We start from the raw sequence: 72,089 nt of genomic DNA, 5'->3' as shown, positions 1-72,089 counted from the left end.
AATTTTAGAGCAATCTAATGGTTCTGTTCAAATAAGTTTTTCACCTACTTTTGTACCTTCATCTAGATTGTCTACTTTTGAAAATTCCAGACCTTCCACACACACAACACGTTTTCCAAATTCTAATACAAATTTACAAGGGGTTGATTTTGAAAATAGGATTCCTCAACCTTTTTACACTGATTCTGTTAATATAGAACAAGATAAAAATTATGATGAACCTGTTTTGTCACCTTCTAGATCAACTATGGAAAATTTTTCAACTTTAAATATGATTTTTACACCTTTTGAAATAAATAAACCTTTTTTACGATCTGATTATTACCATATAAGAAATCGTGAAAAAGTTTTATGGTTTCAAAATCATTTTTCAAAGGGGGAGAGAGAGACTATTCAAGAAAAATTTTATGAATATTTGAATTCTGTTAAGGTAAATGTTCCGTTTTTTATCTGGTTTGAAATTTATTGTAACAATAATGATATAGAATTTTCTTTTAAAAATCTTTTTACAAATGATAGAGTTTCTAAAACTTGGAATACAACCGTAGGAAATAAACAAATTATTTCTGTTCATCTACCTTTAGAAGAAGTTAAAATAAATGTTCATAATCAGGAAATAATTGCTTCACCATTTAAAAGGATAAGCTCCGAGAATGACGACAAACTCCCTTTATTAAAAGATATTAGAAATGTTCAAAATCAAAATAATTATACAAATCAAATTCTTTTTACAATTGTTTCACAACTTGATAGGATAGAGACATCTAGCCTAAATAATCAAGCACCTAGGCCAGGTGGTATACCTATGAAACCTATTTTTCAACCCCATGAGATTCCTGAACAACAATTAATTAAATTAAATGATAAAGATGATATTTTGAACCAAATAAATTTAAAATTAGCTAGTCTGTCCTTGAAAGATAAACCTTCTGTTAGTGTACTTAATTCTGATAATCCTGAACAAAATGAAGTTAAAAATTTAGAGAGTCAATTTATTAATGATAAATTTGAAATAAATAAAATATACCATAATAAAGGTTTTGACGAACCTAGGACTAGACATTATTATCCTAGACCTACTCCTCCAGATGTCTTGTTTGAGGAAAGAGTTAGCTTTACTCAAGCAAAATATGATGGAGATTCACATTTATGAATGGAACTTAGATGGTCATCCGAATATCGGATTTTAAATATGTTACAAGAAATGACCATGGCACGTACCCGTCTGAGCCGGATCTGTAAATATCGATAAAAAATAGCTCAGATATTAATATCTGGCTTCACTGGTCAATTAAAAGGATGGTGGGATAATTACACCTCCTTAGAAGATAAATCAAGGATTTTAAATGCTAGGAAAATAGTTATAAAAACTGAAAATCAAACATCTATTCAAACAGAAGAAGAAGATGCTGTAGCAACTTTACTTTTTGCTATTACAAAATGTTTTGTTGGTGAACCTAATCAATATCAAATTTGATCTTCTGAAATTCTTTCAAATCTAACTTGTCCTAAACTTCAAGATTTTCGTTGGTACAAAGATGTCTTTTTAACAAAAGTTTTCTCTAGAACTGATTGTAACCATAGTTTTTGGAAAGAAAGATTTATTGCTGGTTTACCTAAATTATTCGCTGAAAAAGTTAGAACAAGGATTAGAGATTTTTATGGAAATACTATTCCTTATGATACTTTAACCTATGGAGAAATTATTAATTTTATTAATAATGAAGGCTTAGCTTTGTGTACTGATTTGAAATTAAAAGCTAAAATTAAAAATGAATTTTCACAATCTTAAAAAGAGTTAGGAGATTTCTGTTTTCAATATGGCTATGAACGTATTCAAGCCCCTTCCTCAAAAACTAAAAAATATTTGAAAAGAAAATCTTCTAATAGAAATTATAGAAAGAATACTTCGAATTTTCAAAAACCTTCTTCATCTAAAAATGTTTCTCAAAATAAAAATAAAAATAATAAAAGGAAAGGTCCTCCTGTCTGTTACAAATGTGGTCGTGTTGGTCATTTTAAATCCCAATGTAGGATGAAGGAAAAAATCAATAATTTAGACATTTCTGATAAACTTAAAGATCAAATGCTTAATCTTTTACTATCTGATACAGATCCTGAAAATTCTGATTTAAGTGATTTTGAAGAAAATGATTTAAATATTTTAAGTGATTCATCTTCTACAAATACTGATTTTGAAACATGTGAAGGTCCTAGAATTTGTACAGGTCCTTGTTGTAATTCAACTTTAAATGTTTTAACAAAAGAAACCATTTCTGATCTTTTTGAATTAGTTGACAAAATTAATGACCCTTCTGATAGAGAAAAATACTTTTTAAAATTAAGAGATATTGTTTTGCATAACGAAACCCAAAAATCTGAACCTATTCCTTATAACTTAAAAGAAATTTTTTAAAGATTTGACTCAAAATCTTCTAGAAATTCTACACCTAATATTCAAGATTTACAAGAAGAAATTAAAAATATAAAACAAGAAATTAATAATTTGAAAAATAAAAATTTAGATTTGAAAGAAAGAATTTTAAAATTGGAACTAAATAGGAAAAATAAAGATATTGCTGAGTCCTCTGAAAATACGAATGATTCTCATATTAATGAATTTTTAGCTCATATTACCAGAGTAAATTTTCATAAATGGTTTATTTTTGTTAGAATTCTTATAAATGATTTTAAAATTGAGACGATTGCTTTAGTTGATTCTGTAGCAGACCAAAACTGTATACAAGAAGGAATTGTACCTACACAGTTTTTTGAAAAAACAACTGAAAAATTACATACTGCTGATGGTTCAAGAATGCAAATAAATTATAAGCTTTCTAAAGTTAAAATTTGTAATGATGGATTATGTTTTTACACTTCTTTTATTCTAATAAAAAATCTATCTGCTACTGTTATTCTTGGAACTCCGTTTTTAGCATTACTTTATCCTTTCACAGTTGACACACATGGTATCAAAACTAGATTATTAGGAAAAGAAATTTATTTTAAATTCATCTTCTCTGAGCAAGAAAAAGACATAAATGTTTTGAAGAAAAATTGCGTTTTTAATGATCTTATTAGTCAAAAGAAAAAACAAATCGCTTTTTTAAACAAAGAAATCTTATGTTTAAAGATTAAAGAAGAGTTAGACCTTGATGTGACAAAAGCCAAAATAAAAGATATTGAGAATCTCTTTACTAAAGACTTATGTGCACCTGTCCCAAATGCCTTTTGGAATAGGAAAAAACATGTGATTTCTTTACCTTATGTTAAAGATTTTTCTGAAAATGACATACCAACAAAATCACATGCTATACATATGAATACAGAACTTGAAAATCATTGTAAAATGGAAATTGATGTGTTATTACAAAAAGGATTAATTCGTAATTCTAGTTCTCCTTGGAGCTGCTCTGCTTTCTATGTATATAATGCAGCTGAGAGAGAACGTGGTGGACCCAGACTTGTCATAAATTATAAACCTTTAAATAAAGTTTTAGAATAGATTAGATACCCTTTACCTAACATAAGATATTTGTTGAAAAAACTTTATGATTCAAAAATTTATTCTAAGTTTGACATGAAATCTGGTTTTTGGCAAATCCAAATTGATGAAAAGGATCGTTACAAAACTGGTTTTAATGTTCCTTTTGGTCATTATGAATGGAATGTCATGCCTTTTGGATTAAAAAATGCACCATCGGAATTTCAAAGAATTATGAATGACATTTTTCGTGATCATCAATCATTCACCATTGTTTACATAGATGATGTCTTAGTCTTTTCAAATTCATTAGCACAACATTTCTCTCATTTGCATAAATTTTGCAATATAATTAAGCAAAATGGTTTAGTTGTTTCTGCACCTAAAATGAAATTATGTCAGACAAAAATTAGATTTCTTGGACATGAAATTTTTGAAAATAATGTTTCACCAATTTCAAGAGTTTTAGAATTTACTTCCAAATTTCCTGATGAAATTAAGGACAAAAATCAACTTCAAAGATTTTTAGGATGCCTCAATTATGTGTCTGATTTTTTCAAAGATATTAGAATTCTTTGCAAACCTTTATTTAATCGTCTTAGAAAAAATCCAAAACCCTAGACCCATGAACATACTCGAGTCGTACAAACTATTAAACAGAAAATTCGTCATTTACCTTGTCTATCCATACCACATCCAAATGCCTTTCTTATAGTAGAAACAGATGCCTCTGATTTAGGTTTTGGGGGTATTATCAAACAGAGGTTACCTGGTCAAAATACAGAGTCTTTGGTTAGATTTCACTCTAGAGCATGGAATGAAATCCAATCCAAATACTCTACTATTAAAAAAGAGCTTTTATCAATTGTTTTGTGTATTACAAAATTTGAAGATGATTTAGTTGGAAAACATTTTTTACTACGTATTGATTGTAGTGCTGCAAAAAATATTTTGGAAAAAGATGTTAAGAATTTTATTTCAAAACAAGTTTTTACCAGATGGCAAGCACTTTTAGGAATATTTGATTTTGATATTGAGTATATTAAAAGTTCTTCAAATTCTTTGCCTGATTTTTTGACAAGAGAATTTTTACAGGGAAATAAATCAAGCTAGTTCTTATGGGCACTCCCATTAAGAAAAAATTATCTCCAGCCGATTTTGCGGCTAAAAAGTCTGGACAATCTTCGTTGGTCTCTACCAACAGATTTGAAATACTTGACAAAACTCCTTCTACCCCACCTAAACCATCCAACTTTTTACAAGCTGTTACAAAACCAGGTTCTTCTAAAACCGAACCACCTAAATATTTCACAAAACCTCAACACCAAATTGTAACTATTCTTGAAAGCGAAATATTCAATGGAAATTTGGAAAATCCCAATTACCAACAATTATTCCAACATATTTTTCCCTCTGGACAATTTTTCATTCCTGAAAGTTCGTACAAACTAAAATTTTTTTACGAACTTATCCTTTTGGACACTCACTCAATAGAAATTGAACATTCCTTTGATAAAGACGTTCCTGAAAAGATCTCCTATTCAAAATGCAGAATTTTGAAAGTCCTTACCCTAACCGACTGGAACCAAAATCCTTATACTGCCAAAAAATTTTCTGTTACCTTTACACCTCCTTGTTTCAATTATTTTGATTATAAGAAAGCCTGGTACTATACTTTTTATCTTCGAAATTGGAACCATTCCTGGTTCTTTATGTTTCACAAAACCAACTCAAAAACCTTTCCCAATTGGTGGACCTATGGACAAGAATAATGGACAAAATAAAAAGACAAAATAAGATGATAAGAATGGACAAAGTGGCGGACAAGAATCTTTTCTTTTTGACAAAGTAGTTTAATTATTTATCTTTTGTAATAATGTAACGGACTCAAGCTTGTTTGAAGTCCGAATAGTGTCCTACTTCTTATTATAAATAGATGTAAATTAGATGAAGGGAGGCATCACTTGAATGCTTGAACTATCTTCCCTACTATCTCTCTTTGTAAAATCTTTATTCAATAAAAGTTTAAATTATTTACTTACATCTTCTCTTTTATCTTCTTCTATTATTAACTATTTCTCTATTATTTCGATCCTGCTCCGCAATTGGTATCAGAGCCTAGTCATTAAACTCGTAATATTGTTTAAGGTAGCGTTGGTCAGCCTGGTTTTCCGTTTGTCAGCCCGTCTTCCCAATTATCGGTCAAGGCAGTCCCGGTAGGTGGTCCCACTATCCTAAACATTATTTACTTATTTATTGTCTTTGGTAATGATCATTTTTTCCGAAACTTTTAACCTACCTTGGATATTTTCTTGGCAATTCAAGGTGAAACCCTATAAACCCTCTCCAAATGTAAATTCTATTGCCTGCTTAGTTCGAGAATATAGTGTCAAATGGTGGACAAACTGCAAAGACATTCAAGCTAATAAAGAAACTGTTTTGAAATATTTTGCGGGAAAAAATCCCATGATATCTAGCACGAGCCAATCTATGGGACAATTTAACTTTTTATCGGATAAAAGCAAAATTTTAGCAAAATTATCTAGAAATACAACAAAGAAGGAATTCAAAGCAGCCTTAGAACAAGCTTTGTCACAAGTCTCTGGAGATAGTGACAATGAGGACTCTGGAAGCACTAGTGGACCTAGCTTTACTCCTCAAAATGAAGATGATTGCTATGGACTCGACAATTATAACATTATTTTTGACTAAATGGACAAGGAATCTTTTCCTTTTCACAAATGGAAGAAAACGGACAAAAGAAGATGATAAGGATGAACAAAGTAATGGACAAGAATAATGGACAAAATAAAAAGACAAAATAAGATGATAAGAATGGACAAAGTGGCGGACAAGAATCTTTTCTTTTTGACAAAGTAGTTTAATTAGTTATCTTTTGTAATAATGTAACGGACTCAAGCTTGTTTGAAGTCCGAATAGTGTCCTACTTCTTATTATAAATAGATGTAAATTAGATGAAGGGAAGCATCACTTGAATGCTTGAACTATCTTCCCTACTATCTCTCTTTGTAAAATTTTTATTCAATAAAAGTTTAAATTATTTACTTACATCTTCTCTTTTATCTTCTTCTATTATTAACTATTTGATTTCAATTTAAAAAAATATTATATTTCGGTTCAGTTTCTGAACCGACTTATACAAACTCTTACTTGTGATAATTGATTAATTTCATAAAATTATAGTAGAAGTTGAGAGCTCTGAATTATATAAATATTTTTAATTAAAATATTAATAATGCAATTAATAAATGTCTATTTTTAATGAGTCTTAATAACACATTAAGTAAAAGTTTCTTAATGAATTTGTATGTCTTTTCCTTCATATATATATATATATTTAATATTTAATAAATTAATAATTTTTACTAATTAATAATTTTTCAAGAAACCATCTTCATTCCTCTTTAGATAATCAATAATTTTATTATTCAATTATTAATAAAATTTAAAAATAAATCCTTGTAACTAACTACTAGAGAGAATATTTAGAAGAAGAATACAAATTATCTATTTATCATTTTTCTTTATACTGTGTTTGATTCCAATGAATAATTTTATAAGATTTATTTTCAATTTTAATGCTTATGTGTTAGGTTGAAATAAAAGTTAATTTAGAATGATAACTCATTAAATCCATAAATTTATTATAATTAAACTAAAATTTTACATGTAATAAGATAATATATTTTATGGATTAAGTTTATTTAATTTTATTTCTCATTTTCATTTTCTATTTCTATGATCTTTTTATTAAAAATGATTCAACATAAAATATTAATTTTATTTGGAGTGAATCTACTTATTATTTAACCAAAAATGTATAAATTCATTATAAATAAAATAAAAACTAAATATAGATAAACTAATCTTTCGAATCGAACCAATTCAATATAAATTGAAATCTTTATTTGGTTCGGTTTAGAGTTTGATTTCAATTTAAAAAAATATTATATTTCGGTTCAGTTTCTGAACCGACTTATACAAACTCTTACTTGTGATAATTGATTAATTTCATAAAATTATAGTAGAAATTGAGAGCTCTGAATTATATAAATATTTTTAATTAAAATATTAATAATGCAATTAATAAATGTCTATTTTTAATGAGTCTTAATAACACATTAAGTAAAAGTTTCTTAATGAATCTGTATGTCTTTTCCTTCATATATATATATATATATTTAATATTTAATAAATTAATAATTTTTACTAATTAATAATTTTTCAAGAAACCATCTTCATTCCTCTTTAGATAATCAATAATTTTATTATTCAATTATTAATGAAATTTAAAAATAAATCCTTGTAACTAACTACTAGAGAGAATATTTAGAAGAAGAATACAAATTATCTATTTATCATTTTTCTTTATATTGTGTTTGATTCCAATGAATAATTTTATAAGATTTATTTTCAATTTTAATGCTTATGTGTTAGGTTGAAATAAAAGTTAATTTAGAATGATAACTCATTAAATCCATAAATTTATTATAATTAAACTAAAATTTCACATGTAATAAGATAATATATTTTATGGATTAAGTTTATTTAATTTTATTTCTCATTTTCATTTTCTATTTCTATGATCTTTTTATTAAAAATGATTCAACATAAAATATTAATTTTATTTGGAGTGAATCTACTTATTATTTAACCAAAAATGTATAAATTCATTATAAATAAAATAAATTTTTAATGAATTTTAATTAAAGATAATAGTTGTTTTATTATTTTAAAACTTATTATCAATAGTGAATTTGATATCTTAAAAATTTATAAATAGAGAAAAAGATTTAAAAAGTTATTAAATATAATTTCTTTTACAATGCTACTGAAAAAGAATAATGAGAATATACATATATATATTCTATTAAAAGAAATTCCAGTTATATAAAATTATTTAGAATATGATATTATACTACATTTGTTGGATTGAGAACTAAGTACTTAAATGTAATTTTTATAATAATTATGTTTTATTTTATGAGTAATTTATTAATTTTAAATTGATTTTATAATTTTATTATTTGTGAGTTTAATAAATTAATAATTTTAATTGTAATAATTTTTAATTTATTAGATATATTAATTATTAATAGGTACTATTTTCTTATTCTTTTTTGACTCTTAATCTATTAATAAAAGGTTACATTATAGGCCTAATTATAAATTAAACTATGAACTTTATATTTTTAATAATTTTATTTAATTTTTTTAAAATATTAAATTGAATACTCATTTTTTAATTTACTTTCAAAAATATTTTTCGATAATAATTCTAAAATTTTACAATAAAAAATAATATAAAAAATTAATTGTATTTAAAAGAATAATAATTATATATTAATAAAAATAGTTAATTCTAGATTTAGTAATATGAGTATTGAAGATGTCGTGTATGTTCGTCTTTTCACATATTTTATATTTAAATATAATATATTTTTTTATTAATTTACTAATTTTTATATTAATAAATATAATTAATTTGTCACGTCAGTTTTTTATTATGATATTTCAAAAATTATTACTATAAAATATCTTTTAAAAGAAATTAAAAATATATATATTTATTTTAAAATTTTAAAATAATCCATTATACATTTATATCATCCATATAATTTTAAATTTTAGGTTCAATAACAATTGAGCTTAAATAATTCAATTAGAGAACTTTATTTTGTAAATACAAAATATAACATTGTAATAATTTATATTATAAATCTATATCATTCATACAATCTTAAAATTTAGGTTTAGTAACAATCAAGTTTATATAATTCAATTAAAGAATTACTATTATATAAATACAAAATATAACATTGTATTCATTTATAAATTATAAATCTGTATAATCCATATAATTATGAAATTTAAGTTCACTGACAATCAAGTTTACATAATTTAATTAGACAACTATTGAGTTTTTTAAATTTTTCATTAAAAATTATGGTCTACTAGAAAAAAAAGTCAACAATAGGAGTTTCATCTTTAATTGATATTATTCTTCACTATTTTTTATTTTTAATCGAATTCAATGATTTATTATGTACAAAATTAGACTTGTATTGTAATATATTTTCATATTATTATATAGGTTTTTCTATTCTATTTCATTAATTGAAAATTCTATTTTGCCAAAATAAAACCAAAAATATGAATATCATCTTTAGTTACTATTAGACTTTAGGTTCTTTTTATAAAATTTAATTTTATTATATATAAGATATTAATCTTTCTTTTTACATTTAGTAAAATTTTATCTTATAATCAATATTGAAAAGCCTAATAAAATCAATAATGAGTTAAATTTGTACTTAATGAATTATTAATATTATCTATTAATAAATTTAATTAAAAAATAATTATATTAATTATATTAATTAAATAATCAATAAAATTATTTTAGTATCATTCTCCGTTCCCATGTCTTTCCCACTTTTATATATATATATATATATATTATATTCACATATTAAGAAATAAAATAATTGTTAAATTTAGGATCATAAACGTCTTTAGTGTTACATACTGGCAAATTAAATTAGATTAGTTCATTTAAACATTTAGAGCAATAATTAAATCTAAAATCAAAGACGTTCAATATTAAAAAGATTATATAATTTTTAAATACAAAATTCAATTGTGACCACAACATAAAGTTGTATTGAGATATATTAGTTAATAAAAATTAACTTTAGATAATAATATTATAGAAGTATTAGTTAATTTTAATTTTCTTTCAATCTTATTCTAATTTGCTTCTTGTATAATTTTTATTATACTTCTCATCAAATATTCGAAAAATCTTAATCTTTTAGTTAAACACAGAGTTTGGTGATTTATTTCAAATTTCTTATTAATAGTTATGTTATTAGTAATTTATTCAAATTAATAAAAATGTGTATGCTTAATAATGTTTTAGACATTGCTAATTAATGTAGATGTCTACATTGTCAATATAAGGGTAGTAATTTTTTTTTTTTTGCTTAAATAAGGCACGCTTCTTGATAATGACATTAGTTCATTATCTTTATTCTTTTATTTTTCTTCTGTTGTAATTTTTGTTGTATTTTATTTTCAAAATTTTGAAGCACTATTTCTATACTAATTGTATTTATATACTACTATTATCTATTATTTACAAACTTTATACTTTTGCAAACAAATCATAATCCAAATAAAACAAAACAAAATTATTATATTATTTTTTAATGAAAAAAGATAAAATCATTAATGTCACTTATATTAAAAAAGAATTGAATTCTTATAGTCATCGACGTCATATTTGATAGAAAAAATGTAAGCTTTCTCATGGTTATCAACACCACATTCTTTGTTTTTTAAAGTTTATATCTGTTATCTTTTTTAAATTATATTTTATAATCAACATTAAAAATTCTAATGGAGTTGAATTTCTAAAATTGAATATGTAATTAATAAGTTATTAATATTATTTATTAATTTAATTAATTCAATTAATTACATAATTAATAAAGCTCTTTTAGATCGACTGTTCAATTCTTAATCTGTTTGTTTTTGCTGTTTTCGTCAAATTTTGCTAAATCTCACCGTTTTTAGCTATTTTTTTATTTATTTTAAGTTAAATAGTTGTAGGGAGGATGTAATTTTATTATTTTCTTACTTTGTTGCTTTTATATCTGTAGTTATGTAATCTGTATAATAGTGAACAAGCATATGATTAATGGGTGATTGCTAACTAAAGACGAACTAACATAGGATTAAAATTTGACATTTGTGTGTAATCATTAGTCCATTAGGTTATAAAGATGGTAGTTTGAACTTAATTCTTAAAATTAAATTAGACTTAGGTGGATTTTGCCATGTTTAACTTAAAACCAAACTTATTTAGACTAGGGAATCAAAACAAGCTTTTGGCATACAAAAGGTAGCCCAATTAGGTTAAGGTTTGGTAAGATTGGATTTAACTAATAAAATGGGATAAATTAAGTGGGCTTTGCATGACATATGAAAAATCAATTAGAGTAAAAACAGATAAGGTTGGAGCAGGTGTCAACACCCGTTTTTCGTATCTAGATATCAAGGGAATTAAAAAAAGCATGATGGTGAAAGTTACTGCTTTACCCGAGTCTCAAGGAATTGAGAATGATCAAATCACAGCTAAGGTTATGAATAATTGAGCTAAAGATTACTTTTGGAAATCAAATTGGACTAAATTGACAAAAAGAGGTTTTGGGGTCAAATTTAGTTAAATGGCCAAGTATGAGGGCTAAAATGTAAATTTTGCAAGTCTGCCAACATATAGAGCCAATCGGCTGTACCTAGAGCCAATTGGTTCTCTCACACAGTCGGTCGACTTTGCGCAGTATCAGTTGATCCAAAAATCAGTTTTTCGTGTTTTTTTTTTAAAGTTTTTTGACTTTAAACATCAATAATTATTAAAATACGCCTCTAGATTGTTTTATTGATAATTATTTAAATTTTTAATAATTTTCATGATTTATTCGATATTTATCAATATTTATCATTCAACACTTTTGATAAGTCCAAAAATAATATTTTTAGTTATTGATATTTATCAAACAACTAAAGAACATATATTCAAGTCTCTAGGGTTTCTTCAATCCTACCCTATAAATATAAAAGGAAACCCTAGGCTTAGAGGTTGGCAATTATCAGCAGAGAACGACAGTAAGTTCTTGAGGCAATATACACAAACTCGCCAGAATTAAACACATTGCCAAAAACACTCTAGATTCCTACCCAATCTTTGATTCAACCTCCTTCTCTACTCTTGAGACTCAAAGATTTGCACAATACGGTGACAACTCGAGGGTTGCCAAATCCATCATTATATAAGCATCTTCTTCTTTTTATGATTCTCTATGATTAGTAACATGCTAGGTTTTCTTATGATTGCCCTTTAATGATTGTTTCATATATTTTATGTGGCTAGAATTAGGGGTACATGATTTTGTCATTATGTTTATGATTCCTGAGTATTGAAATAGATAACTTGCTCTTTTCCTGGACTTTGGATTTGATGAATCATATGAGTTGATCAACATGTTAAACTGCCTTTTCATTGATAATAATTCATATGTTTGATCTAAGTTATGTTAGAATTGCATGTTTAAGAATTGCTATGTTTAAACATCTTTATTTATTGTAAGTTTTCTTTTTCATCAATTTGATTTACTTTGTCTTAAAAAATAGATTTATTTATCCATTATTTGATATTTTGTACATTTTCTAACTATTTTTATGTATTTTTTATCACGATTCGATCTATGGGCCTGTGCCGGCACTAGGGAATGGATAGGCTTAAAGCCATCAAAACCCGTAGTAAGCCTAATTAATCGATAATTCAAATATACATACATATACATACTATTAAACTAGCCCAACATATCATTCCCAAATCTCTAACTGGATGCTAGCAGCATTCCATAACTTGTTACAGACCAAATTCAAACATAATATGTTAGAGAGACTAGAATTTTAAATAGTTCAAAATGCAAAAGTAGGAATTAATTACAATAAGCCCGAAGGAGAAGGAAGTCGGGCTGTCAAGCGAAAGACGACGGAGAACCTAACTGTCACAATACACCGTGAATCCACCAGTCCTGAAGGGTAAGGTCAACACCAGAGTTGAAGTTAAACAGTTTTTCAGCTTCTGAAAACTTCTCACATGCGTCAGTCCACTAGAACTTGACGTTCTTCTGAGTCAACTTAGTCAAAGGCACTGCGATCCTCGAGAAGTCTTGCACGAATCGACGGTAGTAGCCTGCTAAACCTAGAAAACTACGAACCTCAGTCACTGTGGTCGGTCTCTACCAGTCAGTCACCGCCTTCACTTTCTTGAGGCCTACTTGAATGCCCTCTCTAGACACAATGTGACCTAGAAAAGTAATGTTTTCTAACCAAAATTCACACTTGGAGAACTTAGCATACAATTGATACTCCCTCAACATCTGAAGTATCATCCTCAGATGCCACGCGTGCTCCTCTTCGCTTGTAGAGTACACCAAGATATCATCAATGAATACAATGACAAAACGATCCAAGAACTACTTGAACACCTGATTCATCAGATCTAAGAAGGCTGCAGGAGCATTAGTGAGTCCAAACAACATTACCAGAACTCATAATGTCCATAAGACGTCTTGAACGCCGTCTTCGGAATGTCTTCCTCACGGATCCTCATCTTGTAATACCTTGATCGTAAATCAATCTTGGAGAAGCATGTAGCTCCTTGAAGCTGATCGAATAGATCATCGATGCGAGGAAGCAGATACTTGTTACGAACTGTCGCTTTATTCAGCTGCCGGTAGTCAATACAAAGGTGCAAGGTACTATCCTTCTTCTTCACAAACAGAACAGGAGCATCCCGTGGAGACGTATTGGGTATGATAAAGTCCTTATCCAAGAGGTCCTGCAATTGCTCTTTTAACTCAGCTGATGCCATTCGATAGGGTGGTAAAGAAATAGGTGCCATACCCGGTACCACATCAATGCAGAACTTTATCTCTCTATTAGGCGGTAATCCTGGTCGCTCTTCTGGAAATATATCAGAAAACTCGCAGACCACCTGAACGTCCTCAACGCTACCTTTTTCTCCCAAGGTATCCCTGAATAATGCCAGATATCCTTGGCACCCATGACGAACCATCCCTCTATCCGTAATGGCTGACACAAGATTCGATAGAGTAGGTACCTGCTTGCCTTTAAAATGAAACTTTGAGTCCCTCGGGATTTGAAAAGTTACTTGCTTTTCCCAGCAGTCCAATATGGCATAATGCATAGCCAACCAAGCCATTCCTAAAATTACGTCAAAATCCATTATGTCCAATAGAATTAAATTGGCAACCAAATCCCGACCCTTAACTGACACTGGACACAACAGAAACATAACATCAGGCTCCAAGGCATCACTTAACGGCATAGTGACCGACATAGGAACCTGAAGTCTAACCGGTTGAACATCCGACCTTAAAGCAAAACTAGGCGATACAAAGGAATGGGTAGCCCTAGGGTCTAAAAAAACTCTAGCCTCAGAATAGCAGATGGAAATAATACTTGATACCACAGCATTAGAGGCTCGTGCATCTTGATGAGTGAGAGTGAACACTCTCGCCTGCCCACAGCTTGACTGCTGAGAGCTCGAAGCCTAACTCTGAACTTTGCTCCTTAATCAGCCTCCCATAGGCCTACCTCTAAAGCCACGGCCCTGCTGGCCAACAAACTGAGATCCACCCTGAGAGTATCCAGGAGCTGAAGAAAAAGTTGGTCGGGTCGCACTAGTAGAAGGGCCTTAAGGGAAAAATGGTTGATTGAAGTAGCGAGGACATGCTCGAGCCATTTGACCCATCTCGCCACACCTGAAACAGGCTCTGCTGGAAACTAGGCAAGGTCCCTGATGTGACCTGCCGCACATCTGATAGGCGTTGGCTCCAAAACTAGAGCTATTATAATTAGAATTCTACTCACTGTCACTAAAGTCCTACCCTAGCTTGAATCCTTTACTATCCTTCCGATTGTGTCTACCCTTCTTGTGAGTATGATAGTCTCTCTACTTGGCCTGCTGGTCGAAACCCTCGGAGTAGCTTCTACTGCCATAACTAGTTGCGCACTAGCCTGACCCTCAATCTTGGTCTTCTTTTTCTTGCCATCATCAGTCTCCAAGCTAAATCCTTGCAGGGTCATCTCCATCTGCCTGACCATATCAATCACCTCTAGGAAGCTGCTCCTCCTAGACTAAACCAAAGAGACAAACTTTGGACCAAGTCCTGAAATATACTTGTTGTTCTTCTGCTCCTCGGTCCCCACAACATAGGGTGCATACCTACTCAGCTGCACAAACTGCCTAGTGTATTTTGCCACTGATAGGTCTCCTTTAACCAGCCTCTCGAACCTCCCTCTATACTCCTGCCTCACACTGAAAGGGATGAAGTACTCCTCAAACCTATCCTTAAACTGTGTCCATGACAACTCATCCATAAAGGGGCGAATATAATCCCTAAAATAATGAGATGCTATGATGCAATAAAGATAAGAATTGCAAATGATACTTTAAGCTTTCAAGGAGGTCTAATGACAAGATCTAAACCCAAAAGGATGCAAGAAGCTTTGTTGGGCTTAATTAAAGACATTTGGAGTGTTCAAATACAACAAGGCTCAGCCCAAGGTTTAGGATTGCAAAAAGGAACCAAAATTATCAATTTAGTGCAATAAGTTTAGGCTGAACTTATAGGTCCAATAAAATTCATTTGAAGCCTTTTTTTATATTTTTATTAGGTTTTCTTAAGTTATGGTATGATCAGTTGTCATTTAGAGTTACAAAATGGATGCACATAATTAGTTGTTTTTTAGGAGTTACAAAATGGATGCACATAATTAGTTGTCATTTGGGAGTTACAAAATAAATGACATCAATGTAAAAACAACCACTTTTAATGATTTTTAAGGAGACATAAAGGGGAAAATGTGGGAAAACTCAAAAGACATCCATTTAGGTTTCTTTGTCTAGTTTTGGCTATAAATATTAAGGCCAAATTCATTTGTAAAATGAATTGATGAATGATAGTCTTTATTTGCTCTTTGTGAGTGTTTTTGCTTAAGTTCTTGCATGAACTTTGAACTTATCAAACTATTTTTTTAGTTTGTGGCGTTCTCTAACCAAAATCTTGTGTTTGATTCTTAACTTATCAAAACATACTTGGTTTGTGGCGTTTGGAGTTGAATTCAAGTGCTAGTTTCATTGTTGGAACTAGTTTTTCCTAACTTCACTTGAGGAGATCCTTGGATTTTGGAATCATCTTGATTGGAGGGTGTTTTCTTGCATTCCCTATGTATCATAATTCATTAGTTATTAGGGTGTATGATTGCTAAGATGATGATTTTTCTATTATTTGGTATCAGAGCTTGCTTCAAGTTGAGGTTTGCTTATCTTTGTGTTTTATGAGTTATTGAAGTTTCTCGTCTTCTTCACTTCTTCTTTATTTTTACCGAATTCTTTTTGTTTCAACTTTTTTATCCTTCTACGCACTCTTTCTTTCCAAAGTTTACACCTTTATGTTCATAAAGTAAAATTTTGTTGTCTCTTGCTAAAAGATTTTATGTTGTTCATAATTTCTTTTCACTTTTGTTATTATCATTAAAAAAAAAAATCAAAAAGAAGGTTTGGACGACATAAAAGCCCTATTCTATTGTTTTATTTTATTGCTTTCTTGTGTCTAACTACTTTAAATTTGGCCTTACCTAACAACTTGATCTAGACCAACCTTTTTTTTTTCACTCCATTGAATTGCCATAATCTGATTTGGTTTGTTTAGGCGATTAGTTCATCTAAGAACCTAAAGTAAAAGCAAGAGAGGTAAAAGGAAGTAGGGGTGAGACTAACATCGAGAAAAGCCAAAAACTTTGAGTGAAACACAAGTGGTGTGACCTTTTAATTGAGAGAAACACGTGAGGGAGTGTTTTTGTGAGGCTATATGTAGCACCTCAACTCAAACATCCAATTGTATAGCAATATATATATATATTTTTAACTTTATAAACATAATTTACTACTTAGGTATAATATACATTCATACAATTTAAGTGGCATGACATACTTAATATATACAAGGAATATTTATATATTAGTTTAATTCACACAAGTACCCAAAAATGCTCCAATGCTTAAGATAACTCCTCTGGTCCACCTGATAATACTGATTGATGCAAAGAGAGCAATGCACAGCTAAGGTTATCTACAACTGCACTAACCTGAAAAAAATTGCTAAGGAATGAGCTAGCGACTCAATAAACATTTAATTTACTAAACTATAGTATATTAGACTAGAATTATCAAGTCTTTATCAATATAGAAAATTATACCAACACTCAACTGACAATCACACAATCAACCATTTCAATTATTCTCATAAACAAATAATTCCATCTCACCTAATGCAAATAATCTCAAACTCAACAAAGTCAAATAATTCAGTTCCATATTATTTCTATCAAATTAGGATCAGATGACTCATCCTCACATTTCCTCACATTTTCACATTTCAGTGACCACTTGACAAGACTATCCGCCTGGCTCAGTCTTGCCATCTCACATACTCGGGTAGCTATTCGCCCGGCTCAGCTTTCCCGATCACACAATATCCATTCAAGAGTCATCAATCCTTAATCACAATCAATTCAATTTACAACACATCACAATCAATTCACTTTACAACAAGCCAAAAATATAACCTGTCACGACCCACTTTGGGGGCCCGTGACCGGCACTAGGGAATGGGTAGGCTTAAGGCCACCTTTCTTAAGCTTCTTACAACCACAAAACTCAACCATAAAGCTCTGACATCCGCTCGACTTCCCAGGCACTACCTTCGGCGCTACTCAATAAGACGATGCCTGGTGCGATGACGAGGCAGTCCATGACACGATTGCAACCACACTCTACACTAAAACTGACTGCGGTGCCCACCATCGAAACAACAATCAAAGCTTCTAAAGGCGGACTGCACTAATCACTTGAAGAAACAGCATGAGTCTATCACGCTTCGGATCTTCCCATCGCTACAAGCTCATTATTAAATATATAAAAAAAATTTCGGGTGTTACATTCTCCCCCCCTTAAAAAAAAATTCGACCTCGAATTTTAAAAGAAAAGGGGCTACACTCTAAGACTGAAACTAATTAAGAACCTCTCATCTCCACTCGGCTTCTCGGAAACTTTCCTCGGTAGAAACTAAACTAAACCACAAGACTCATCGACAAAACCCTTAAATAAAACTAGCGAACCTGAAAATCCGTGATCCTCACTTACTACTCCTCGGAAACCAAATCTTTACTTGCTTCCACACACTAAGGGTCCAACACGAGCAAAAGATCGAAAATACTCTTCCTCAACTCAGACCTACGAACAACTGGATTTAACCTCAGAGAACATTACTAATACTTGGCGGCAAGTCCAACTTACATGCCACCTCACTAACCTGCCGACAAAACCAAGGGTTCTCACAACCTTATTTTCTTACCAAACCACATCACTTATGACATACCATCCATCTAGTTTCCATAACCGACACAACTCATGCCATCCTGACACAAGATTCCTCTTTGACTGAAATCCAAAAGCCTCCCTTATAATCTAACATGGGGCCTACTACGCCACAGATTTACTCTCTCAGCAACTCAACTCGTCATCCAGAGAATTCTCAAGCTAACACTATTTACTTTGAAAATTTTACTTATTTATTTACTTTATAATCATCACTGATAAAAGCTTTATTATCTTGGAAAAATACTTTTATAAAATCGTAAAACCTTTAGCCATTTCTTTATATAAAATTTTACAATATCGCGTGCCAGGGTGATGATACCCCGATCACCAAGGGTTGCAATGCACAATGTATGATGCATGTCCTAAAATGAATTTATGCATGCCTAACAGTGAAATGCCATAATGCATTCTTACGGGACTAGGTGCAATATTGTATTTTAAAACACTTGTTCTACTTAGAAAAATAAATAATGTTCGTTTAAGTTTCTCTGGATGCTGAGCATCCGAAAACACTCCTGCCACCTATAACCCTTGATCATACAGTTCATGCAACTCTCTAACCAGCGGTCTCTTCTCTATTTGCGGACGATCTCGACCGTCGATTTGCCAACGAAGCCCGATCGCCACGAAACCAGCGCCATCGCGAAGCTTGAGCTGAGGAGAGTCGGGATACGTCCTCCGATCGTCCATCCTCCGCCGGATCTCACCGAAAAAACCCAAAAACACCGGCTGCCACCATTTTCTCTCTCCACCGGATCTTCCGTTTCCGCCACCACGACCGGCCGCCAAAACAAAGCCGAGGCCAAGAGAGGAGTCGATCGGCACCAAGATCAGCGACCACCGACACACGCGGCAAGGAAGCTTCGGCCATCTTCCTCCTCGAGCTCGCCGTTGGTGGCCACGCTGGCCGACCGGCCCCCCGGACAGACGGCCCGTCATGACTCCTTCCTTCAAGCGCTCTCTCTCCCGACATCTCTCTTCCTTCTTTCTTCCCCGATTTCTTTCCCTTCAATATCGACATTTGACCACTGAACTTTTGCTTATTGCAATTTGGTCCCTCAACTTTCTTAATTACTTACAATTTCATCCTGCAGAATTCCAATTTAACCCCCAAACTTCTTTTTAGCCTTTCAATTAAGCCCCTAACTATTTAATTTGGGCCAAAACCGAATTATTGAAAATAATATAAATATTATTATTTGTAACGTTATAATAATATAGATATTATTATTCTATCGACACGAATTGCACGTAGCCTTATCCTAAATTATTAATCTTTATTTGGATATGTGTTGAATGATTTCATTAAACAATGATATTTATTAAATGTGATGATTGCGTTTTGGGAAATGTGGCTTTCGTAGAACATGCCACCTGGTGGGTTGCATCAGGACCGCGTGCGCACCGGTAATGATCCTGGATATAAGGTTATTATGGATTTGTTTGCCCTGATCGAGCATTGCTCTCTGGGCTGAGTTCAGTTGATTACCGGAGGTAAAGTCCCTGGTCGAGCATTGCTCTCGGGGCGCCGGCTTATTTGGATACTTAAGTGACCAGATTGGAGGTAAGGTCCCTGGTCGAGCATTGCTCTCGGGGCGCTAGTCTTATTGGATTAAGAGAGCCGAATGGCTACTAGATTTTGGGGTTTAGGGTTCTACCAAGCCACTCGTCCCGTAAAAGTAAAAATATATTTTTATTTATTCATTTATTAATTTATTGTGGTATGATTATAATATGGATTGTATTTACGTGCATGGTTGATATTTTGATTTGAATGATTAATATTTTATGTGAAGGAAATAGTAGGGTATATGATTATAGTATGGTTTGATATACTGATTTGAATAATCTATGTTTTTTTTTAGAAGAAGCAATAGTCCCTAAATTATTTGATTTTAACTCACTCTCGAGACTGACAGTCTCCATTTATTTTTTTCAGATTTGTGACTGTTAGTCCTCTCGCGACTCTTATTCAGTAACCCGACTCCTTCATCATCGGGTGAAGTATTTGATTTGGTATGTAAAATGGTAAATCTTAGATTCTCCGCAGTAGTAATTAGTAGATGTATCAGTTATAAATTTTATGAGTTTCGGGTCTCGCCTAATTTTTCTGGCAGACTGAAGTATTTATGTAGAATGTAGCTATTAAGATAATTTGTGGTTTTAATAATATTAATTTGAGATGAGATTTGTTTAAATCAGTGAGTGTCAGGCTTACTACGGGTTTCGGTGGCCTTAAGCCTACCCATTCCCTAGTGCCGGTCACGGGCCCACGGGTGGGGTCGTGACATAACCATTATCAACTCAGTCAACCAAGAGATTATCAAGTAATCAAACAGCAGTTCCTACTCAATATACACAAAGTTTAGTCTATTAAATACTTACCAAAATTTATAGGATAATAAAGTAATCCTATTCTTTTTCTCTTACCACTTCCTTGCCTTTGGACGAACCTATTCACATGTTCAATATAAATGAAATTCAATCACAAGGCATAAATATACATATCTTTACTATCCATAAAACATCACATTTCAACAAAATAACATATATTCTTGATATTAATATGATGCATGAGATGAATGACAACAAATCAACATATTTGTTGATGAAGGCAGCTTGTAGGTACTGACTTAGAAATTACACCAAAACTTATGTATAATTAATAAAAATCTCATCTTTTCCAGAATTACACTTCTATTTTTATAGAGACCATAGCAGAAAGAATCACTTCAAAATCATTGGTATAGAAATAGTTATGGCATTTTCAATACAGCTGCTCCAATTTCTATTTAAACAGAACAGCAAAAAGTTTCCTATTGAATTACCAGTCAAAAGAATAAATTTTTTGATGAAACTCTGCAGATATAAAATAACATTCTAAAGTTTTTATAGACACTAATTTTACTCAATTTGGGCTTCTCTAGCTCAAGTTGTGAAACACAAAATTAGCAACAAATTTCTGAATCCTAAGTCCGATTTCTGCTTAAAACAGTTTCGAGCAGGCCATATTAAGTTCAAAATATCTCACGTTATACTCAACTAAAAATTATGAAATTTTACAGAAATATACTAGATATATAAATGAACAACTTTCATGTTTAACTCTTTGCTTGGTTCAACCTCTAAATGCCTCAAAATGTCAGCACAAAAACCAGGTCACCTGCTACAAACAGAGCAGCAGCAAATCGAACCTTATAAGTTCATACTCACTCAACGATCTGCAAAACCATTTTACAGAGATATTCCTGAAACATATACCTACAAATTTCATGTTTGAAAATTTTCGAGATTAAGCCTCTAAGGTCACAAAATCAGAGGTGAAAAATTCTGCCCAGAAATTTCAGCTTCAAGATCACAAGTTCAAGATCACAACTCTTGATTAAACAATTCCAAAACACATAATTATCAATAATTTCATATCATTAATCTTAATTTACAGTAAAACCAAGAAATTAAAATTACTCACCATTGTTTCCCTTGATTAAGAAAGCCCAAATCTTTCAAACTTAAAAGAAAAATTAGATTCTCACTTACTAAAAGTTTGTAGAGTTTGATTGGGAAATCAAGGTTTGAAGAAGAAAAGGAGAAGAATGAGAGAGACAAAGAAGAAGAGGAAATAGGAAATGCATGTGTAGAAATGAAGAAATGAAGAGGTGGTAAACTGGTGTAAAAATAGGTAATTTTACAATTTAATCCTCTTTCTTTCTAACTTTCCAATTTAGTCCAAAATCATTACTTTTCAATTAAATCAATATGTAACTAAATAATTTATTTATCTACCACATAATACAATAAAACAGGTCATACATAATTATGATGCAAATGACATGTTTAATAACATGCTAATGAATATTAATTATTAATAAAAAAAATAAAAAAATAAAAAAATTTGGTTGTGACACTATACTAACTTGTTTTTCAGGTTTTTGGGCAATGTCAAAAGAACAAGTCTCAAGTAGTGTTGGAGCATGCATTGAGCAAACTTTGCAAGCAATGCAGAAGGAGTTTGAAAGAATGTATAGGTGGATGGATGATGTTGTTGAAAGTGTGAGAAGGCAAGGTGAAACTATTATAAGAATTCAAAATGAGCCTATAAGAGAAAGGCAACTAGCCTTTGAACAAGAGGATTATGATGCTGAAGATGACTTAGAGGATGACCAAGCAACCACTTTCGGTGGAAATGACCATCCTAGGAGACATAATAGGAGATCACGACAAGATGGTGTAGATCGCAACCTAGGTAGCATCAAAATGAAAATTCCTTCCTTTCAAGGAAAGAATGATCCTGAGGTCTACTTAGAATGGGAGCAAAAGGTGGAGATGATCTTCAAATGCTATAACTATTCGAAGGAGAAAAAGGTAAAACTTGTTGCCGTTGAGTTTTGTGATTACGCTAGTGTTTGGTGGCATCAATTGTGTAGGGAAAGGAGACGAAATGGAGAAAGACCCGTAGGGTCATGGATGGAGATGAAATGCATCATGAGGAAGAGGTTCATTCCTAACTATTACTATAGAGATTTGCATCAATGATTGCAAGCTCTAAGGCAAGGAACCATGAGTGTGGAGGAGTACCACAAAGAAATGAAAATGGCTATGATTAAAGCAAATATGGAGGAGGATAGAGAGGCCACCATGGCAAGATCCTTGAATGATCTAAACAATAATATTGCTAATCTTGTGGAGTTGCAACATTATGTGGAGCTTGACGACATAGTGAATGTGGCCATGAAAATTGAAAGGCAACTCAAGTGAAAAGGTGCAAGTAAGTTTGATTCTAAATTTAATTCGAGTTCTAGTTCTTCTAATTGAAAATCAAATTGGAACAAAAAAGATGATAAATTTGCTAAGCCTAAAGTGGATGAGAATTAGAATAAAAATGAAATAGGCAACAAAAACAAAGTTGAGAATCAAGCTAATCAATCTAGAAGCTTGAAGGGTTTTAAGTGTGTTGGACATTGTCATTATACACATGATTGCCCTAATAAGATGACCATGATTGTTAAAGATGGAATTGTTGAATCTGAAATGAAAATGAAAATGATGATGAGAATGATGACATGCTAACTTTAAAGGATGTTAGTGATGTTGAGTATGCTAAAGGGGATGTGTTAGTAGTACAATGCACACTTAATATGCAATGTAAACACGATGAACATGGAGAGCAGCGTGAAAATTTATTTCATACTCATTGTTTAATTGCTAATAAGTTATATAACATGATTGTTGATAACAGAAGTTGTACTAATGTTGCTAGTACTTTGCTTGTGGAGAAATTAAAATTACCAACTACCAAACATCTAAGGCCTTCAAGTTGCAATGGTTGAATGATAGTGGTGTTGTGAAGGTAAATAAGCAAGTGCTAGTTTCTTTTTCCATTGGGAGATATAAGGATGAGGTGCTTTGTGATGTGGTTCCCATGTATACTGGACATGTTTTGTTGGGACGACCTTGGCAATACGATATGCATGTGATTTATGATGGGTTCAAGAATCGATATTCCTTGACTATTGATGGACAAGAGTTCAATCTTGGACCATTATCTCCCAAGGCCATTTTTGATGATCAAGTGAGAATTAAACAACAATATGAAGAGCTTGAATATTTATATGGGGAATATCTGGGGAGGAAGCAAGAAATAGTGAAAAAAGAAAAAGGTGAGGCAAGTGGTAAAAGTGAGTATAATGGGAAACACAAGGTGAAAGAAAACAAGGGAGATGAGAGTGAAAGAAAAATAAATGTGTATGTTAAGCCAAGTGATGTAAGGAAAACACTAACCTTGAGGCAGCCCTTACTTGTACTCATGTACAAGGAAGTTTTGATGATTTCTAATGATCTTAATAAGGATTTGCCTAGTGTTGTTCTTGAGGTTTTGCAGGAATATTGATGGGTGCCGAATCTAAAAAAAAAATTCCTACTCTTTAAATAAAAACAACTTGTAAATAGTGACAAGTAGGGTCAAATCCATAGAGATTGGTAAGATTTATTTCTTTAACAAAATTCAAATAAAATTAGGGGAGATTTTAAATTTGGAATCAAAACAAATTAAAATAAAAATCAATTAGAAGCAATAATAAAATTTGAGAAGATAAATCAATATGAGAAAACTCCAACCCTAAAACTCCTAATATATATCTTCTCATTCCCCAAATAGGAAAACTCACCCAATAAGAAATAGTAGAAGTTGTATCTAAATAGGAATCATTCATTCCTAAATAAACCTTAAGTAATAAGGAGTTTTAGTGAATAAACACTCCCAAAAATGAATTAAAAAGCCACATGGCAAATAATATCACTTTAAGCTTCTTTCCACAAAATTCAGATTTCTGGAAAACGCCGTAGGCACGCTCTAACTGAAGAGATCTTCTGCCATCTTTTCTCTCTTTTATCCAAAACTCTCCAAAGCATCAATCTTTATGAAAACTCATCAAATATCATCCTTTTAGCTTCATGTTGTATCAAAATGTTCCGTCTTACATAAAAATCAATAATCACATTTAAGATCCACAATTAAGCATAAATACTCAATAATAACTAAGAAAATATGATAATTAGTATGCATAAAATGCACACTATCAAAATACCCTACACTTGAACAATGCTTATTCTCAAGTATTCATTAAAATCATCAAGCATGCTCGGTTTTCTCTCAACTCCTCTCATGATATATTTATCCATGATATAAATTATCAGGTCTCACTTTTTCCAATCAAAATATAGCAAGAGATAAACACAATCTACAAATGAGTCTTTATAAGTTAACACAAATGAGTATCAATTTCCATAATAAATTCAAAATCAAAGTGCAATAAAACTTTAACACCCTCCCAAGGATTTCTCTCAATGCATTCAAGGTGTTTTAGGGTAATTATAAACTCTCAAGTCAATGCATAGAAAGACTTTTACCATAAGCTTGCTTATATATCAAGTCTCTACCACTAAACAATAAATCAAATGCAAAAACAAAAGGTCTTAATAAGGTTGTAATGAGGCTTAGGTAATGGGTAGGTAATAATGAAATTTGGCTATAAATAAGTTGAAGAATTTTTACAAAAACATACATACATGAAACTTAACCTTTAGGAACAATAATATTCAATTCAAGTTACATTCTGACACACAACATATTTCTCATGAACTCCTTTTATTCATCTTTTCTTTTCTTTTTGCTTTTTTTTTTAATATCTTTGAAGAAGACTTTATTTAGTTTCTTCCACAACTTGAGAAATAGCACAATATAATTACAACTTGAAATCCTAATAAACATCCAAAAGTTTCATGCATATAAATTCATAAAATCCTTCAACTTAGGTTACAAAAGAGGTAAAATGAAAGAAAAGGTTATAATAGGTTAAATGGGGATTAATAAACAAACAAAAGGTTTAAGGCTCAAAATTGGTTCACTAAGGGTAAAATCAAGATGGTTTTTTAGACGTTCAAATTGGTTATCTCTAATTGCCCTTATCATTTTAATGCATTCAATCCATTAATATGACCTTAATATGTATAACAAAGCAAGTTTTAGAAAAATCAATCTACACATGACAATCACACAATTAAGAAAAATATGGAGCATATTGTAATGAATGCTCTTAGGCTTAAAAGCTCACAAAAAGTGATTGTGTGTTAAGTTCTATGCATTTTTTCATTCAAATCAATTATAAAAATAATACTCACAATGCAACACATAAAAACTCAATCATTTATGCAAATCTCTTATTACATTTTAACTCAATCAAGCAATTCTCAACAATTTAAATCATGGATTCATAAGTCACAATCATAGAACAATACCAAAAAAAAAATCACATACATGTACAATGCCCAAAAACAGCCTATAAACACTCTACACTTATCTCATACATTGTCCCTAATGTATTTATATAATGCCTAACATATCAAATTGGAAATAAAAGATAGGAATAATGAAACTTCCCTGAGTATGCTAGGCATAGCGAAAATGTCTAACAACGAGGTGGATATGGTGGAGTAAAACCCATGTACTTGAAGAAAGCCATCAAGTTCAATTCCATTTCTATTTGACATTGTTCAAGGCGTTGGAGTTGTTCAATATATCGCCCTTGGAAGGATGATCCAGGAGAAGACGGTTCATTGTTGGAAATTAAATTCTCCTCCTTATCATCGTCTTGACGGAGTTTTTGCTTTGAAATGTTCTTCGCGATAGGATCTGCAGACTGAAAACAAGGCAAACCTTCCTTCTTTCACACTAAACCCATACTCATTAAGCATTTATATCCAAAGGAAGCATATCACAAGCAACATGCAAGGCATTAGTATCAATATCAAGCAAATGTGTGTGTATAGCCAATTGAGTAATCAAAGAACCTAGAATCATAGGATGCTTCTTCACAATAACATTGTCAAATTGAGAAGCCAACCAAAATCTAAGGTTCATTTTAATTCCTTTTTGCATGCACCACAAGAAAAAAATCTCAGTTTTTTGAAAGTATGCCAGAATTATCTTTCCTACCTGAAAAAGTAAAAGCTAGAAACCTATGAATATATTTCAAGGCTTGGTCATATAGATAACTAGCTTGTGACTTACTAGGGTTATATCTGATGCCTATAGACATTTGCTTATACAAAGGAGCTGGTTCAAATTCAGGTAAAAATCACTTAGCATATTCATCAGTTTTAGTATAATCATCTGTGATAAAACCAAAGGTAAGGTTAAATTGTGTGATTGAGAGTTTGAACTCCCTACCCAACAACCTAAAACACACTACTCCTGGAGTGTTCAATGTAATATCAACTTTCTTGTCAAACTCAAAGTAGTGTAAAACTCACCCACAAGTTCAATATAACATGGATAATTAATTGAAGAGTATGTTTGCCATCCAATATTATCAATGTACTTATCCACATCTTCTTTAATATTCAATTTTTCCAAAGTCAAACAATCAATATATTTGCAAGGAATAATAGACTGTTGAGAGAAAAATTTGTACCTTTCTTTGTGGACTTGCTTACTAAATATCAAATCTCCTTTCAATTCAGTTTCAGATGGGGGCAAAATATGCATCCCTTTTCCAATTCATGCTCGTGAGCTTGAAACATTTGATTTGACTTTGTGTGATTGTTGTGGAGTTGCCTTTGGCTTTGGCTTGTGACCCATCCTTTTCTTAACCATTGGACTGATTTTTATGGAGAAGGAGGACGAACGACAAGCTGAAACCGCGCGTTGCTACTGAAGATGATCACTGAAAAAGAACGCGACCGGATTCTGGGATGAACGAACGGCGAGCAGGTCTGGAGAAGAGCAGTGAGACTGGCGAGCAGGTCTGGAGAAGAATGGCATGCTGGCGAGCAGGTCTGGAGAAGAACGGGATTGGCTGCTGGAAAAGATGATGCGCGGCGCTGCTGCTCTGCTTGCCAGAGTTGCACAGTAGATGGCTCTTAGGGTTTAACAAATAGAGAATGAGCTGCTTGCTAAATTAGAGAATAAGGTAAACTAAAACAATTAGGGTAAAGAAAATAATGAAAGGTAAAAAAATAAAATGTAAAAAGAAATAGAAAAAAATAATTAAAAAATGATAATTAAATTAAAAACAAAAAGATTTTTTTCTTTTTTTTTTCTTTTTTTTTTTGTTTTTGCATTCTCATTTCTTAAGAATTTGGATAGAAGATCTTCTTTGTTAGAGTGTGGGCACACTCTGTTATTTTTATATTAGCTCAAAATGTAGCGTGCCCTTGTGTTAAACATAGTTCCTTTCTGCCTCAAAACTCATAAAAAGACATTTAGTAAGGGAACACAAAAATCAACTATAAAAATCGCAAAATGATGAGAAAGTAAAAAAAACTAGAAAATAAAATTTAGGTTGCCTCCCAAAAAGCGCCTTTATTTAATGTCTTTGGCTAGACATGGTCGCACGCTATGTATAACTTGAACACTCCATGTTAATTTCTGCAATATTGTCAAGTTAAGATCCCTCGTATAAAGGTTTTAAGCATTGACCATTAACATTGAACATCTTTTCAGTGTCTTGGCTTTGAATTTCTACTGCACCATGAGAAACAATATTAGTGACAGTAAAAGGACCACTCCATCTAGAACGCAACTTACCTGGAAATAATTTAAGTCTAGAATTATAGAGAAGAACTTTTTATTCGATACAAAAGCTCTTTCTAGAAATTATATTATCATGAAATTCCTTTATCTTTTCTTTGTAAATTCGTGCACTCTCATATGCATCTAGACGAATTTCTTCTAGCACTTGTAGTTGTAATCTTCTTTGTGAACCGGCTTCATCCATCTCCATATTATATTGCTTGACCGCCCAATATGCTTTATGTTCCAATTCAACCGAGAGGTGACACGACTTCCCAAAGATTAGACGATAAGGAGACATACCTATAGGGATTTTATAAGTCGTTCTATAAGCCTACAACACATCTTCAAGTCGTGCACTCCAATCTTTTCCTATTAGGATTGATGACCTTTTTGAGGATCTACTTTATTTCTCTATTGGAAACTTCCGCTTGCCCACTTATTTGTGGGTGATAGGCCGTAGAAGTACGATGAGTGACATTGTACTTTTTCAACAAGGCTTTAGCCACTCTATTGCAAAATGAGTGCCACGGTCACTAATCAAAGCTCTTGGCATGCCAAATGTTGAGAAAATATGAGATTTAAGAAAATCTACAACAACTTTAGAATCATTAGTCCAAGTAGCTTTTGCCACTACCCACTTTGAAACATAATCCACAGCAAGAAGTATGTAAATATTGCCATTAGAAGGAGGAAAAGGACCCATGAAATCTATACCCTAAACATCAAATACTTCACAAATAAGAATGGAAGTAAATGGCATTTGATCTCTATGTCCTAAGTTTCCCGTCTTTTGACAATTTTTGCATGCTTTACAAAACATGTATGAATCACGAAACAAATTGGGCCAAAAAAATCCATATTCTAACACCTTACAAGCTGTTCTCTTGGGGCCAAAGTGCCCACCATATGTATATGAATGACAAAATGTTAGAATGGATGCAACTTCATGTTATGACACATATCTTCTAATGATTTGATCGGAGCAAAATTTCTATAAGTAAGGATCATCCCACATATAATATTTGGTATCACTCTTAATTCGATCCTTTTGAGCCTTAGATAAATCATCTGGTAGCGTTCTAGTAACTAAGTAGTTAACTATATCGGCAAACCAAGGAATAGAATTATGAATAGAAAAGAGATGCTCATATGGAAATTCATCCTTCAAAGGTGATGGTTCTTCATTTGTGATTAGGTGACTAAGGTGATCCGCGATCCGTTCCTTTCTTGTCTTTTATTGTCAAGTTAAACTCTTGTAGTAAGAGTATCCAACGAATAAGCCTTGGTTTTGCGTCCTTCTTGGAGAGCAAATACTTGAGAGCTGCATGATCAGAGTAAACAATCACGTTAGTTCCAAGTAAATATGAACGAAATTTCTCTAAAGTAAAAATAATGGCTAAAAGTTCTTTTTCCGTTATTGTGTAGTTGCATTGTGCATTGTCTAGTGATCTTGAGGGGTAGTAAATGACATGTGGAGCTCTTCCTGCTCTTTGCCCAAGGATGGCACCCATGGCATGGTTGTTAGCATCGAACATGATCTCAAATGGAAGGGTCCAATCCGGTGGTTGAATAATTGGTGCTGAGGTTAGCACATCTTTCAATTTATCGAATGCCTCCTTGCATGACTCATCAAGTACAAACTCAACATCCTTTTGTAGTAAGCGACATAACGGTTGAGCTACTTTTGAAAAATCCTTGATAAAACATCGATAGAATCCTGCATGACCAAGAAAAGAACGAACTTCCTGCACACTAGCGGGGTAAGGCAAGGATTTGATCACACCTATCTTAGGTTTATCAACTCCAATTCCTCTAGAAGACACAATATGACCTAGAATAAGACCTTGATCAACCATGAAGTGACACTTTTCATAATTTAAAACTAGGTTTGTCTATATGCACCGCTTAAGAATTTTAGTAAGGTTAACCAAACATTCATTAAAAGAATTACCATAGACCGTAAAATCATCCATAAAAACTTCTATGATATTCTCTACATAGATTGAAAATATACTAACCATACACCTTTGGAAGGTTGCGGGTGCATTACAAAGACCAAACGGCATCCATCGATATGCAAAGGTCCTAAATGGACAAGTGAAGGTTGTCTTTTCTTGGTCTTCGGGTGCCACCGGAACTTAGTGAAAACCTGATTGACCATCAAGACAACAAAAGTAAGAACGACCGGCTAAACGCTCAAACAATTGATCAATAAATGGGAGAGGAAAATGATCTTTTCGAGTTGAAGTATTCAATTTTCTATAGTCTATACAAACTCTCCACCCGTTTTGAATGCGGGTTGGAACTAACTCACCGTCTGAATTCTCTATAACTGTTATACTTGTTTTCTTTGGGACAACGTGAATTGGACTTACCCATTTGCTATCAGAAATTGGATAGATCATACCTGCATCGAGAAGTTTCAAAATTTCTTTATTTACCACTTCCATCATAGGAGGGTTTAGTCGGCGTTGGGCTTCTCTAGATGGCTTGCTCTCCTCTTCTAAGAGTATTCTATGCATGCACAAAGAGGGGCTCAATCCTTTGATATCAGCTATACTCCACCCAATTGCTTCTTTGTACTCTCTAAGTACCCGAATCAACACCTCTTCTTCTAAAGTAGCGAGTTTATTAGATATGATAACCGGCAAGGATTCATTTTCTCCTAAAAACACATACTTTAGATGACTAGGTAGAGCTTTCAATTCTAACTCTGGTGCCTGTATAGTAGAAGGAATAAGCTTTTTATGAGAATAAGATAAATCAATATAAGCAACATTATTTCTCATAAGCTTGAGTGCATCCAATGCAAAAATGGTATCTTGTAGAGACAAATGTATCACATAAAGTGCTTCAAGGCGTAGAAGTTCTTTTGGATTGAGGTTGTTCGTGAGTGCAACTTGTAGTTTGTCTTCATGTTCCAACTCAAAAGTTTCCTACGCTAAAGTGTCAATCACATCTAAAACAAAAACTGAGGATACATCACTAAGATATCTCGTGGCATCATAGATATTAAATTTTATAATCTCATTATCAAATTCCATGCTAAGTGTGCCATCATGTACATCAATTTTTGTTTTTGAAGTTTTAAGAAATGGTCTTCCTAACAAAATTGATGTTGAGTTAGGAGAATTATCTTCTTCCATGTCAAGTACATAAGAATCTGCAGGAAATACCAATTCATTCACTTGCACTAAAACATCCTCTAAAACACCCTCAGGATACACAATTGACCTATCCGCAAGTTGTATGACAACACCCATTTCTTTTAATTTACCATATTTTAAAGATGCATAAATTGAAAGAGGCATGACATTTATTGAGGCTCCTAAATCACATATCGCCCTCTTAATGTCAACATTGCCTATCTTACAAGGAATAGTAAACGTTCCTGGATCCTTGCACTTGAGAGGTAGCTTTCTTTGAAGAATAGCCAAAACATTCTCATCCACACTTATCTTTTCGATACCTTCTAACTTTTTCTTATTGGTGCACAACTCTTTGAGAAATTTAGCATAACGAGGTACTTGCTTAATTGCATCGAGTAAAGGAATATTTGCCTCAATTTTGCGAAATGTCTCAAATATCTCTTTTTCCTCTTCTTATTTCTTAGATTTAGCAAATCTTTCGGGAAAAGGAGGTTTTGTCACCAATACCTTTTATTTCTCATTGTTTGGTACTTGAGATTGGTTGGTTTCTTGCTATGAGGTCGCCGCTTCTTTGTTAATCTCCTCTTCTAAGGCTTGCCCAAGCCTTTTTGCATCATAAATTCTTTCAATTCTTTTCCGCTTCTCAAGGTTATTACACTAGCATTGTGCCTTGGATTGACAATTGTTTGTGATGGCAATTTACCTTGAGATTCTAATTTGCTCACTAAAGATGCCAATTGCCCTAATTGAGCCTCTAAATTTTGAATAATTGCTCTCGTTTTCTGTTGAAAAACATTTGTATTATTAGCAAGCTCTTTAATAATATCTTCAAGAGACATACCTTGCTTTACAAGAGGTGATTGTTGGAAATTTTCTGATCTTTGTTGGAAATTTTGATGAGAGTTTTGAAAATTTTGATTTCTTGATCCATAGCTAAGGTTAGGATGATCCCTATATCCTGGATTGTACGTGTTTGAATAGGGATCATACTTCTCATTTGTAAATCCTCCAACCATGTTAACTTGCTCATTAGAGTTCTCTTGAAGTGTTGGACACATGTTGGTTGGATGACTTGGATCGGTACAAATTCCGCAAAATCTGGCTTTTGGTGCATTTCCTAAGGCCAATTGCTGAACAAGAGAGGTTAATTTAGACAATAAGGCTAATTGCTGAACAAGAGAGGTTAATTTAGACAATTGATTTTTGATAGAATTGCTACTTATCTCATTCACTCTTCTTGGTGTTGAGTCTTGACCGAAGCCAAATTTTTGAGAGTTGGCAGCCATGATGGAGATCAGTTCCCTAGCGGTTTGAGGAGTTTTATTCACTATAGCGCCTCCCTAGCAGCATCCATCATTTTTCTCTCCATGGGTAACAATCCCTCATAAACATATTGGATGAGAAGTTGTTCGGTAATTCCATGTTGAGGGTAATTCGTGCACAATTTTTTGAACCGTTCCCAATATTCATGGAGAGTCTCCACATCTTTTTGCTTGATTCCACATATTTCCCTCATACTTGTGACTTTTGAGGCAGGAAAGAACTTGTCAAGGAATGCTCTTGCCATATCCGTCCATGTGGTGATAGAACCGGATGACAAATAGAATAGCCAATCCTTAGCTCTATCAGCTAATGAAAATGGAGATGCACGCATTTTGATTTGTTCTTCAGATACCCCTTATGGTCTAATGCTCGAATACACCACATGAATTTCTTTCCAGTGTTTATGAGGATCTTCATTCTCAAGACCGCGAAAAGTAGGTAATAAATGTATCAAACCCGGTTTTAGCTCAAAGGCTACCTCCAAATCGGGATATTGAATGCAAAGCGGTTGTTGGTCTACATTTGGTGCCGCCAATTCCCTTAGAGTTCTTCCTTGATTTTCCATGGTTTATTCTAATTCAGAATCACTTGAAGAATCAACTAAGTCAAAATCTGTTTCCAATTCCAGAGGGATAGAATGCGAAGAAGATTTTGAATTCTTACGACATTCTTTAGTCTCCTTCCTTATTCTTTTTGCGGTTTTCTCAATCTCAGGATCAAATTCAAATTTTCCTATATGAGAAGAACGAGACATGAAAGAAATAAATCTAATTAAGTGACACCAATCCCCGACAACGGTACCAAAATTTGATGGGTATCGAATCCAACAAAAATAAATTCATACTCTTTAAATAAAAATAACTTGTAAATAGTGACAAGTAGGGCCGAATCCGTAGAGATTGGTAAGATTTATTTCTTTAACAAAATTCAAATAAAATTAGGGGGGATTTTAAATTTGGAATCAAAACAAACTAAACTAAAAATCAATTAGAAGCAATAATAAAATTTGAGAAGATAAATCAATATGAGAAAACTCCAACCCAATGTATAATCTTAGTTTTAATTTATTGAATTGATCATTGATGCAAACATAATTTCCAAATCCATTAATAAATTGGTTATAGTTATTGAGAAGCTCTAACAACTTAATTTCTCCTTAATTTTTCGTTAATCAATGGAAGCCATTTGATTAATTCTCTTATTAAATAAACAACCCTAGAAAAGTTTCTAAGATTTAATTTACCAATAGCAATGCAATTTAGAAAAACCCAATTCTAGCCAATAAATACATAAGATGAATTCATTTAGACTAGATCATGTATCCACATAACATGGGTATGTTATTCTACCACTAATCATTAGAATAATTAAACAATTACGGATTTAATATTCTAATTTGGCGTAGACTATCTTGATAATTGAGTAATAAGCCTTTTTACATAATCAACAAAAGTAGAATTCCTAATAGACATAGAAGATACATGAATATTAATAAATTTGAGAAAATAATAAAGAACAATTAAATCTCACAATTCATATGAATTCAAACCTTAATTAACCTTGAGTTGGGAAGAAAAGAGTTCAACCACACATAATTGTTGTAGAAAAAATAAAACAAAGAAGAAAGCTAAAACAATGAATGAAAAATATTGGTCTCAGAGTTGGTCTCCTCTTAACCCTAAAACTCCTAATTTATATCTTCTCATTCCCCAAATAGGAAAACTCACCCAATAAGAAATAGTAAAAGTTGTGTCTAAATAGGAATCATTCATTCCTAAATAAACCTTAAGTAATAAGGAGTTTTAGTGAATAAACACTCCCAAAAACGAATTAAAAAGGCACATGGCAAATAATATCACTTTAAGCTTCTTTCCATAAAATTCAGATTTCTGGAAAACGATGTGGGCACGCTCTAATTGAAGAGATCTTCTGCCATCTTTTCTCCCTTTTATCCAAAACTCTCCAAAGTATCAATCTTTATGAAAACTCATCAAATATCATCCTTTTAGCTTCATGTTACATCAAAATATTCCGTATAACATAAAAATCAATAATTACATTTAAGATCCACAAGTAAGCATAAATACTCAATAATAACCAAGAAATATGATAATTAGTATGCATAAAATGCATACTATCAAATATGAAGACCTTTTTCCCGAAGATGTGCCTAAAGAAATTACCATCAATTCGAGGAATTGAACATCAAATTGATTTCATTTCGGTTGCAAGTATATGAAATAGGCCAACGTATAGATGCAACCCCGAGGAGACAAAAGAAGTGCAAAGGCAAGTGAGTGAGCTTATGGATAAGGGGTACGTAAGAGAAAGCATGAGTCCTTGTATGGTTCTTGTAATTTTAGTGCCTAAGAAAGATGGTTCATGGAGGATCCGTGTTGATTATAGTGCCATCAACAAAATAACGGTAAAGTATCGCCATCCTATACCTAGGCTAGATGACATGTTGGATGAATTGTACGGTGCTTGTGTGTTTTCTAAAGTGGATTTAAAATCTGGATATCATCAAATAAGAATGTGTGAGGGTGATGAATGGAAAACCGATTTCAAAACAAAACATGGATTATATGAGTGGTTAGTCATGCCATTTGGTTTAACTAATGCTCCAAGTACTTTTATACGATTTATGAATAATATTTTGCGTGCTTTCATTGGAAAGTTTGTAGTGGTTTATTTTAATGATATTCTTGTGTATAGCAAATCTTTAGATGAGCATGTAATACACTTAAAGCTGGTTTTTGATGTGTTAAGGCAAGAGACTTTATATGCTAATCTTAAGAAATGCACTTTTTGCACTAATAAAATTACTTTTCTTGGATATATTGTTAATGATAAGGGAATTCATGTTGATCAAGAAAAAGTAAAAGTAATTAGAGAGTGGTCAAAACCTACTAGTGTGCATGATGTTAGGAGTTTTCATGGTCTTGCTAGCTTTTATAGGAGATTCATTAAGGATTTCTCTACAATTGCTGCACCTTTAATTGAATACATTAAAAAGAATGTGGGTTTCAAGTGGGGAAAAGAATAAGATGATGCTTTTAACTTGCTAAAGGACAAAATTAGTTCAACACCTTTACTTGCTTTGCCTGACTTTGCTAAAACCTTTGAGGTTAAGTGTGATGCAAGTGGAATAGGTATTGGTGGAGTCTTGATGTAAGAAGGAAGACCAATTGCATTCTTTAGTGAGAAGCTAAGTGGAGCAAGTCTAAACTACCCAACTTATGACAAAGAGTTTTATGCTTTGGTAAGAGTTTTAGAGACATGGCAGCACTATCTTTGGTATAAGGAATTCATTATACAGACCGACTACGAGTCTTTGAAATATCTCAAAGGACAAGGGAAGCTAAGCCGTAGGCATGCTAAATGGGTAGAATTTATTGAATCCTTTCCATATATCATCAAGTACAAATAAGGTAAGCCGTAGGCATGCTAAATGGGTGGAATTTATTGAATCCTTTCCATACATCATCAAGTACAAATAAGGTAAAGAAAATATTGTTGTTGATGCTCTATCTAGAAGGTATGCTCTAATTTCTACACTTGATGCAAAATTATTGGGTTTTGAGTTCATTAAGGAATTATATGATTCAGAGCATGCTTTTACTAATGTATATGGGGCATGTGAGAGAGGGGGTTTTGACAAGTTCTATAGATATGATGGTTTTCTTTTTAAAGAAAATAAGTTATGCGTGCCTCAATCTTCTTCAAGAGAGTTGCTTGTGAGGGAGGCACATGGTAGGGGTTTGATGGGGCACTTTGGTGTGAGAAAGACTTTAGATGTTTTGGGGAATCATTCCTTTTGGCCACAAATGAAAAGACGATGTTGAAAAAATATGCGAGAGATACATCACTTGTAAACAAGCTAAATCTAAAGTAATACCTCATGGATTGTATACTCCACTTCCCATACCTAATGAACCTTGGGTAGACATTTCTATGGACTTTGTTCTAGGATTACCTAGGTCAAGGGGAGGGAAAGATTCTATTTTTGTTGTTGTTGTTTACAGGTTTAGCAAAATAGCGCATTTCATTCCATACCACAAGACAGATGATGCAACTCATATTCCATGGTTGTTCTTCAAAGAAATTGTGATATTGCATGAGGTTCCAAGGACAATTATCAGTGATAGAGATGTCAAGTTCCTTAGCCACTTTTGGAAGACACTTTGGAGCAAGTTGGGAACAAAGCTTCTCCTCTCAACAACTTGTCATCCACAAGCGAATGGACAAACGAAGGTGGTTAATAGTACTCCCTCACAACTATTGAGGGCAATAATTCAAAGAAATTTAAAGAATTGGGAAGAATGTTTGCCACATGTTGAGTTTGCATACAATAGGAGTATTCATGGTACAACAAATTGTTCACCTTTTGAGATTGTATATGGGCTCAATTCATTAACTCCTATGGATTTACTGCCATTACCCATTGATAAGGCTAATTTTGAAGGCAAGAAAAAAGCTAAATTTGTTAAAAGCTTACATGAGAAGGTGCGTGCTCAAATAGAGAAAAGAAATCAACAATATGAAAAGCAACACAACAAGGGGAGAAAGAAAGTTATATTTGAGCTGGGTGACTGGGTTTGGGTACATTTGAGAAAGGAAAGATTTCTAAGCCAAAGGAAGTCTAAATGAATGCCAAGAGGGGACGGGCCATTCCAAGTCCTTGAAAGAATTAATAACAATGCGTACAAGATAGATTTGCCAAGTGAGTATGGCAATGTGAGTGCTTCTTTTAATATTGATGATCTTTCTTTATTGATGTAGGTGATGAAGTTGACAATGAGGCTGATTCGAGGACGAATCCTTACGAGGAGAGAGGGAATGATGCAATAAAGACAAAAATTGCAAATGATACTTTAAGCTTTCAAGGAGGTCCAATGACAAGATCTAAGTCCAAAAGGATGCAAAAACCTTTGTTGGGCTTAATTAAAGACATTTGGAGTGTTCAAATACAACAAGACTCAACCCAAGGTTTAGGATTGCAAAAAGGAACCAAAATCATCAATTTAGTGCAATAAGTTTGGCCTGAACTCATAGGTCTAATAAAATTCATTTGAAGCCTTTCTTTTATTTTTATTAGGTTTTCTTAAGTTATGGTATGATTAGTTGTCATTTAGAGTTACAAAATGGTTGCACAAGATTAGTCATAATTTGGAGTTACAAAATAGATGCACATAATTAGTTGTCATTTGGGAGTTACAAAATAAGTGACATCAATGTAAAAACAGCCACTTTTAATGATTTTTAAGGGGAAATAAAAGGGAAAATGTGGGAAAGCTCAAAAGACATCCATTTAGGTTACTTTGTCTTGTTTTGGCTATAAATATCAAAGCCAAATTCATTTGTAAAATGAATTGATGAATGATAATCTTTATTTGCTCTTTGTGAGTGTTTTTGCTTAAGTTCTTGTATGAACTTTGAACTTATCAAACTATTTTTTTAGTTTGTGGCGTTCTCTAATGAAAATCTTGTGTTTGATTCTTAATTTATCAAACCATACTTGGTTTGTGGCATTTGGAGTTGAATTCAAGTGCTAGTTTCATTGTTAGAACTAGTTTTCCCTAACTTCACTTGAGGAGATCCTTGGGTTTTGGAATCATCTTGATTGGAGGTTATTTTCTTGCATTCCATATGTATCATAAATCATTGGTTATTGAGGTGTATGGTTGCTAAGATGATGATTTCCTATCATGCTACCCCCTTCAAAACCGGCCATCTCGATGGCTGTCTTATCTGAACAGTAAAAATCTGATGCCCTCTTCTCAACCTCGTCTAGGAAGTCCAAAGGGTCCTTAAATACTTCATCAAACTCCATAGGTCTCAGCTTAGTATACTCAGACATGGGAACCTCGTCCGAATTCCTAATAGCAGATCCACTACTGTGGCTCCCTGATCCCTAGGTAGCCTACTACTACTGAAAAGCCAACAACTGCTCTAAAGCCCTCTACATCCTAATCATACAGGCTACAAACACTTCAACTAGGACTCCACCAGCACCGTGTGCCTCCTGAGCTCGCTCTAATATGGTTGGGCTCCCACTCAAGGCCTACCTCGCCTCTTAGTATCACGGATTGGGGCTAGTGGGGCCAACTTGGTGGAAACCTCATCTTGGCCCTCTTGGACCGCCGCTGCTGCTGCTGCTGCCGCTCGAGTCCTCGGCATAGCAAGGGCTGAAAATAAACAGCAAGGTATCGAACCCAACAAACTCTCTAACGTATAGCATAGATACTAGAATCAACAAAACATGCAAGGACAGACTCGACCCTAACTCCGCAGTAGTTAAGGAAGCTAACCTAGGTTGAAGGAAATCTAAACCTAGGCTCTGATACCAACTTTGTCACGACCCGATCTATAGGCCCATGACCAGCACTAGGGAATGGGCAGACTTAAAGCCATCAAAACCTGTAGTAAGCCTAATTAATAGAAAATTCAAATATAAATACATATACATACTATTAAACCAGTCCAACATGTCCTTTGCAAATCTCCAACTGGATGCTAGCAACATTCTATAAGTTGTTACAGACCAAATTCAAACATAATATGCCAAGTACACTACTACGGAGAGACTAGAATTTTAAATAGTTCAAAATGCAAAAGTAGGAATTAATTACAATAAGCCCAAAGGAGAAAGAAGTCTTGCTGTGAAGTGAAAGACGATGGAGAACCTAACTGTCACCTGAAAAATTTAAAATTGAGACTATTAGCCTCGAGAGTGAGTTAAAATTATATAATCCTATAACAGATACAGTCTTCTCAATAAAATATTTATTTAATCAGGATAACATATCATATTATATTAAAATATATGTCAATGCCATAATTCAGAAAAATATAATTTAAATGTTTATGGGACGAGTGCCTCAGCAGAACCCTAACCCCAATACTAACAGCCTTTCGACTCTCTTATTCCAATAGGTCTAGCGTCCAAAGAGCGAAGCTCAACTAGGGTCCTTAAATCCAGACTGGACACTTGATTCCCAAATAAACCAACGTCCAAAGAGCAACGCTCGACCAAGAACCTTCCTCCGGCAGTGAAATTTTCACAACAGAGAGAGTTGTACTCGATTGGGGGGGAGGGGAGGAAGGAAGAAGACGAAGAACAAGAAGAGGAGGGGGGGAGAAAAGAAGAATTTTTTTAATTAATTAATTACTTATTATTATTTTTATTATTATTTTATTTAATTTTTTTAGGGTATTACATTTTCATGCATGTACCTCACATATTTGGGAATTTAATACATTTTCATGCATGTATCTCACATATTTGGAATTTAAGAACCAAAACTATCCAATCGGCCTAGGATGGAACCCTAAAGCCGATCAGCTCTATGAATAGCCAATCAGCTCTATGACGTGGCTAGTCAACTATTCGTTTGATTAGTCGCCCGTTTTTTGTTGCTTTTGAGGATTTTGGCCATTTTTAGCTATTTTAACCTATTTTCAGTTATTTTCAAGTTAATTGCTTATATGAGGGTTATAATAATATAGTTTTGATCGCTTTCCCTTTTTTGCTTTATTTATGCTTTATGTTTCTATAAATGGGTGGATAAACACCTGCTATGTCATTGATAATAAAAAATTAGACATCTAGACCTAGGGCTTGTAATTGGACTTTGGCATGTAACTTATAGCCTATTAGGTTTTAAAAGATGGTAAACTAGGCTTAAATTATAAAATCCATGTAGACATAAGCAGACTTTGCCATGCTTAATTAATGAACTAACCCACATATAACCCACTTAGGATAAATACTTGCTAATAAAAAAATAATTTGTAAACAGACTAAACTAGGTGGGCCTCTTTGCACATAATTCAATAATTAACTTAGGCTAATCATATAAATGGAGAATTGGACTAAATCTAAAATGGGCTAAACTTAGGTGGATTTCACATGCTGTAGTTAATGGTGTGTAGAAATTACTATGTTGCATTTATAGGGAATAGGGTATTAATTAATAAAATTAAGAGTCGGGATATACAAATAAGGAACTTGGCTTTTGGATCCATCCCTGAATATGGTGAAGTTTCCTTATGGAATCTAGTACGCCACTCAATTAGTAAAAGTGTCTCGAAGAATTACTCGGGTGGGGACTCCCTTTCTCTACCTAGTTTCTATGACTAGTTAGCGTGTTCCCAATTAGGTTGAAAAGCCTTATAGTGTCGTAGTTGTTAGAGACACTTGGTTGCGCACCTGAAACCACCCTATAGTAGCAACTCTACTAGGGATAAGAGAAGCTGATTCTAGTGCATCCTTATTTTCAATTTTATCATTTAATAGTTTATTCTTACATCACTAGACCATTTTCACATTGTATACTTTTGTTCTTATAACCCCGATGGTGCCAGTTAGTAGTTCTTTGGCTCCATTTGATTCTTGGAATTGTAACTCTGGCTAACAATCACTCATAAGTATGAGTAAATTTCCTTTGTCGCATGTACCCTTAAGCCTGGAGACAAGCAAAGGAAGGATATTTGACTTATTGGAGCCTTTTTTCCTTACTCGAGACTCAGCCCGCAGTAAGGACAGTAGAAATCTCCCCTAAGTACCCAATTGTATATTATTTGAGATATTTTTCCTTATAAGAGTTTGAAGCCTACATCTTGGAAGACATTGGCCCAAAACATGTAAGCTTTACCCTTATATTGAAAAATATAAACTTGTTTGTTTAAATTGCTTTGAGAGCTATTGGCATGCGTGTCCGTACTTATTATCCTCTATTGATATTAAGCCTAGACTAAAAATTCTAGAAAAGAAAGGCTCAACTCGAACCGCATGAGGGAGTAAAAAGGTTGGAATAATAGTTGTACTATACTTTGTCATTGTGTTTTTTAACCTTTGTCTTTTTGCATCTCAGTTGCATCATGGATACCATACATCTCATGCATTACTCTAAATCTCTATTTTGAAGCCATTTTAGATTATCATCCTTAGTTTGGATAAAACAAGAAGGGTGAGAGAAACTCTAACAAGCTTTACTTAAGATTTTTGAGAAACCGACTATCCAAAAGATTACTATTGCCCCTGCAATCAATGCTACTACTACTCATGATGTGGAAGCACATGGTGAGCGACTATGAAATTTAGATGACTACATGCTAGAAGAAGCTAAAAGAAAGTCTACTCTTACTGCAAAAGTTGTTATGAAATCTGAGATTGTGCAGGATTCGACTAAAAGACTCGACAAGATGTAAGATTTGCTGAAAGATCAAGATTTAGATTCAACTTATGATTTCGATAAACTAGTCCTAACTAGAGAGGACAAATTACCTCTTAAATTTCATATGCCTAAAATGCAAAAGTTCAATGGAACTTAGTCTTTGACCTACTCATGAAGAATTATTCACAGGTAGGAATTTTGGTTTTCAGGGTCGTGACCATCTTGTTAGGGGTGTGAAGCTCGATCTTTGTAGTTGGGACAATAGGTCTTGAAGTATTTTATCCCTTTCTTCATCACGGTCGTGAATTCTTTGTCATGAGCATGAAAGCCGAGATTCACTAGTGGGACTGGTACTTATGAGGTTGTCTGTCCCTCTGTTGCTTTTCTCTAGATTTGCTGCTTCAAATGTAGGAATCTAAGGTCATAAGTGTGAACCTTCACTCTTCATTGGCGTGAAGTGTCACGACCCGAACTGTGGGCCTGTGTACGATACTAGGAAATAGGTAGGCTTAAGGCCACCAAGACCTGTAGTAAGCCTCGCTATTCAACATTTTTAATATGCATATAGAAAACATAATATTAAACCAGTCAGACATTGCCATTCACAAGTCTCTAACTAGATATTAATAACACTCCATAATTTGTTACAGACCATATCAAACATAATATATCAGGTATACTACTGCGGAGAGTCTAAAATTTTAAATAATTAAAATGTGAAGGTATAAATTAATTACAATAGGCTCGATGGAGAAAGAAGTCGGGCTATCAAACACAGGACGACAGAGAACCTAACTGTCACCTGAAAAATTAAAATTGAGACTGTCAGCCTCGAGAGTGAGTTAAAATCATATAATCCTAAAATAATTACAGTCTCCTCAATATAACATTTATTAAATCAGGATATCATGTTATATTATACTAAAATATATGTCATACCATATTTCATAAAAAAATACAATTTAAATACTTATGGGACGAGTGCCTCATCAAAACCCTAACCTCCAATACTAGTAGTCTTTCGGCTCTCTTATTCCAATAGGTTTGGCGCCTAGAGAGCGAAGCTCAACTAGGATCCTTAAATCCAATCTGGACACTTGTTCTCCAATTAAGCCGACGCCCAAAGAGTAACGCTCGACCAGGGACCTTCCTCCGGCAGTCAACTTCCACAGCCTAGAGAGTTATACTCGACCAGGGCAAAATCCAAAAATAACTGTTACTACTTGTCTTTGATTATTACCGGTGCGCACGCAGTCCTGATATAACCCATCAGGTGGCAATGTCCTACTGTCGCCTCATCCCAATATCATAATCATGACATATATAATAATTATAAATAGTATAAATATAGGCAAACACAATTTATTTAATAACATATTGAGAATTAAAATTTAGTAGTCTCGAGTGAAGCAAACATGCAAATTATGTGCACTAATAATTATAATATTAAACATGATATTAATAATAACGAAAATAAATTTACTAATGATAATGCTAATAATATTCATGATAATTATAAATCAATGAAATTACTCATAATAACGATGATAATAATTATAATAATTATTAATCAATTAGCATCATATTTAATTTAGACATGACAAGGGCACAGCTGATTATATAACTTTAACTCAGGTGGAGCTGGCTAGATGGACAGATTATCTATTCACGAAAATACTCAGTTAATAAGATATTTTTTAATTTTTACTAAGCTTAGACTCCTAGATTAAACTGCCTAAGAAAATTCAGATTCGAAAATTCTACCGAGAATTCGGCAGAACCTCCTGTAAAATATGAACATTTACCCTCATATAACGAGTCCAAAACCTGCTAGAAACACTTCAAATATTCTGAAATTAATTAACAGGAATCGGACCACCAAAACTATATTATTTTTCTCGACTCTGCAACACACCACATATCACAATTGTCTCATAGACGGTTTGACATAATATTTATTTTCGACAATCAACCCACAAATTTTTTTTTGGTATTTAACCTAATTCAACACATTACATCTACCACAAAACAACACAATAATTAATCCTACTCTTTAATTGGTAGCATTTATATTTAAGTCACAATTAATTAAATGTAATTAAATTAAATTATCTAAAATTGATAATTAATAGCAACAATATTTTCTAACATTACAAAATACTTTTTTAGATCTAAATAAAATTATACCGAGCCGAAAATCTAAAATTCTACGCGTTCGAAAAACACCGGAGTCCGAAAATGAATCGAATGCCTACGAAGCTTGAGTTGTAGGGAGCCCGAAAGCACAAGATTTTTGGCCGGAAACTCGCCGAAAGCCACCGGGTCGAGGTCGGAAAGGCACTGCTCCGGTGAGGCTGCTAGCGATGGAAAACGACGAGGGAAGCTCGACTTAGGGGTTTTCGACAGTGAGGAGCTTATTTCCGACGTCGGCTTTGTAAAGAGAGGGCAGTAGGTGGCTGGTTCGATGGCGGTAGCTCCTCCTTCTTGCATTGACATCGGCAGCGATGGGGAGAGGGAAGAAAGAGGAGAATGGCGCGACGAGGGAGGGGAAGGAAGGAGGCAACAGTAGCGGCAGCTGGAAGTGGGAGGCAACGGGGGTGGAGGGAAAGGAGAAAGGAAGAAGAAGAAGGAGAAGAAGAAAAAGAAGAGGAGGGGGGAAAAGAAAAAAAATTCTCTTTTTTATATAATATTATTTATTTATTTATTATTTTATTATTATTTCCTTTTTTCTCGAGTATTATAAGCTTAGAACCCTCAAGATTCAAGAAAATGGAACTTATGCCTACATCCAAAACCTAAAAAGAGAAAGAAAAAAGAAAAAATGTTATTTCATTTTATCAGCAACCAAACAAAGTATAACTGGTGGATAAGCAGTAATTATAGAAGCAAAGACAATAAAAGGATAAATATCGAACTGAAGAATATGAAACTTTCAACTACATGTTTGGATTTCAAGTAAGCGTCGTCAAGAGTGTCAAAAAGGGAAACACGATCTTTAAAAATTGGATATGAAATCAAAGTCGTGATGTGAAATTTATTTTCATATAAACAATCTATGAAATTTAATCTGGTGATCTATTTAATGTTCCATTGATTGTGATTATGAGCTTTGTGATGGTGGATATTGGTGGAAAATGGTCGTCTTTGCAGGTGTAAAAGGAGGGAAATGGAAGCCATTTTTGCAGTATAGAGCATTTTCTTAAGAAGTGGAAAAGTTATTAAGCTTGAGAAGAAAAACATTGGAGAAGATAAATAAAAAGAAATCAAGAGAGTAAAAATTATCATGTTAATAATAAATTTGTAAAAGGACAAGAGTTTGGTGGCACCAAGAATAAGGGTGGTAGAAGATTTATGATTCTTAATTCTAGCATATAAAAGTTAGGATTATTAGTTTTAGAGTAGTTTCATGAAATTTTGGAGCTTAGTGTCACGAAACTTCGGCTTAGAGGTTAGCGAAGTCGCGCGGCACTTAGTTAACTTGCTTGATGAAGTCGAACTAAGTAAGCCTAGATGAGAGTTGGGAGCAATTTTAGGTGAGTAAAGTAGGCAGCAGGGGTTTAGGACTTGGGTAGGGTAGAGAGTTGAGAGCACTTGAGCTTTGAAAGTATGGAGAGCTTTATTAAGTTTCCAACCTTCCTCTTGTATGATCTTGTTGTTCTTGTATGTTACAAATGATGGATGGAGGGGGTATTTATAGGCTTCCTACCTCCTTAACTTGTGGCTAGAATTCATTCTTCTAGAATTCTCTACAAGTTACTTATGTACAAGGCTTCCTTTGGAAGCTACTCTATGTACAAACAAGGGAAACTTCTAGGCAGCTCCTTAGCTTGGCACACAGCCTTGCTTCCTCCAGCAATTTCCAGATTCTTCCCTTGGTTTCCTTGGGCAGCCAACTTGGGCTAGGATGCAACTTCGGGCTGGGCATGTGTTGGGCATATTTCTGCCCATGGATAGACCTATTCATGGGCCGAGCCTGACCGGGCTTGACTTTATTTTGAATAAGCCCAAGCCCGAGAATTTTTTAATATCTCTCAGCCCAAGCCCAAGCCCGAAATTTTTTTAAAAGCCCGGCCCGGCCCGACCAATTTTTAAACCTATAAATACGGATCGGGTCTGGGCGGGTTCGGGTCGGGCTTGGGTTTAGTTTTATTTAAATATATTATTAATAACAATGAAATTATAAACAGAAATAATAGGTAGTTAAGTGGTATATAGCACTTAATTATAAGTTGAAGGTTACAGGTTCGAATGTTAGGTATGACATTTTTTTTCTTCTAATTAAACTAAACATCGGGCCGGGCTTGGGTTTTTATGAAAATCCCAAGCCCGGCCTGAAAAGTCCGGGATTTTTATGGGTTCGGGCCGGGTCGGGCTTGTACACAAAAATTATTGTCTAAGCCCGGCCTAAAGAGTGCGGGCCTGGGCGGGTACCTAGGCCCATGGACAAGCCTTGTCTTGCCCAAGATGAGGCGGGCTATGATATTAGGGTATAAAAGTTAGTTGGTTTAGTTATTTAGGTATTAGGGTAGAGACTTCAATTAAAAATTCAATCAGATTTGGTATATGGGTTACCGGGTTTATTGAAGGATATGAGGATTATCCCATATTGAGTATATAAAAGAATATAAAGAGTTTATAATATAAAAAGACAAACCCATTAACTTGACTTTAGTCCTACTAATGGTTAGATCCAAATTAAAATTAATTTGTTAATGACTTATTTCCACTCCTTTCATTTCTAATCTTTGGGCTCATAGATTTCTACATAATATTAGAGTATGAAAATAGGTTTATCCTGATACTCATTTAATATATGACTATATATCATTATTCCAAAACTATGGGTTTATATTGGCCTTTGAGCTAGCTTGGTCCTTATGATATTATTAGGAAAAGTGTTGAAAGATATGAGGATTATCACATATCAGGTATATAAAAGAATATAAAAAAGTTTATAATGTAAAAGATGAACCTATTAACTTGATTTAAGTTCTTCTAATGGTTAGATCCAATTTAAAATTAATTTATTAATTACTTATTCACACTCCTCTTCTTTCTAATCTTCTGGCCTATCAATTTCTATAGGGTCTAAAACTATTTTATAAAAAAAAATAGATAATGCGTAGCAAATTTATTAGATGGAATAATTTTTCCTTCTTAAAAAAAAAAATTCATTAAACTCTATCTTGTAAGCGTCGACATAGATATCTATGAAGAAGCATCAACATAGATACAAGAACCAATATGACATGATATCGGTACATTGATTTAGTTATTTTAAAAAAATTTAAGGCAAGATATGCTAAAAATATGCTAGACATGCTAATTAAAAAATATATTCCATTTATAAAATATAAGGTTATTCAAATCTAAATAATATGATAATTGAGAAGCTATATATCTCATATATAAATAGAATTTAATTTATTTTTAATAATACCTTATATACAATATTTAAAAATAAATTTTTATATGTGCATCTTATATTTTTAATTTTATAAAAAGTTAGTAATATTTATAAATATTAAGGGCTAATTAATTTAAAAATTAATTTTAGCTTGATTGTGGAATTATTTATAAATTAGGGGTTAAATTGTATTTAATTTGATTTTTAAAATTTTAAAATTGTCTCACCATGTCTTAAAACCCAAACAGTGTACATGAAGTATCATATTAAAATAAAAATAATATTAGAAAAAGTGTCTATCATGGACATATCTGCCTCTCAAAAGTCTCGGTAATTCCTAGTATATTCACCATCCCGAAACCCAAAAGACATGAAAAGATCAATTGTAGCTATTATATGAACAGCTCACATCACACTCCACCATTTTACCAATCAAACATAAGTTAAAATTTTAGATTAATTATAGATACATGCAAGAAAAAAAAAAGCAGAGAAGCACAACAAAAAGACACGTGCACACCCAATCTCAGGTGCTTTAGCCACAAACAAACAAAATGCAGAAGAACAAAAACCAAGCGTGTATCATTAGCCTTACACATCTCTGCAACTGAGATTTTTTATGATGTGATTTAGGATATGAAGGTGTCACTATTCCTTATTCAGTAAAGGGACCAAGGTCATAGAGTAAGGAAGCACAGTAGGACAATACATGGAACTGGTGCCAAACTTTGAGTTGTCACAGACTTCCTGCATCTTACTCCTGATAATGTCGTATAAGTAGACAATGGTTGATACTCTCAAAACCAAGATTCCATCTTTGAAGGCTAAGGAATCCACCCATGGGCTAACATCATCAGTCATCTGCAGCTTCACTAGCTCTTGCATGTTGAGGAGGAATTTAGGATGTTCCTGTTCCATCTCTGCCAGCGTTTTCGAGTACTTCAGTAACCAATTCAGTTCAAAATAATCTTCGAGAGACCATATATGAAATCCTTCTTCTGAGATCATTACATAGTGTAGGCAGCCTTCCAGTTCTCCAATGCAGGCCTTAGGGGCAGTACTGAATTCCGCGGCAGGAACTGGTGCTGAAATCAAAAAAGCTAGCTCATTGTCAACATCAAAAGTTAGGATTTGATCTTCATCTGTGAGCCAATGCAGGACACCTCTAATATAAACACCTTTGTTCTTGTGCAGGTTGCTATTACACCAGCAAATATCCTTTGAGAGATTCCAGCTCCCTGTCCTGGAAGAATATATATCAAATGAAAAGTACAATTGCTCATCCTAAGTTTCGCATTGAAAAGCTCTAACCAGTTTAAAATTTGCTGAATTGCCAGAAATATCAAGCAAGGGATCAAATGCAAGAGCAATGCTGTGCTCTTTGTCAGGTTCTGTCCAGTCCAGCTTAACCCATTCTTTGTTCAAAGGGTTGCATACAAAGATAGCTGGCAGCTCAAAGGGGAAGCAACTTCGACAACAAACCAGCCCGTTGCAGGTTGTCAAAAGAACAACATCCTGAGGGAGGAAGTCAAAGACTTTTTTATGCAGTTCGAGTCCTTCCCATTTCACAGGAATGTAGTTGATAGTTTCAATATCATACTCACTCCACTGGAACCTCTGCTGGAAGAAGAAACCTGATAGCGGTTCTCTTCTTCTTGATTGAATCTGGATGAATGACTGATTCATTATGAGGTGTTGCCACCCTTTAGAAACACGTTTCAATTCAACCAAATCTTTTGCTGGAAATCGAGAGAGCACATCAAAGGAAATATCAGTATTCAAGCTCCCAACAAAATTCTTCATTTCCTGATTAAGAAAACGCAAATAAAATGATCAGATACTTGCTGTCTACTCATATACTTATCAATTACTTTATCTTCACTATCAGGAAGTAATGAAGCTGACAGTTCCTAGAAAGAGAACTCCATTTTCTTTCAAATTGGCAAGCAAACATCCAGTCATATGAAGATGAAAGAATCTAGAGAGTGCGCTCAAATGTAGCATGTAGGAGAACTGGAAGCATGTCAAATCCATAATATATCAGCAGATACAAGATGCAAATAATACAGAAATAGTAATGCAAACAATGGCTTCCAAATTTGTAGAAAACATAGCTCAAAAAAAGTTCTGCAATTAAGCATCTCAACTTCACTTTCCATGTGAAAGAAAACTATGCTGCCTGGAAAGGTTGGTGACGTGGGTATGAATCGAGTTTAAATCTGGTTTATGATGTAGCCATTGACTGTATCAGCAGCATTTAAGCAAGCAAAATCATAGAAAGAGTTTCCAAGAAATAGTTAGTATAGGGACTTAATATCATACTGAATAGAGGTTCCTATTTTCAATACCTGCCAAAGTTAAGCATAGCAAAAATCATCATGAAAACCCAAATACCCTGTTTGGCAGCTAAGAAAACTAATAAAAAAAGCAAGATCAATCTGCATGTGCTTTATGAATTCATTTATTTATTTTTTCAGTATTACTCACTCCAATCCCAACATTTCACAGGCAAGTTTTGATGTCATTAATTTGTCCTTATTTTCTTGTCACAAAACAGAGTAAAGGAGATAACACAAATATAGCAAATAAAAAGGAGATAACAAGTAAAGGAAATCAGAGAAAAGTCAGTGAAACCCAAATAGAGAAACCCACCAAAAAAGAAAGCAATAATAAGTATAAACATTGAAGGGTATTTTCTTGCCAATCAAACACGCCTTAACAATGCTTATAAACCAGCTTAAAAAAATGACGGAATCACCAGTAATATGGAAAACCCGTATCAAAAAGCTTAGGAAATAAAAACAAATAAGAGTATGAATTTACACTTTGTTTTCTTTCCAAGCAAGTAGTTCACTTTTCAAACTATATAGTCACTGTACTTTCTATCTCTTTTCTTCTTTTTTCCAAGAAAGTAAAAGAAACAATCAAAACCCACCTCGGCTATGCATTCATTCTTTCTCATTGTGTGTAAGCAAAGAAGTGAATACAAAATGTCTCTCTTTTGTTTTCTGAAGAACAAAAATGTGCTTTCTTTCTTTCTTGAAAAGATGATAGTGATCTTGGTGCTACACTTGGATATATCCCAAACTACAAAATTATCATGTTCCATTTCTTTTGTTTCATGACATATAGTATCAAGTTTGATTTGCCATGTAATCAAATGGCTGTCATAAGCTCTAAGGTAGGACCCAAGTGGAAGTGGGCTCCAGTATATTGGAGAGCGCGTATAAGAAATGGACACGTATCATGGCGTGCTAGCTTTCGAGCCGAGGAAAGAAAAAAAAAACTGAAGAAAATGGGAATGCCAAGGGCCAAAACCCATCATCAAAACCAACGTGTTTGATTTTACAAATTTATATCTAAATATATTGTAAACTTAATATGTACAATTTTATACCTAATTTAACTATAATATGCATTGAAGTTCATTATGGATTTGATGGAGCACTCTCGAGTTCTAAAGAATGTAAGCTAATAGATATTGCTCTTATGGTTCAAAAAGAACATTAAAGGAAAAAAAAAGTTGTTCCTCTTTTCAACTTTAAGGAATCCTAGATAATTATAATTAAACTATTTAATTAAAATTCACATTTCGCATGTCTAATCGCATCGTATTTAGATATATATATAATGTAAAATAGCTAATTTGATTATGATTTATTTAAATAACGGATAGCTATATAAAAATACTCTATGGTTTCATTATTTGATAACATTTAATATGTAGTTATTTTTAGACAAAATGAGGCATATGGTTATAAATCGTTTCACCATTAAAAAAATTCGATTTGCAAGGATCTAACCACCTTTACACCGATCGACTACAATTATTATGTTATTTGTGTTTGATAATATGAATTTGGAGCTTAATAACTTCTAATTCTAATATTTGACTGTTAAATTGCAATTAGAAAATCATTGATTTAATAATATCGATTTAACGGTCAAACAATGACGTTTTGAGTTGTTAGGCTCTAAACCCATATTATCACTAATAATGACTGATTGGAGTGAAGATTACTAAATCCTGACCAATTGAAACTTTTAATAATGAAATACTTTTGTTTGTTACGATTTATAACTACATGCCTATTTTTGTCTGAAAAAAAAAATCACATACTGAAAGTTGTCAAATTATAAAACCATAAGGTACTTTTATGTATTTATCCCTTTAAATAATTATGTGATAACATCAAACACAAACACAAACACAAATGTATTAACAAAGTCACAAAAGTCAATCCTTATAATTCGTATAATAAACTAAATAAAAAAAATATTTTCTATATAAAATTAATTATTTAAATTACAAAAAATATATTTTTAATTTAAAATTGCTCAAATTTAAATAATTATTTTAAAATATAATTAGAGATTTGTAAGTGGCAAAATCTGTCTTAGTGCCAAGATTACTTTTTTCTGCATATACTTTCAAATAGCCATATTCTATCCTAAAACCCCCATCTAGCTCTTATATGTTCTTTTCTTTTTGCCCTCTTGCACTAGTGTAAACTCACATTAACTTTTAGAATTTCTTTTGCCTTTGCCTTCATTTATGTGATTTCTCATCCAGGCCTCTTGCATACTTTTTCCTTGAAATACTTTGCAAGGAAACTGCAATTGCACTTGGTATGGAAAAGTGCCTATAACACCTATGAAATGGGTTTGAAGTTTTAATGGCTAAACCCAAATATTTTCCATCTTTAGAAATTAATGGCACAAAGGGACCCCTCCCAAACACCACCCCCCCCCCCCCCCCCCCCCCCCCCCTCTCTCTCTCTCTCTCTATTCATACATTTGATGCTTAGCCTATTAGATTCACCGGAATTAATCCTTAATTTAAACCCAAACTTAACACTATAGTCTGTAATTAATGCCTTAGCCGCACTTGCATCTACAAAGGTCATTCCTAGGATGAAATGACCTTGTTCATCAATTTCCTCATAACTGACCCATCATTATCACTACTACTATGCAGTCATCTTCATCACTTTTTTCACTACTAGACTCCTTATTAGCACTATTACTGCCTTTATCCTCCACATCCTCAATTTATATCTATTAGGACCAACAAATTTAGAATCCACATGTTATAAATTTAGATTCCTCCCCACCCCTCTCAGCAACATTAAAATGATTAGATTGTGTAGGTATCTCAACCCCTTCACTTGATATGTCTTTAGACACTCTAGCTCTAATTTCCTCATCTACTAGCCGAAAATCATCAATCCTGGACCCACCATGTTCAGACCTAGATGTACTAAAACCCAATTCCTCTTACTTTTAATTCTTTGCATTTGATGCCACTTAGCGAAGACAGTTGTTCGTCGCTAAATGGTGACAGGATAACGACAGCTCACCGATGGATTTGAGGTTAGAAAAATGTATGATGATCTAGCAATGAACTTAAAGTCTTTGCTAAAAAAAGTATGAAATAGTGGCATGAGTAATAATAGCGAGATAGCTACGACCTACAAGGTGGTCGTTATATTTTCGCGGTAACATGACATGAGGTTTTTTAATGCTAAGTAATTGCATTTAGCAACGGAAACTCCCCGTCGCTAAATGAGTAGTCGTCGCGAACTGAGATTCTTTAGCAACGATGCTCTATTGTCGCTAACGGGATCCATTGAAGACGATGTCATTTAAGCATATTGAAATTTTGAAAAGCTATTAATGACAACAAATATCCATCGCTAAATAGTTTAATAAAATGAATCTTTTTATAGACCTAAAATTTAGTGATGAACACACATTAGTTCTCCTTCCTCCTCTCTTTTCTTCCTCCCTCTCTTCTTCTCCTTCACTCCCTCTATCTCACAGCCTCTCCATGTCGTTGCTGGTCCTCCATCCTACGATTTTCGGTCCGCCACCCTACCATCGTCACTCCTAGGTAAGGTTATTTTATTTTATTTTCTTAAAGTTGCATTTTAATTTTTTTAAGAAAACTCAATCGATAGATTTTTCCTCCTACCCCCAACCGATGCTCTCTGTCGCCGCTTCTCTATCGCCAGTAAGTCACATTTTCTTTTTTTCTTTTTAAATTAATTAGGTTTTGTTAAGTTAATTTCTTTTAATTTATTTTTATTTTGTTATATTTATTTTTTGTTATTTAATTTATTTATATATTATGTTAATATTAATTTTTCAGTTGTATTTTTTTTTATTTCTATTATTATTATTTTCTGTTAAATTTATTTGTTTAACTTTGTTTAAAATCTTTGTTAATTACTGTTATTAATTTATTTGTATTCTATTATTTAGGTTTAGTTTTAATTATTTTTTAAAAATCTGTTATTATAGCTTTTATATTTGTTTAGTTTTTTTAAAATATCTTTAGAAATCTAGTATTGTTTGGTTTATTTTTTACTTTTATTTTTATTTTGTTTTGATTTGTTAAATTATTGTTTAGCAAATAAATCTCATTTATATTCATATGCATTAATTTTTTTCATATTTTATTTGCTAGAAGATGCGTACAGGGACTAGCAAGCAATATATAAAATTAATTATTTATATTATTTTATGTTAGTGTGAATAAATAATTGAATAAGTTATTAAATAAATAATTGAATAGATTAGTATATTTAGTAAAATTTGATAGTTTTTGTATATTTAGTTTTATTGATGAATAAATAATTATTAAAATGAGATGCGCATAATGATTGGTATATTAAACTAAGTTGTGATGTACTGTAAATTTGTTACGACCCAAGCTGTGGGCCCATGACCGGCATTTGGGAATGGATAGGCGTAAGGCCACTGAATCCTGTAGTAAGCTTGACACTCACTGACTTGAATAAATCTCATCTAAAATTATTGACGCCACAATTTATCTTAACCGTTAAATTTTACATATTTAATTCGGTCTACCAGAAGAATTAGGTGAGACCCGAAACTATATAAAATTACAACAGATAAGTCTATTAATTCTACTGCGAAAAATCTAAGATTTTACAAGTTAACATACCAATCCAATTACATCACCCGATGATGAAGGAGTCGGGTTGCTAGATAAGAGCCGCGGGAAGACTAACAATCACAGATATGAAAAACAGTGAAATTGAGACTGTTAGTCTCGAAATTGAGTTAAAATCATATATCTAAGAAAAAACAGTTACAAACACTTCAATAACACATTTACTTATTTTGAAATAAACACTAAGTCATGCAACAATATTCATGTCATGCCACGCTTAAATAATTTTTTTTTAAAAATATAACTTCACATACAACGGGTCGGGGTACCTCAGCAGAACTCCACTCTCAATACTAACATCTCGACTAATCTCAACTCTAACATCTCGACTTTCTCATTCTAACAGAACTAGCGCCCAGAGAGCGAAGCTCGATTAGGGTCCTTAAATCCAGTTCAGCCACTAATTATCACTAATACTCTTAGCCTTTCGGCTCTCTTACTCCAATAAGACTGGCGCCTAGAGAGCGAAGCTTGACCAGGGTTCTTAACTCTAATCTGGTCACTTAGGTTTCTAAATAAGCCGGCGTCCAGAGAGCAATACTCGACCAGGGCAAGCCTAAATTTATCTCTTTTTTAAATTTATCATTTTACCTCTTTTCTATCACTATCGGATTTATATCGGTGCACTTATCAAAATAGTATATTCTACTGTCGTCCTATCCCGAGTAAACACAAAATTGATAAAATCATAATGCGGAGAAAATGAAACATATATAAACTGTACATAACTAAATAATCAAAATATTAATCATTTAATCAGAGATATCATATAAAATATTAGCATGACACACGTAAGCAGATATATGACTTTAACTCACAGCTTTGACGACCTCCTAGCTTTGCTCCGATGCCTCGGGTGGAGCGAGCCGAACTAACAGATTTATCTAATCACGAAAAATAATTTATTAATAACGCTGAAACAATTGACAATTAACCCTAGGCCTAGATCCCTAGGACTGAGTGTCTAAGAATCTCGACTCGGGTAAATTCTACCGAAAATTCGACAGAACCTCCCCTACAATACGGACATTTACCCCCCGTAAAACGGGTCCAAGATCTGCCAGAAAATACTTCAAATATTCAACAATTCATTTTAATTGGAGTCGGATCCCCAAGACTTCACTATTTTCCCGACTCTGCCATACATCATAAAATACGACCCAAGGCAGGCAGTCCAACAAACAATTATTTTATCACACAATATTTTCTAATACTCAACACAATTCAATAAACATATAATTTACTAAAGAATTCTAAAATTAACGGGCCAGAGAAAATTTACCGAGACGCTTGATCGTTCGGTCGACTCGCCTCCAGCCGTCAGAGTCCAATCGACGATTCGAACACTTGACTCGAAATGACGCGCTAATGACGATCCCCGCTTATGATTTTTGAATTCGACCCCCGATCATCTGGAGGGATTTACGAACGATCTCGACCGTCGATTTGCAAATGGAGTTTGATCGCCACGAAACCGGTGCCATTGTGAAGCTTGAGCTGAGGGAAGTTCGGATATGTCCCCGATCATCCATCCCTCGCCGGAGCTTGCTGCAACAGTCGAAAAATGCGGCTGCCACCCACTTTCTCTCTCCACTGCGAACTTCCATCTCCGGCCACCATTCACGTCGTCGCTGCTGCCAAAAGAAAGCGCACGCCGAGCGGAGTCGATCGCCACCCGACTCGGCCGCCAACACCGCCGGAAACGCCCGGAATGGCGTCTAGAAGCCGTTGCCTTCTTCGCGCTTTTCCGCCTAAGCGCCCGCCACGCTTCGCCTCCCAACGCACGACCGCAACTCCCTTCTTCTTCTCCCCCGCACCTTCTCTCTCCCCGATCTCTTTTCTTTCTTTCTTTTCTTTTCTTTTTCCTTCCATACCAACAATTGGCCCCCAAACTTTTCTTCCTTACCATTTGGTCCCTCAACTTTTTTAATTATAACAATTTCGTCATGCAAAATTTTCAATTAACCCTTAAACTTTTCTTTAGCTTTTTAATTAAGCCTCTAACTAATTTGGGCCAAATTAGAATTATTTAAAATACACAATTACATATTTACCCTTGCTTTTAAATATAAAATTACCAAAAAGCCCTTGCTGACATATTTATTTATAAAAATACCAAACATATAAATTTTCATTTTAACCTCATATTAATAAAATTATACTTTTAATTCTTATCCTAAGATACATTTCCAATTTAGTCCTAACACAAAATTAATTTAATTAATCAATTTGCTAAATATTTTTTAATTAAAATTTATTACCATTAGCTAATTAAAATACTAATTTTTTCAAAAATTCTTTTATAAAAACATCCTTTACAAATTCTTCCATAATTCTCCGATATATAATTTTATTTATATATATGCATTTGGGGGAAAATTTCGAATAACTAAAAATATAATTTATTTCTCAAAGAATTTACTTAATTAATTTCTTAAAAATTCAAACTAATAGGATATAGAAAATAGCCCCTTTATTTATCTAGCATTAAAATTTCATTTAATTAATTCCAATTTAAACCAAATAAAAATAAAATAAAAATAATTTAAATAAAAACTCATTTATTAATCATTATTAATATTATCATTATTATAGGAAAAATTTCGGGTATTACAAAATTGATTTGTTTAATAATAATTATTTGGCTTATAAATGAATTGATGTATGTTAAATTGATTGGTATGTTAAATTAGTGATGAATAAGCAATTTTATATGTGTTTTGGATATTTATTGTGTTTGTTCCAATATAATATTTTTTTTAATTAGGAACTGGATCCATTTTACGGGAGGTATATCCATATTAAAGGAGAAAATTTGTCGGCATTTTAGTAGAATTTTAGGGATAAAAGAATATCTCTAATAAATAATAATGAAAATTTTAAAAAATTATAATTAATATGTAAATTTATTATTTTTAGAGGTAAGAGAATATCCTAAAAAGTAACAATAAAAATCTAAATAAAATTATAATTAACATATATTTAAATAAGTTTAATATTTTTAGGAATAAAGGAATATTTCTAAAAGTAATAATCAAAATATTTAATAATCTTAAATATAGGATTTAAATTTAAATTTATTTAATAATGGTAGGGATAAAAGAATGTCCTTACATGTGTTACCCGTAGAAAGTTGTTCGGAGTCTTTTTCACTAGAAAGTGCGAGATCACTAAATTGTCCAGTGTGGACAGTTTATAAATGCTTCATCTATACATAAAGAAACTGGGTTTGACGTTTATTCGTTGCATATGTAGATAATCGACAATATCTCCATTTCATTGTTTATGTGTGTATTAGGATATGTGTGTATCATGTGATAACACATATTCCATTTCATGCATTCAGAGAATTGAAGAGAGATGCTGTTGAAATTTCTACATATGTGCGGATAAATATGAAAATAATCATATGGATGATGCATTTCTGAATGGGCTACGGTCCTACCTTTTCATTGAACATAAGAGTTACAAAAATGTAAATTTATTTTTTGAAAAATGATTTCCCTTTATATATTTACAATATTAAACAAACAACAACTAATATTTAATAATATTATGTAAGAATGAGTTTAGACCATCAATGGATGTATTCTAGGTTTACAAGAAGTATTCTGAACTAAGTGTTAGACCCAAGAAGTTAATAATCTAAGTTTTCATAATAACAAAATAATGTGTTTGTAGATATTTGGATATATGTGTTGGAGATTTATTGTAGGATGAAATAATTTGATTAGAGGAGAAAAGCTCAAATATATATATATATATATATATATATATATATATATATATATATCAGAAGTCTATCATACCTGAATGAATTAAAAGACTCAATAAACTGATCGGATGACTAAGCATTTGGAAGGCTGGTGAGGAATATAAAGAAAACATTAGAAGTTTACCTTCCTAGAGTTGAATATAATCATAAGACTGAAAAGTTAAATGTCATAGGACAATCTAGAGAGTAGGTCAGTTTAGTCATCTTGTCAAATAGATCAGCTTTGACCTCTTGCATCAAATTAATCTCTCATATATAAAATCTTTAAAAATACATCCATTAATATTCGATATGCAATCTTGTAATGCATACCATAATATCCTTTGACTTTAAAATCATCTTCATGCATACTGCAATATCTCTAATTTTAACTTTAGTGTATAACATAAAATATTACATTTTGTATTTCTCAAAAGTGGGTTTTATGCATATAAGTTTATTCCTTAAAATTCCTTGTCTTTTGAGAAATCTATCTTTTATTAGGCATCTACTTGATACTTATTATGTATCTAATCGTTTTGTGTTATGTCATATACCCTTTTCTCACACTTACATATTTTCACATGGGTATAACAACTAGTTTTTTTAAGAAGAAAAAGTAACTTTGCACAATCATCTCAAGATAGTCTTCTATAAACACAGCTACAACTTTTTGCAGACAGTGACAATCTGGCAGATACAACTATAACTTTCTATAGGCAGACAGACTTTGCAGGATTTAACAATACAGCTATTGGAAAATTTAAAATTGATATTTTTTATTATTCTCTCTAACATCTAGTTTTTCTGTCTTATAAATACTTTTTCTTCATCATATCTACAACCAATGAGAATGGTGCTCTAACTCTAAATCTATCATGAAATTCAAAGAGTTCAAAATTCATATATCATTTTTTCTTCTTTTGATTTTTTAAAAAGTCTGTCCTAAATTAGATTTTAAGAAAAGAAGAGCTTACAATTCTAGATCTACCAAAAAATTCAAAAAGGTTATGCATCAAGTATTTATTTTTCAACTCTTTAGAATTTTTTTTTGAGTCTTTCGAGAACTTAATTTTAAATTAAAAGAAACAATTCCTCTATCATTCCTTCTTCTTAAGATAATTTTTGTTCTAAAATATGATTTTTATTTAAAGCTTCTTAAGATAATATTTAAGAAGAGTGATGCTACCAAGAAATTCAAAGAGGTTATTCATCAAGTATTTATTCTTCATTTTTTACTCTTTTGAATTTTATTTGAGTCTTTCCAAAAATTAATTTTGAACTAAAAACAAAGAATTTCTCTATTACTCATACTTCTCAAGAGAGTTTTTGTTCCAAAATTTAATTTTTATTTGAACTTTCTTAAGATAATATTTAAGAAGAGTGGTGCTCTAACTCTAAATCTATCATGAAATGCAAAGAGCTCATTTATCAAAATTCATATATCATTTTTACTTCTTTTGATTTTTTTAAGAGTCTACTCTAAATTAGATTTTAAGAAAAAAAGAGCTTACAATTCTAGATCCACCAAAAAATTCAAAAAGGTTATGCATTAAGTATATATTTTTCATATTTTACTCTTTCAAATTTTTTTTGAGTCTTTTCCAAAATTAATTTTGAACTAAAAAAAAGAATTCCTCTATTACTCATACTTCTCAAGAGAGTTTTTGTTCCAAAATTTGATTTTTATTTAAACCTTCTTAAGATAACATTTAAGAAGAGTGGTGCTCTAACTCTAAATCTATCATGAAATTCAAAGAGTTCATTTATCAAAATTCATATATCATTTTTACTTTTTTTGATTTTTCAAAGAGTCTCTTCTAAATTAGATTTTAAGAAAAGAAGAGCTTACAATTCTAGATCTACCAAAAAATTCAAAAAGGTTATGCATCAAGTATTTATTTTTTATTTTTTTACTCTTTAGAATTTCTTTTTGAGTCTTTCCAAAAACTTAATTTTGAATTAAAAGAAAAAATTCCTCTATTACTCATACTTCTCAAGAGAGTTTTTGTTCGAAATATGATTTTTATTTAAACTTTCTTAAGATAACATTTAAGAAGAATGATGCTACCAAGAAATTCAAAGAGGTTATGCATCAAGTATTCATTCTTCATTTTTTCCTCTTTCAAATTTTTTTGAGTCTTTCCAAAAATTAATGTTGAACTAGAAGAAAGAATTTCTCTATTACTCATACTTCTCAAGAGATTTTTATTCTAAAATTTGATTTTTATTTGAACCTTCTTAAAATAACATTTAAGAAGAGTGGTGCTCTAACTCTAAATCTATCATAAAATTCGAAGAGTTTATTTATCAAAAAACTCATATATCATTTTTACTCTAACTTTTTAAAGAGTCTCTCCTAAATTATATTTTAAGAAAAGAAGAGAGCTTACAATTCTAGATCTATCAAAAAATTCAAAGAGGTTGTGCATCAAGTATTTATTCTTCATTTTTTTACTCTTTAGAATTTTTCTTGAGTCTTTCTAAAATTAATTTTGAATTAAAAGATAGATTCCTCTACCACTCATACTTCTCAAGAGAATTTTGTTCCAAAATATGATTTTTATTTAAACCTTCTTAAGATAACATTTAAGAAGAGTGGTGCTACCAAAAAAATTCAAAGAGGTTATGCATCAAGTATTTATTCTTTATTTTTTACTCTTTAGAATTTTTCTTGAGTCTTTTCAAAAATTAATTCTGATTTAAGAGAAATAATTCCTCTATCACTCATACTTATCAAGAAAGTTTTTGTTCCAAAATTTGATTTTTATTTAAAACTTCTTAAAATAACATTTAAGAAGAGTGGTGCTCTAACTCTAAATTTATCATAAAATTCAATTTATCATTTTTACTCCTTTTATTTTTTAAGGAGCCTCTTCTAAATTAGATTTTAAGAAAAGAAGAGCTTACAATTCTAGATCTACTAAGAAATTCAAAGAGGTTATGCATCAAGCATTTATTCTTCATTTTTTATTCTTTAGAATTTTTCTTGAGTCTTTTCAAAAATTAATTTTGAATTAAAAGAAAAAATTTCTCTATCACTCATACTTCTCAAGAGAGTTTTTGTTTCAAAATTTGATTTTTTTCTAAACCTTCTTAAGTTAACATTTAATCCCTTCCATTCAAATTCCTTTTGTGTTCATTGTTGATCTATGTAGGAATTTGTATTTTATCTTTGTTGCTTCAAATGAAAATCTTGTAACGGTTTCAATCACTTAGATGAAAAGCTTGTGGTTGAGTTAGGTGTCATAACCGCCTAGTCAGAAGTCTGTAAGAGGTCGTCAGATACCTATTGAAGTCTGTTAGGGGTGTCATGGTGACTTTCGTTAAGAATGTCATTGATTCAGAAATTTACTCACATATTAACCTCAAAAATGGTTGATTGTTCTTACTTAGAATATTCATAAATAGAGAGTTAAATTTGATATCGATAAACTCTAATTTAATTCCAAAACCTATTGGAGTGGACAAAAATACTTCTATCTTAATAATGATTATAAGAGAGCGAGATAAAACTAATGACAATGGTCGAAATCTGGCTCTCATTAACGTCATATGTTATGAATGACAACCTATCTCCACTAATATAAGGACTTACAAAAATTAAGATCAATTAAGACTTTATTGGCTTGTAATAGGTTAGGGATATAAATGTGGTTATAAACAAACAAAAATTAATGGGGATAACTTTAAAAAATGTAATGATAGAAGAGGCTTTATGTTAATGCAAAGGAAAAGGTGTACTCTTTATATGATGGAAGCAATGTACTCTTGTAAAATTTGTTAATGTAGTATTAAGATGTCAATTATACCAATTTCTTTGTATCATTCAAGGAATTTTCTTTTTTGTTTCTTATGTTTTTTTTTTCGAGTGGTTGACAACCTTTCTCTTTTTCTTTTTTTCTTTTTTTAGTTTGCACATCCTCCCAATAAATTTTCTTCCTCTAGGATACCCTAATTCCTTACTAGTATCATTACATTAAGGATAAAGTTTGTGTTTAAGTTATAAGGTTAGTGTTTGATGTCACGACCCGATCTGTGGGCCCGTGACCGGCACTAGGGAATGGGTAGGCGTAAGGCCACCGAATCCCGTAGTAAGCCTGACACTCACTGGCTTAAATAAAATCATCTAATATTTTTGATGCCACAATTTATCTTAACCGTTAAATTTTACATAATTAATTCGGTCTGCTAGAAGAATCTAAAATTTTACAAATTAACATACCAAATCAATTACATCACCCGATGATGAAGGAGTCGGGTTACTAGATAAGAGCTGCGGAAAGACTAACTATCACGGATCTAAAAAACAGTAAAATTGAGACTGTCAGTCTCGAGAGTGAGTTGAAATCATATATCTAAAAACAGTTGCAAACACTTCAATAATACATTTATTTAATTTGAAATAAATACTAAGTCATGCAAAAATAAACGTGTCATGTCATTCTTAAATTAAATAAAATAATTTCTTACACACTATGGGACGAAGTACTTCAGTAGAACCCTAATCCCAACACTAACATCTCGGTCAATCTTAACACTGACATCTCGACTCTCTCATTCCAACAGAACTGGCGCCCAGAGAGCGAAGCTCGACCAGGGTCCTTAACTTCAGTCCGGTCACTTAACTTAATGTTCACTATCAGCCTTAGCCTTTCGGCTCTCTTATTCCAATAAGACTAGCGCCTAGAGAGCGAAGCTCGACCAGGGACCTTACCTCCAGTCTGGTTACTTAGGTTTCTAAATAAGCCGGCACCCAGAGAGCAATGCTCGACCAGAGACCTTTACTTCGGCAAACATACTCTACTAGGCCCAGAGAGAGCGATGCTCGACTAGGGAAGTCCTAAACTTTCCTTTTAAATTTACCATTTTACCCATTTTCCATCACTCATGGATTTATACCGGTGCACTCATCAAAATACTATTTTCTAATGCCGTCCTTTCCCGAGTCAACACAAAATCGATAAATTCAGTGATGACGAACATGATATATAGGAATGGTAATAAAAAAGCATGATATATATATGAACAATAATTAAATGAATAATTTAGACTTGCAATCAATTAATCACGATAACTATTTAAAATTGTGCATGACACGTACATAACAGATATATGACTTTAACCCACAGCTTTGACGACCTCCTAACTCTGCTCTGATGCCTCGGGTGGAGCGAGCCGAACTAACGGATTTATCTAATCACGGAAAATAATTTATCAATAACACTGAAACAATTGACAATTAACCCTAGGTCTAGATTCCTAGGACTCACTGTCTAAGAATCTCGACTCGAGTAAATTCTATCGAAAATTCGGCAGAACCTCCCCTACAATACGAACATTTACTCCCCGTAAAACGGGTCCAGAACCTGCCAGAAAAACACTTCAAATAATCAACAATTTAATACAACGGGAGTCCGGTCCCCAAGACTTCACTATTTTTTCCGACTCCGCCACACAACACAAATCACGACTATAGCAGGCAGTCCGATAATCAAATATTTTGACTCAAAATATTTTCTAATACTAAACACAATTCAATAAACATATAATATACCAAAGAATTCTAAAATCAACGGGCCATAGAAAAATTACCAAGACGCTTGATTGCTCGGTCGACTCGCCTCCAGCTGCCGAAGTCCGATCGACGATCCGAACACACCATCGGACTCGCGCGCTGATGACGATCTCCGCTTCTAATTTTTCAATCTGATCCCCGATCGTCCGGAGAGATTTACGGACAATCTCGGCCGTCGATTTTTAAAAGGAGGCTGATCGCTGCAAAATTAGTGTCATTAGAAAGCTTATGACGAGGGGAGTCCGTTGATGAGCTCTGATCAACCTAGCCTCTTCGGAGATGGCTAGAAAAGCTTAAAAACTGAGATGCCGGCGAAAACTTTCCTTCGCTGCAACTTTCTTTTCCGGCAATCCCACAACGTGATTAAGGGCGGAAAAGAAGGCTTGCACCTCACTGGTCATTTTGAGACCGGAATCGCTCGAAATGGTCACCAGAAACTCATTCTACAGCGGTGATAAGCTACGGTCGCCTCCGCTTGATTCGCTGGCCACACCGCCATCGCCACCGCCACCATCGTGAAGCCAGCTCCCGATCCCCAGACGGGCACCTCCCCCATCTGCCATGGAAGCCGACGTCCCCAAGCTTTCTCCTTCTTCTTATTCTCCTTCCTTCTTTCTTTTCTTCTCTACATCGACAAAGGGTCCCTGAACTTTTCTTTCTTATTTTTTGGTCTCTCAACTTTTTTAATTACTATCAATTCCATACTGAAAAAATTCCAATTAACTCCTAAACTTTTCTTTAGCCTTTCAATTAAGCCCCTAACTATTTAATTTGGGCCAAATTAGAATTATTGAAAATACACAATTACATATATACCCTTGCCGACATATTTATTTATAAAAATACCAAACATATAAATTTTCAAAAATTATACTTTTAATCCTCATCCCAAAATAAATTTTCAATTTAGTCCTAACACACAATTGATTTAATTAATCAATTTGCTAACTATTTTCCAACTTAAATTTTAATACCAATAGCTAATTAAAATACCAATTTTCTAAAAATTATTTTATAAAAACATCCTTTACAAATTCTTCCATAATTTTCCAATATATAATTTTATTTATATATATTATATATACATTTGGGGAAAATTTGAATAACCAAAATATAATTTATTTCTCACATAATTTACTTAATTAATTTCTTAAAGATCCAACTAATTGGGTATAGAAAAATAACTCCTTTAATTGTCTAACATTAAAATTCCACTTAATTAATTTCAATTTAAATAAAAATTCATTTATTAATCATTATTAATATTATCTTTATTAAAGAAAAATTCCGAGTATTACATTTGAGGTTGGGTAATCAAAAGATTGGATGATGAATTAATAAGGCTCAAAAGAGGTACTACGGATAAATATTTACATTGATGATAGGATGATTTGGCTAGAGACTTATCAATGATGGCCTACATCATTTCTTAAAATTTGCAAATGCTAAGTATTTCGGCTCAAAAGATTGACATCCTTAATTCTAGGGTTAAATGATAACTTTCATTCTCCCAATTCCCTTAGAAGGTCTCTCCACTCTTCTCAAGTCATAAATAAAAAGGAACTAGTCTTGATCTCTCACATAAGATCACAATTGAAGTTAAAATATATCGCCATGGAGTTAATCAATCCCTATTTGCAATTACTCTCGAGCTTGAAGAATCAACCATCTAATTCATCATCGGCCAAAATAAATAATCCAAACCCACACACCCAACAGAAAACCAAAGGATAAAATTCATAAGCACAAAATTAAATTTTCTTCTAGTAATTTAAAACAAAATCTCATCCAATTTAAGCACTTATTTACATTGAAATTAAATAAAAATTAAATGAAAAAATGAAGTAATGGACTAAAATTAATTTTTGAAAACTCCCACCCTTAAGCTTAAATTCAACATTGTCCCTAATGTTAGACAATCGAGGAATAATTCAAAAGTAAGAAAATGACTTTCCTAAGTTGCAAGAATGATTGTGAAAATATTTGGTGAGCCATGGAAATAGAGTGAACTCATGTATAGTTCAACCTCTCTTATAAACTCATGTATTCTGCTTTTTGAAAGAAAGTAAGCCATGAAAATAGAGTATCAACATCTAGTTTATCCTCCTTGTGGTGTTTTGCTATGGATCTTTTTCTTATCTTAGGACCACTTGCCATTTACAAACAAGGGTATTAGATGGTAAAAAAGGTTGGAAATGGGGTTTAGAGGGAAAAAGAAAGAAAATTTATAAAGGAGGAGAGAAAAAAGCTTATTTTGGAGGAAAGAAAAGTGGTTGACGGCTAGGGTTTGAAGTTTAGGAAGAGATATTGCCCTAGATTCCCTAAAAGGTGGCTTTTAATATTTTTTCCACATCATGTCCCATATGGACTATGTCACTTACAAGGATCTTGTCACAAAACAAAAGGTCTTCTAAAATCTGACATGGACCATGTTAGTTATAAGGCAAATCTAACATGGACCGTGTTATAGAACAAAAGGTCTTCTAAAATCTGACATGGACCATGTTGGTTCTGACAGGGATCGGGTCATAGAACAGAAGGTCTTCTAAAATCTAACATGGACCATGTCACTTCTAAGGTAAAACCCACATGGACCATGTTACAACTGATTGCTGAATTGAGATTTTATCTTTTCTTCCATCCTTCTCCATTCCATGCTTTATCCAAGTACCATATTGATTAAACATTTCAATGGAGCAAGATTCACAATACACCAACACATAATACCTTAAATAAAAATAATGAACAAAATAAATAGAATCAAAAAATTTTGAGATATCACTCCCATTGGTGGTTCTTTCATTCTTTCCTCTTCATTCCATGCTCCCACACTCTGTTGTTTCAACTTACATTGGACACAAACTTATCTTGAGATTATTTCTTTTAACAAAATTAAACTTACCATTCAACTAAAACTTGGGGTGCCTCCCAAGAGAGCTTGTTTAAGGTCATTAGCTCGACCTCTTCATCTCATTTTTACATAAGGCTTGAGTTCAGTTTTTGGTGATTTTTCAATAGAGGTAGGTGTTGGTGTCAAGTCTTTCCTCAACTCCTCATTAGGTAAGTGTTTAAGGATAAAATAATTAGGCAAGTCATCTTCACTTTCCACATCCTTCATCCTACTCTCTATTGCTTTCACTTTCTTGCTCTGCAAGATTACCTCCTTCCTAAACTACTCCACCATCTTCACTAAAATCTTAACTCTCATATAAGTTGCTTCTTTCTTATCCTTATGCTTCATAGATTGAAAAACATTCAATTTTACTTCTTCATCTACAACTCTTAATGTAAGATTACCATTAAAGACATGAACGATGATCTTGAGGTCATCATGAAAAGTCTCCCTAATATGATTGGAACTTCTTTGTTCTCTTCACAATCCAAGACAACAAAATCCATCAGAAAAAAGAATTTATCCACTTTGACAAAGACATTTTCTACTACTCCCAATGGTTGCTTCATAGAACAATCTGCCATTTAGAGGCACACTCTTGTTGGCCGCATTTCGCCTAGTTTAAGTTTTCTTAAAACATATAAAGGCATAAGATTAATACTTGCACTTAAATCTAGCAAATCTTTAATAAATTCAGCATCACTAACAGTGCAAGGGATAGTAAAACTCCCTAGATCTTGAAGCTTTTGTGGCATTCGGTTGAGCATAATTGCACTATAATCTTCTATCACTGAGACGGTGTCATACTCCTCTAATTTCTTCATTGTTCAAGATGAGCTCCTTGAGAAATTTCATACAATTAGGCATACGAGGAATAGCCTCCACAAATAGGATAGTAATTTAGAGCTTCTTGAACATCTCCAAGCACTCGACATATTACTTTGCATCTGTATACCTCTTTAACCTTTGAGGATATAGAATGGGAGGAACATATGGAGGGATCTTCGATGGTAGAGGAATAATATCCTGCTTATCTTCCTTAACAAACTTTTTTTGATTAGAGAAAATTGCTGCATTATCCACTAAATCAATGTGAGGTGTGGCTTCATCAACCTTAGCCCTACCCTTGTCCTCCTTCTTCTGCCCACCTTGAGGTCTACTTCCCTTCCACTTATAAGAGAAATGGCTTTACAATGTTTCTTTGGATCTTCGGTGCTGCTTGGCAGACTCCCTTGTGGTTTGAGTTAGGGACTTAGCAATTTGCCCCATTTGCATCTCCAAGTTATGGATTAAGGAAGAATAATGCTTTGAAATTTGATCTATTTTTGCTTCTAGCTTCTCATGCTTGTTATTGGCAGCACTAACAAACTTCTTTAAAGCAATTTCCTAAGCTTGCTTCCTTTCTTGAGTTGGAGGTTGAGAGCTATAATTCACTTATTAAAAGATGGGCAGAGCTTGGGGTCTTTGAACATTAGGTTGATTATTCCATTCAAAGTTCAGATGATTTCTCTATCTAGGGCTATAGGTGTTCGAACAAAAGGGTTGTTGACTTGCCGGTTAGTAAAATTTCCAAAATAGCTCACTTGCTTATGTGAAGATGAGGAAAATGGATTTACTACTTCAAATCTATGCTTGTATGCCCATTACTCCCGCACAACTCATAAATCAAAAAATTTGTAGAGTTGATAACATTACAATTTATAGAGCTTACTTGCTTTGTTAAGTTAGCAATTTGAGCTTGTAGGGCTGTCAACGCATCCACCTCAATCTTACCTCATTTCTTAGGTATTTCGGTCCTCTCATTCGTCTATTTATAACTGTTGGAGGCCATTTTTTCTATTAATTCATAACCTTCATCTACTGATTTATTCAATAAATTTCCTCCAACTGCCGCATTTAAGGTATATTTAGTAGAAAAAAATAACTCATTTTAGAAATTGCTCACTACCATCCACTTTGGAAAATCATGATGTGGACAATGCCTCAAAAGATTCTTATATCTCTCTTATGGATCATACAATGACTCGTCATTTTGCTAGTGGAAAGTGTTTACTAAGAAAACACTTAACTATCTCATCCCAAGTGGTAATTGTTCCCGATTGCAAAGAATTCAACCACATCCTTGCCTTATTTCTAAGAGTGAAAGGAAAAAGTCTCGAACGAACTGCATCTTTGCTCATTCCATTAATTTTGAAAGTGGCACACACATATAAAATAATTGTATATGCTCATTTGGGTCCTTATTAGCCAACCCATAAAACAAGGAACCTTGAACCATTTGAATGATTGTTGGCTTAATCTCAAAATTGTTTGCTTCCACCCGGCCTTCAGATAATACTTGACTCTCCTTAGGTAAAAGGTACAGTGAAGTCCATAATGGGCCTCTCATTCTTTGGTGGTGGTCCATGTTGCTCATTAGGTGCTTTAGGAAAATGATTCTCTTGATGAGCCATGATTGGTAAACATGGTAGTCTTTCTCTCAAAGCTATATTCAATCAAAATTATCCAAATACTTGTTGTGAAATTCCTCCAAGTATATGGATTGAAAAAGAGTAATAAAGTGAGAGTAGAGTATCATCCCATGAGGATTGAATTTATGAGTACTGAAATTAATTAACTAACCAATATCTAACAATCAATATTGGATTAAAAAATATAAAAATCAACTTTAGCACTTCTTTAAACTACTAAATTATATTCTAGTTAATTAAAACAAAGGGAAAGATTCAAAAGAAAGGATTACTAGGGCTTTTAATCTCATGCAGATCTTATTAGGTTTGATTAAGCTAATTAAAAGAACCTAATGTGTTATGCCTCACTCACATAAATTAGCTAAATTAACCTTTATCTCTAAGTGATTAACTCCTACCTTTAATCTCTAAAGGATTCAATTATTTTAAGGGAAACTCTCACCTATTCACCCAAGATATACTCACAATCTTACAAATCTTAAAGGCTTATAAGGCACAATTAGATGAAAGAGTGATACTTGGGGTCTAAGAGGCATATCTACCTAGAAAACTTCCAAGGCAAGCATTTCATCAAGCACCTTAGGTGCAAACCTCTCAATCAACACCTCAAGCATAAATAAATTCATATTTGTTGGCCAAACAAAAGAGAATGGCAATTACAATAGAAATCCTAAACATAAACTAAGAGATTTCAAATTAATTAAGCTCAAGTCAAAATCCAATACTCATAAAGTTAAATCACAGCCTTAGTGTTGATTTAGTTGTTCCTCCTCAAGAGTGTAATAAAAAAAAAGAGAAATTAAAGTATCCAAAATGATTATAAGCTTGAAAGAACACAAAAATGAAAGATATAAGAGTTGAATGAAATGAAACTGAGAGTACAAAGCAATATTTCTCCAGCTCCACTTATAAAAAGTTTAGGTTAATCCTTATTCGTTCCAATCCTCTTCTCAAGGGCTTGAAATCTTTACTGAAAATCCTCTAAATTTTCTTTTTGGTGTATATTCTAGGGTCCTAGTACCTTTGACGAGTCTAAGGTCTCACTTTTCTGACCCAATTGTCTAAATGATAGGAACTTATATACCCTCTTGTTGTTGCCCATGTGTCAACTTTTGGCCTGTTGTAGAGCTGTTCCGAGTAACATGGACCATGTCATATATAAAGCAAATCAGACATGGACCATGTCACAAAATAGAAGCTTTTCTTCAGAGTGACATGGACCATGTTGGTTTTGTGCATAATCTGATATGGTCCATGTCAAACACTTAATCACATGAAAATCTTGGATTCTTAATGCATTCTTGGCTCTTCTTGCTCATCCCTTCTTTCACACCATTTTTCTCGATTTTTCTTCTTGTGCTTAAACCTACAACAATGAGAATAAAAAGAGTGGGAGTGGTCATATTCATTTTAATTTGCATCAATTTCTATAAATTTTGGTGCTAAATAGGTCTAATTTTTAGATGAAATACCCATACATCACACAACCACCTAGTTAAATTTTTGTGAGAGGTAGCCAGATGCCTACTAAATTCTAATATTAGGGGTGACACAACCGCCCAATTGGAAGTCTGTGAGAGGTTCACTTACACCTATTGAAGCTTGTTAGAGGTAATCAAAAGCTTGTAAGTTCTAAGGGTCAACAAAAGAGTAGGGATGACTCATCTGTGTTAGGTGTCTATTTCTAAATGCTTTGTAAGGCTTGATTATATCCATTTGGATAGAGTCATATAGTGGAGAAAAACTTAAGGTATGATTCTTAAGGACTCGATGTAGGTCTTTGCATTGAACCAATATAAATCACTTGTGACTCTCTATTTACTCTTGCTCCTCACTCTCATATGAAAATATGATATCTATATTTCACAGCCATCTGTTTACTGTCGAATGTACAAGGTGATTTAAATATAATCAAAGTGTAAAAAAGGCTTTAAATTTTGATTTTAAATAACTCCTCTTCACAAATCTTAGTTGAATTTCCTTGATCGGTTGTATATTTAGTTTGATATAGATTTACAAATAAAAAGACATCTAATTGATTAGCTGGCTTATTATGTTAAATATCTACAGAGTACTTTCGTGCACAGTTAGATGTATATGCAGTTTGCTTCAGGCATCTAAGAACTCTTGTGAAATCTGATACCTGACATTCTTAAAATAATAGTATAGTTGATTCACAGTTGAAGAGAAATCTAATTGATTAGTTGGTTTTACTGCTTCAAATATCTTTCAAGTGCATATGTGCACAACTAGATATGCATGCAGTTTGCTTCAGGCATCTGAGATTTCATGTGATATCTAACTTTGTGTATTTCATTCTTAAGTTGAGTTTATGAATCCAATCTTCTTTGAACTCTTTCTTAATTTATCACACCACTTATTTCTTACATTTAAGAGTTCATCATAAAGGAAAAATACATATTATATATTCTAAAATAGCAATAGAAGTCTGCCATAACTTTTAGAAGTCCAATTCACCCCTCTCTTGGATGTCTGTCCATAAATCTCATTAAGAACTTTTGGATGGTATGGAGGAGTTTATTCAATTTGCCTCTAGTTAAGATATATGGATATGCACAAGATTAGGTGTCTATATAATCACCAAAAGTGTCAATACAGGGCTTCCCATGACATCGATATAGTCAAATATTAAGTGGTGAAGTATGGATTTGTACTTGAATATTATATATGGATATATCAAGGTGAAAGGACAGTTAGGGTTAACAACATTTCTGA

At 32.8% G+C, this 72,089-nt stretch overlaps 1 protein-coding gene and 1 non-coding gene across 3 annotated transcripts; one reads left to right on the top strand and one right to left on the bottom strand.

Annotated features, from left to right (window-relative positions):
* Positions 1–33,184: 33,184 nt before the first annotated feature.
* LOC112535783 lies at positions 33,185–33,295 on the top strand. The gene has a single exon (XR_003079862.1). It is a non-coding gene; the product is annotated as a small nucleolar RNA R71 (small nucleolar RNA).
* A 14,708-nt stretch (positions 33,296–48,003) lies between these two features.
* LOC8277138 (putative F-box protein At1g53370) lies at positions 48,004–49,998 on the bottom strand. Of its 2 annotated transcripts, XM_048371125.1 has the most exons (3): positions 48,990–49,998; positions 48,857–48,921; positions 48,004–48,763 (listed from the first exon to the last, which is right to left on the bottom strand). In XM_048371125.1, exons 1-2 carry the CDS (start codon positions 49,479–49,481, stop codon positions 48,880–48,882), a joined length of 534 nt encoding a protein of 177 aa, XP_048227082.1. In that variant the 5' UTR covers positions 49,482–49,998; the 3' UTR covers positions 48,004–48,763; positions 48,857–48,879. The 2 variants fall into 2 exon arrangements, with proteins under 2 accessions (XP_048227082.1, XP_048227081.1); XM_048371124.1 differs by having other exon boundaries at positions 48,004–48,921.
* Between the last annotated feature and the right edge of the window lie 22,091 nt (positions 49,999–72,089).

This window comes from Ricinus communis, chromosome 2 (genome assembly GCF_019578655.1).
Source record: "Ricinus communis isolate WT05 ecotype wild-type chromosome 2, ASM1957865v1, whole genome shotgun sequence".
NCBI lineage: Eukaryota > Viridiplantae > Streptophyta > Magnoliopsida > Malpighiales > Euphorbiaceae > Ricinus > Ricinus communis.
Note: the sequence above shows the minus strand (reverse complement) of the source record. Positions and strands in the feature narration are given on the sequence as shown.

Coding starts and splice junctions, on each gene's coding strand:
- LOC8277138 (XM_048371124.1), bottom strand. CDS start 49,481: ATGAAGAATTTTGTTGGGAGCTTGAATACTGATATTTCCTTTGATGTG. Junction 48,922..48,989: donor ATTCAGCAAATTTTAAACTG/GTTAGAGCTTTT, acceptor ATATTCTTCCAG/GACAGGGAGCTGGAATCTCT.